We start from the raw sequence: 66,931 nt of genomic DNA, 5'->3' as shown, positions 1-66,931 counted from the left end.
ACAGGCAGAAGCATTATTAAGTACGCCACCAAGACCCTCAGCAATTAAGTGGTCCATGGGATACTGATGGCACCCAACTCTATTTCTCCTTTCCACCTAATTCCAAGGAAGCTGTCTTGGTTTTAAACCAATGTCTGGCGCCAGTGGTGGACTGGATGAGGGTGAACAAATTGAAGCTTAATCCAGACAAGACAGAGGTGCTCCTGGTCAGTCATAAGGTGAATCAGGGAATAGGGATACAGCCTGTGCTGGATGGGGTTACACTCCCCCTGAAGACACAGGTTCACAGTTTGTGTGTGCTCCTGGACTCAGCGTTAACTTTGGAGTCCCAGGTTTCTGTGGTGGACAGGAGTGCTTTTGCACAGTTAAGATTAGTGCGCCAACTGTGCCCGTTCCTTGAGTTGTCTGATCTGGCCACAGTGACACATGCCTTAGTTACATCCCATTTAGATTACTGTAACACGCTCTACGTGGGGCTGCCTCTGAAGACTGTTCGGAAACTTCAGTTGGTGCAACGTGCTGCAGCCAGAATGTTAACTGGGGCTGGTTACAGGGACCATACAACTCCCCTGTTAAAAAAGCTCCACTGGTTGCCAGTCTGTTTCCAGACACAATTCAAAGTGCTGGTATTGACCTATAAAGCCCTATATGGCTTAGGTCCAGGCTATTTATCAGACCGTATCTCCCTGTATGAGCCTGCCCGGGCCCTGAGATCCTCAGGAGAGGCCCTTCTCTCAATACCCACATCTTCTCAAGTATGACTAGTGGGGACGCGTGAGAGGGCCTTCTCGGTGGCTGCCCCGAGGCTTTGGAATTCCCTTCCTAGGGAGGTAAGAGTGACCCCCTCTTTGCAGTCCTTCCGCCGACAAGCAAAGACCTTCTTATTCCAACAAGCCTTTGGAATTGAAGGCTGTTAAGGATAGGGCGTGAAGGGTGCTGCATTGCTAATGTCTATTATATTACTTTTAAACTAGTTTGAACTCTTTTAGCTATATGTGTGTATGGTTTTAATATTGGAAATAGCTTAATTTTATTTTAATGTAGACTTCGTATGTTTTTAATTATATGTATTTTAATCTGGAAGCTGCTGTGAGTTCCAGTTTTGGAAAAATGGTGGGATATAAATAATAATAATAATAATAATAATAATAATAATAATAATAATAATAATACCTTCAGGGTTTCAAGACATGTACTCCGGGGTCACAGAGGGGCTGTCTCCCAGGAATCTTTGCTGTTGCAGGGTTTCCAAACTCTGGTTCACTGAAGTGAATCAAAGATTAAAAATCCCCAATATTTGATTCCTCATTACATCCTCATCGTGACCATCTTCTATCTGGAAACCTATGTCTTCACTGTGGGAGGCTGTGTGGATCCAGAATTGGCCTCCACAGTCACTTACAGACCCACTGTTAAAGACCTCACCCTGGAAGACAATCTTACTTGGCCAAGAGTGATTGCGAATGAATGAAAATCATTTCCCTCTAGTTAGAGGCTAAAACTATCAAGTCACAAAAGAACTCTCCCCCTTCCCATGCTGACAGCTTCCCTAAATGGCAAAGCCTGGGGGAAAACATCTCAGGTTTTTAGCGGGAGGGGTGCTGATTTTTAAACATAGAATCATAAAATTGTAGAGTTGGAATGGTCTTATTAGGCCATCAAGTCCAACCCACAGCTCAATGGAGGAATCTGAATTAAAGCATACCTCACAGGTGGCTGTCTAGCTGCCACTTGAAGGCCTCCAGTGTTGGAGAGCCCACCACCTCCCTAGGTCATTGGTTCCATTGTTGTATGGCTCTAACAGTTAGGAAGATTTTCCTGATGTTCAGTCGAAATCTGGCTTCCTGTAACTTGAGCCCATTATTCCATGTCCTGCACTCTGGGATGATCGAGAAGGGATCCTGGCCCTCCTCTGTGTGACATCTGAATCTCCAAATAGCCACTGAATTAATTTGGGGAAATTCAGTGTGATCCCGCTTTGATACAGACAAGCCCCAAATCTTTTGTGAATTGGCCCAATTTGGTTCAGGATTCACTTGAATCCAATACACACTGTAGTCAGAATTATGTGGCCATGGGATTTTTTCCAGTCTGGGAAGAAGAAAAACCCCTTAACAGATAGAAAGCTCTTGCACCACCAGAGACTGCTAAGCTGGTGATACCAAAACAAACAAAGGAGGAACCCATCAAAGGAACAAGGTGGTAACATGATCTCCAGATCCTTTTCATGACGGGCCAGCATTGGGCCATATTTACTACTCCCTTTGGAAGGATTAATTACAAACCCTTATTTACCTGCCTCCATCAAGATTAGGTGTCATGCAATCCGGATTACACCAGATTGTACTTGGGTCAAGATCTGAGAAGGACAGATGGATCAAACTTTGCCTAGTGAAAAATGTAAACATTTTTAAAGGACTGCACTTCTTTGGCATTGTGTAGACACATTAGACGACCCACTCAGTTCTTCCTTTACTTTTCTCTGTGGGCTTCAAACCTCTACCCCTGACATCTCATCTTCATTCCATAGCTGCCGCTAGCAAGAGTTGGCCATCGAGTCCAACACAGGAACGCAAATTGAAGCATACCCGACAGGTGGCTGTCCAGCTACCTCTTGAAGGCCTCCAGTGTTGGAAAGCTCACCACCTCCCTAGGTCACTGACTCCGTTATCGTACCACTCTAACAGTTAGGATGTTTTTCCTGATGTCCAGTCGAAATCTAGCTTCCTGCAACTTGAGCCCATTATTTTATGTCTTGTACTCTGGGATGATCAAGAAGAGATCCTGGCCCTCCTCTGTGTGGTAACCTTTCAAGTACCTGAAGAGTGCTATCCTATCTCCCCTCAGTCTTCTCTTCTCAAGGCTAAACATGCCCAGTTCTTCCAGTTTCTCCTCATTGGACTGTTTCCTGTCCCCTGGTCATCCTTGTTGCCCTCTTCTGAACCATTTCCAGTTTGTCTGCATCCTTCTTAAGGTGTGGTGTCCACAACTGGACACAGTACTCAGGATGAGGCCCAATCATCCTGCTTACAATACAATACTTAAAAACAATATCAAACCAGAAAAAAAGAATCACAATACAAAAAAAGCATAAAACGTTCATCCAGCAAGATGTTAATTCACTAACAGGCAAAAAACCTTGTAGTTTAAGAACGTACCTATAGCCCACAGATATGTCTATCACACTTTAAAAAGAAGGGAAATTGGGCAGCTATAGTGAATGCACCAGGGGAGCAGGAGACCTGACCTCCTCTCTGAGATATTGTACTGTCCTACAAATTTGTAAAAATGCAAATACAAAGTTACTTGCCTCCATAGCAATCTTGATGCCCCATCCACATCTATTATAGTTCCCAGTCAGAGCTTGGAAGTAATTTGTTACAAGTAACAAATTACTTGTAATTCATTACTGTTTTGAGGAATGAGTGGGTAATTCCTTTACACTTTGATTGTAATAGAACTAAGAATAATTTTACTACTTTTGTGGAGTAATTGTAATGTTTCCAGCATTACTTTTGGGTATTACTTGGGGGGTGAGCAGGGGAAGTCTTCTGGTTTGTGGATGAAAATCGTGTGTATCAAACAGGGCTTCTGTGCAGCGTCGCTCTTCCCTCAAGCTCTGTGGATGGGTAGGAGGCAACGAGGGAGGAGGTGGAGAGCGAGATACGGGTGGAGTGGAGAAAACAATTGTTTAAAACATTGACAGTAATGGAGAAGAATGAAGGGAGAAAGGAGCCTGAGTGCAAGAACATGGATAAAGGAGGAGAAGGAGGCAGCAGCAGAATGAAGATAAAGAACTGTGAGGGTGACAACATGTTTGTGTGCGCGCACACGCACGGATATTGTGTTTGCACTTGGCACACAAAGTGGTCTCCACCACCCTCTTTGGCTATTGTGTTACATTTGTGGTATTTTAAATTTTTTGCATCTCAGAGGAAAATGTTTGCTTGGTTGAATGTCCCTTAGTTGGCAGCAGGGCAGGGTCCAGGAGGTGGTTAAGTGAGAGAGATTATGCTTGCTGGCTGGGGGGGAGGGGTTGCACTTGATTTGATGTGCAAAGATCTGAGTAGTGGCCTCTGCCTTCCTCTCCACCTCCCTTACCAATGGAGAGACCACCATTGCTATCTTACAGATAAAAAGAATTATTCTACTACCCCCTGTGTTTGTGTGTGTTTATTTTTAAGGTTGTTTTAGGCTACTTAGATGTGCAGCAGCCAAGGCCAGCACCTTGTAGGCGTTTTTTTTAAAAAGTAACTGAAATGTAACTGTAGTGATTATTTTTGAGAAAAAGTAATCAGTTACTTTCAGAGCAATTGTAATTGTAAGGGTAATTACTACTTTTTGGGGTCATGTAATTGTAACTGTAATTTCTTACTTTTTAAAAGTAATCTTCCAAGCTCTGTCCCCAATGAGGTGTCCAGCGCAATGTCTGCTGCAACTTCTTGGGAATGGTTTCAGTTGATGTGGCCTGATGACGTGGACAAGGTGCTTGCGACGATGCAGCCAGCAATGTGTCCTCTCGACTCTTGCCCTTCTTGGCTTATTAAAGCTTGCCGTGGGGGGTTGACTGACTGGATCCAGAGTGTGGTCAATGAATCTTTGTGAGAGTGAGTAGTACCAACCACCCTGAAAGAGGCAGTGATCTAACCGCTCCTGAAAAAGCACACCCTGGACTCTGCCCAGTCACAAATACTCCCTTTTTAGGGAAGGTGATTGAGAGGGTTGTGGCACAGCAATTGCAAGTACTCTTGGATGAAACGGATTACCTTGAACCATTCCAATCTGGGTTCAGGCCTGGTTATAGGACTGAATCAGCCTTGGTCGCCCTGATGGATGACCTTTGTTGGGAAAAGGACAGGGGGAGTGTGATTCTGTTGTTCTTACTTGATCTCTCAGTGGCTTTTGATACCATTGACCTCCTGGCCCAACTTGGTGAGATGGTATCAGAAGCACTGTTTTACAGTAGTTCTGATCCAATCTTCAGGGCTGTTTTAAGAGAATAGCATTGGGTGGTTGTCTTGTGTTCCTGGCAGTTGTGCTGTGGGGTGCAGCAGAGTACCATCTTGTCCCCCATGCTGTTTAATATCTATATCAAGCCCTTGGAGCAGTCATCAGGAGATTTGGGGTGAGGTGTCAGCAGTATGCTGACGATAACCAACTCTATGTCTCTGTAACATCTGAATCGGGAGAGGCCGTGCAAGCCCTGGACCACTGCCTGGACTCTGTGGTGGGCTGGATGAGGGCCAATAAACTGAGTCTGAATCCTAGCAAGATGGAGGCACTGTGGGTTGGTGGTTCCCAAGTTTGGATAATTGGTCAGTTGCCTGCTTTGGATGGGGACGTACTCCCTCTGAAAGAGCGGGTCCCTAGTCTGGGGGTGCTCCTGGATCCATCTTTGTCGCTAGAGGCCCAGGTGACCTCAGTGGCTAGGTGTGCCTTTTACCAGCTTCGCCTGCTAAGACAGCTGTGCCCTACTGGGAGGAAGGGTGGGATATAAATCTAATAAATAATAATATATAATCGTCTTATTCATGACCTCCTTCGCCTGGCTGGAATGTGCCCTTGAATTCTGATCGTGCCATTTGCCTAGCTGAAGGATAGAGAGGCGTGTGTGAACATGTGGAGCAACTTCCCTAATATGCAAAGGTAAAATTTACATCAACTCCTTCACCCTCTTTTGCCTCTGGCTTTGCCCACCACTGCAGGTGGACCTCAGAAGGCTGCCTGGAAGGGAATAGGACCTGAAAACGTTTTCCCACCCCTGAATTATAGGGTGGGTCCTTCTCTCATTAAGGAAAACCCAAGGACAAACAAAGCCAATTCCACTGAGATTGAGAGTACAGATTCTGTCCTTTGAACAAATATTGATTTCTGTGGGTTGTATCCAACTACATTCTACTCAGAGTAGACCCACTGAACTTAATGCATTTGTTAGTCATGTCTGTCAAGTTTAATGGGTCTATTCTGAGGGGGAAATTGGATGATATCAAATAAACTATCTGCATGCCCGTGCGCTCACACACCAATTTTCCCTCATGGATGTTGTAGTCATTAAGAAAGGAGTATAGAGGAGAGAAGTTCCCAATGTTCAAGTCCTGAAACTCCTGAAGTAGAAGGACGTAAGATGGGGAACAACACTCTTAGAAGCATATTAATTAGGAACTGGTGTGTGTGTGTGTGTGTGTGTGTGTGTGTGTGCGTGCATGAGAGAGAGAGAGAGAGAGAGAGAGCTCAGAAGGGACTTAGGGCTATGCAATCACTGTGTCTAAATTGCAAACACCGAGGCAAAGTGGGTGTGTTTGGGTTCAAGTGAGGGCCCTCCTAGTCAAGCCAAGCCCCTCCCTGAGGTGATCCAAGCAGAATGGCAGCCCCCCTCAAGCTCTTCAGAGTTATTTGGAGTTACAAAGAATCATACCTTCAAAATGATAGGAGAATAAAAGACAAACACCATTTAAGGGAAATGCCAGGGTGGGGATAGTGGGAGGAGGGGAGCTGGCGTTTGCTCATTGATAGTTTCCCATTCAGGATAGAATCTCACCCAACACTCTCCAGTCACAGTGCTTGTGGGCAGAGCTTGGAAGTAACTAGTTACAAGTAACGGATTACTTGTAATTCATTACTTTTTTGAGTAACGAGTGGCTAATTCCTTTACACTTTGATTGTAATAGAACTAGGAGTAATTTTACTACTTTTGTGGAGTAATTGTAACGTTTCCAGAATTACTTTTGGGCATTACTTGGGGGGGGAGCAGGGGAAGTCTTCTGCTCCTCTGATTTGTGGATGAAAATCATGTGCCTCAAACTGGGCTTCTGTGCAGTGTCGCTCTTCCCTCATGCTCTGTGGATGGGTAGGAGGCGATGAGGGAGGAGGCAGAGAGTGAGACAGGGTGGAGTGGAGAAAACAATTATTTTAAAAAATGGATAGTGTTGGTGAAGAATGGAGTGGATAGGAAAAGGATCTGAAGGTCAAGAACATGGATAAAGGAGGAGAAGGGGGCAGCAGCAGAATGGAGATAAAGAACTGTGGAGGTGAAAGATGACAACGTGTGTGTGTGTGTGTGAATGAGAATACTGTGTTTGCACTTGGCACACAAAGTGGCCTCCACCACCCTCTCTGGCTACTTTGCTGCATATGCAGTATTGTAACTTTTTTGCATCTCAGGAGAAAATGTTTGCTTGAGTGAGTGTCCCTTAGTTGGTGGCAGAGCAGGGTCTGGGAGGTAGTTAAGTGATAGATGTTATGCTGGCTGGCTGAGTGAGGGGGGTTGCACTTTGTTTGATGTGCAAAGATCTGAGTAGTGGCCTCAGCCTCCCTCCCCACCACCCTTACCAGCGGAGAGACCACCATTGCTATCTTATGAATAAAAATAATTATTCTGCTACCTCTGTATGTGTGTGCTTATTTTAATGTTGTTTTAGGCTACTTAGATGCACAGCAGCCATGGCCAGCACCCTGTAGACTTTTTTTAAAGTAACTGAAATGTAATTGTAGTGATTACTTTGGAGGAAAAGTAAAGTAATCAGTTACTTTCAGAGCAATTGTAATTGTTACGGTAATTACTACTTTTTTGAGCCATGTAACTGTAACTGTAATTTATTACTTTTTAAAAGTAATCTTCCAAGCTCTGCTTGTGGGGATGCTGGTCCCATAAAACATTTCTCCCAGTGCCTCTTTGTCTCACTCTTTGGCTAGTCCTCTGAATGTTACGAAGAGTTGGTTGGTGGCGTTTTGACGCAACTTGTCTCCTGTTTGTCCTAACCCAGCCTTCCTACCTGTTTCTTTCCTTTCTGTTCTTTTCCATCCTTTCCAATCCATCCCAGTCCATATTTTATATGGATTTTATGCAAATTATATATTTGTGTAAGACTGTCGTCATGCTGTAGTTCTCTTGGCCATTGACAAGAGTCTGAGAGTGGCCGGGACATCACAGCAGTGAGGAGGGAATCAAAACAAGGAGATGGAGGCCAGAAGGCATGCAGCCAGCCCAGGCAAGCCACAGGCCAACAGTAAGGACAGGCTGGGGCAGCTTCCCAGCAACTGTCTTACTTTGATGCTGCTGCCCATCTCACACTAATGGCCCTATTTCAACCTCAGCAGCATTGGAGGTGGCGGAGGAGAGATACAGAGGTGGGTTGGGGGCCCAGGCAAGCAATCCTCCCTGCCCTTCTCCTTTGCACCTCTGACATCAGGAGCACAAATGAGAAGCCGGGGAGGATCGGAAAAGTTGACAGGATCAGCACAGGGAGGTTTCTGCAAGGCTTTCCACCCTAGCTCTTTCAACCTCCGCTGGTGGGATTTTGACAGGATGTCATGTAATTCACAGGAGGGTTGACCCACCCATCGGTAAATGTTGGACCATGGGGTGGGAGCAAAAAAAATGCCCATTCCCTGATCTAATGGATTAATGGGGGGAATGGGGTGGTTAGTGCATTCTGGGGGGTGGAGGGAATGATGGTAAGATCAGTAGAGTAGTGGCAATTTGAGAAGTGCAGGGTCCCTCCTCCATAGTCACAGCCACACCCTCTCACTCTCTACAACTTGGCTTTTTGAAGTAGGAATGAACAGGAATTCCGTTCACTCTGATTGTCTCCAGTCAGCAGGAAATGACAAGGAGCAAGTTAGAAGACTCTTCTCAGTGGCTAACACACTCCCATTTCATGCTGATTGGCTCATAAGAAACTGGAGACTTAGGGACCTGGCTCCCAAAAAAGTAAGAGTTCTAGGATCCCCTGAGACCCTGGATGTACTACTTCTAAGTAAGATCCCCGACCTCCAGATTTTCCTCTTCTTGCCCCACCAAGAAAACCAGGTCCAAGGTGTGGTGGGCCACATCCCTTGGGCTGATGACATGTTGGGACAGTCCCATGGCTGTCATGGAGGCCATGGAGTCCTGAGCTGCCCCAGGCCTGGCAGCCTCAACATGGATGTGAAAAATCCTGCAGTACTACAAGCCTGGGGATCTCCATACTATGTCCAAGGCAACTCAGGCGGGGAGGCTGTTGGGTAGCATGCCAGGCAACATACCAAATAAATCCCTAGCTGGCCCCGTTCACCAATGCCAGGCACAAACCCTCCAGATGTCTGAGGATGTTACAGATTACATAAGGAACAGCTGTTCCCAGTACCCCCCTTGATTCACCATATTGACCATGTTAGTGTTGCTTTATTAAGAACTGTTATAAAGCATGTTCGTAATTGAATATCAACATTTACACAGTATTTAGAGATGGGGAACTTGTGGCCCTCCCAGAGCTTGGGAAAGTTACTTTTTTGAACTACAACTCCCACCAGCCCAATCCAGTGGCCCTACTGGCTGGGGCTGATGGGAGTTGTAGTTCAAAAAAGTAACTTTTCCAAGCTCTGGGCCCTCCAACTCCCAACATCCTCAGCCACCATGGCCAACTGTCAGGACTGATGGGAGTAGTAGTCCAAGAACGTAAAGACTGCCACGAGTTCATTCATCCTTGAGAGAGAGAAAGGATTTGGGTTGTATCCGAGTAAGTTGAAATTAATGTACATAGGTTTGCTGTGTTCATTCATTTCAGTGGCTCTGCTCTGAGCGGGGCTAACACTGAAGGCAGCCCTTTCTTTGAGACTGTTCAAGTTATTCATATCGGAGTAATATATCCCTCCACTGAAGTGGAAGACTAGCACTGCTAATGAAAGTGGGTCATTTATCTCTACAGCCCTTTTAAGAACTGTGCTACATGCTCCATACAGTCCCGTGTGCCTGGAAATTCAAGTAGCGCATGATCAATGAAGAATGCTACTCCATGGAACCCATCCTGAACATGATGCCATGTCACTGGCACACCATTGTCCTCTAGCCGCTTCTTGTACAACAGACCATCGTCCCGCAGAACATCATGCTCACAGGTCGAAATGAATGTCTCGGGGAGCTGGCAGATAATCGCATCTTCTGCCAAAAGCGGGACGAATCTTGGGTCAAAAGCCGGTTTGACAAGTTCATAAAGCTTTTGTGAAAATGAAACAGGCACTTTTGAGACATAGCCCCTGGCCTTAAATTCTTCTGGAAGGTTATCGGCACTAATCCATTTTCTGTACTTCACCCACATATCCCTAGGAACATGGGCATTCTCTAGAATCCCTTCCACATTGATAGTCTTCCCAGTGAGATATGCGAAACCAAATTGGATAGCCCGTTTCCTGAACAACATGGGAACTGAATGGTTTTGCTGATGGGAAGGCAAATTGAAGTCCACTGCTTGCAGGAAGGGGTAGACCATGATCTGTGCTCGCATTCTTGGAAGGTCCACTCTGGTCACCAGCTCTTGACAAACAACAGCAGCAAATGTTCCTCCGCTACTGTCCCCACCAATGGCAATGCGGTTGGGGTCCACTCCATATTCCTTTGCATTCTTCAAAAAGTGTATTGCAGCAGTGCAGCAGTCGAGTACTGGGACTGGGTACAGATGCTCAGGAGCTAAACGGAATCTAAAGCAAAAGCGAGATATAGTCTGCAGTTGTCATTTCATGTTCTATAGCAGAAGGGCATTTCCTGAATGGTCTATTTATTTATTTATTTAATTTAATTTATATTGCAAGCATGGAGAACCCCTAGGACTGCATTCCTTCTGGGCAGCCTTCTGGGATCCACAGGCCAGGGGATGTGGGCCAGAGGGCCAGAAACAAAAGTGTGTGGAACAAGAAATGGAAGTGTTACCTTTGTATAAGTAAGCTGGCCATTCACCTCAATGGGTCTACCCTGAGTATAATTCACTAATAGGCAAAAAAACCTTGCGGCTTAAGAATGTACCTATAGCCCACAGATATTTCTACCAAACTTTAAAAAGCAGGGAAATTGGGCAGCTATAGTGAATGCACCAGGGGAGCAGGAGACCTGACCTCCTCTCTGAGATATTGTACTGCCCTACAAAGTTGTCAAAATGCAAACACAATTTGGGTTGGTCTTTCACAGTCCAATCCACTTGCTGTGTAGCTTGGAAGAATTTGGGCCAGTGGAATGTCAGCTCTATTGGAGTTGCAGGCATAAGCAAAAAGAGAATGCTGGCTCTCACAGATGCCCCTACCAGCATGTAAGCACACCCCACTGACTTCCATTAGAAGTATTTTCTCAGACTGACCTTTTACACGGCATAATTTGGCCCGGATGGGGACCAGCAGGAGTGCTCCGAATGGGAGTTGGATGTTGCATAAGTCTCCCCCGGCTCCTCCTCTGACACGCTCCCAAATGCCGCTTTTTGGGGCCCTCCGCTGAACTCCACCAGCAACACTCTACCGGGCTGGTCTTCCCTGGTGGACTCCCAGCTCCACCACAGCGGAGGAGCTTCTGCCGGTGGAGCCTGACAGAGCTCAGACCATGCTGGCTCACCAAAGATCCGTCATATCCAACGCCCCTCTGCCCAGTGTAAATATTTATTTATTATTTTATTTATATCCCGCCCTTCCTCCCAGCTGGATTGCGCCCTAAGATGTGAAATGTTAACTACAAGAGGATACCAAGGGGATGAGCCCTCAAAGGGGACATAAACAGAGAGCCTAGCCATAAAGCCTCATCTGATTGGGATTCAGGAAGTAACTGTCTCTAACCATCGAACTGACAGGAAATCTCACCCCAGGGCTAGCACCCTGTGGAGTTACAGCCTCCACATGCATCTCAGGGCTCAAAGGCCAGGGTGTCTCTTCAACATATGATGGAAACTCCACAATGACGGTGCCAGACGCACCTCTGCAGAGGGGAGTTCCATCACGTTGGGCCTGCCATAGAGCATGCTCTCTCACAGGCTTAGGGATGGGGGAGACGTTAGATCTAGTTGGCATTTAAAGGCAAATCAATCACATTCACACTTTCCAAAACAATACGGAAACGGAAACACAGCCATCCTTCCAAATTCGCACGTACCTGAAATTTGTGATGTAGTTCTGCAACCCAACAACATTTATGAAAATGTATGATATTAGGGGGAAATGTGCCTAAACTGGAATATATTAGTGAAAATAACATAGAAAAATGCATGATATTAGGGGAACGTTTGCAAAACTGTGTACATTAGTCTAAGCTACATACAAACCTGTGTTCATTAGGGGAAAATGGACATTACGATGCTAATGAATTTTCTTGAGGGTTTTTTTGGGGAGAGAATTAACAAATTGCTGCTGAAATGTGGAAAACTGAATCTATGATTGATTCCCTCTAGGAAGAAGGGCAGGATATAAATGAATGAATGAATGAATGAATGAAACAGAACCTGAAAGGTAGCACCATCCTTACCCAGGCTGTGAATCCCCAACCCCCACTCCTCTGAAGGTGGTGGAATTACTAAGAGGAACCCCTCTGCTAATCTGGATTCCCAAAAGTGCCCCAGATTTGTTTGCTGGGATGGGGGAGAGGAATGAAATGAGGTATTGTGGGAAAGGTCGTGGCGGATTGGCATACAGTAGAATACAGTAGATAGATAATTTATTCAAACTAAATCAAATCAAATTTTATCATGCGGTCATAGACCCAATATACAATTGATTTTACAGGTAGTAAAAACCATGGATTATAAAATAGAGCTGGCAAAGCTCGTGGAAGTTAAAACAGAGCATTGTTAACTAAGAAAGATCTTCTTACGTATGGTTTGGGCGGCGAAAATGATCTTAGCAGCAGATAGGGTTGTTGACTTGTCGATACCGGCCAGAAGATGTTTCAGTAAACAGTCTGTGGGCCTGCCAGGGAAATTTTTTATAATGGGGTTTAGATACCTAGAGCGTTCAGCGTTGTAGAAGGAACAAACAAAGAAAATATGGGACAGTGACTCGACGTCTGCATTCCTGCAGGGACATAAGTGGCGTTCGGGGTGTGTGCCCTGGTAGCGGCCTACTAAAAGTGAGGAGAGGAGGCAGTTGAATCGGGCCCTAGAGAAGGCTTGGGCATAGTCACATTTTCCAGATAAGGGGCGGGGTTAGGGAATGTGAAGCTTAAATCAGAATGGGTTGGGGAGCAAGTCTTGGCAGCATTTGACAATGAGCTTTGGAGGTAGATGTCTTTAATCCAGGTCTCGATGGTCCGTTTGGCTGCTTCAGACTCTAATGAGGATAGAAAGTCTACTGAGAAGCCACAGCGTGGCACAGAGTTTGTGGCACAGTAGGCTATAAAGGCACGGAAAAGCTGTTTCAGTCCTATTTTGGACAGAGACAGGAGGGCGGCATCATCAGTGTATAACAGCAGAGGACAATTTTGATCGGCCACCTTGGAGGGATGGAAGGCGGGAGAACAACAACATGTACTGAGATCATTTAAGAAGAGGTTGAAGAGTACAGGGGCTAGGATACAGCCCTGTCTGACCCCTTTGGAGGCGGAGATAGGGTTTGTTAAAGTCCCATCGGCACCACAATGAACTCAGAGGGATGTGGTTTGATGAAGGCGATAAATGAGGTAGAGGAGTCTCCTGTCCATGTTAGTTTGAGAAAGTTTGGCCCAAAGTTTATCTCTTGGAATGGCATCAAATGCAGATTTGAGGTCGACAAAAGCAACAAACAGGCCATTTCCCAAGAGGCTCATATATTTTTCTGCCGTGTGATTTAGTAGTCTACAATGGTCGAGGGTGGATCTACCTTTTCTGAAACCAGCCTGTTCCCAACCCAGAACATTCTCCTCCTCAAGCCAGCAGATCAGTTTGGAATTTAGATAGCTGGCGTACAGTTTGCCCACGACCGATAAAAGGCTAATGGGTCTGTAATTGGAGGGGTCGTCTCTGGCTCCTTTCTTGAAGATTGGAATAATGATGGCCTCGAGCCAGGCCACAGGGTAAATAGGTTAGCCAATAGGGGGGCCCACCAGGCTAGGACGGATAGCATCAGGGTGATCGCATCGGGACCCGGAGCCTTGCTGGGTTTCAGGGCACGAATCAGAGACTTTATCTCGCTCTATGTGACAGGCAGCCAGGGTGGAAGGACTGTGCGGTCCGCGGTAGGTGGACGGGTCGAAAGATGGTTACTTGAGGCCTCAAACAGCCCAGCAAAATGCTGTTCCCAGATGTTAGCGGGAATGTTGCAGGGGATAGGATTGGAGGATGTTAAGGCAGCAGTAACAAGGGACCAAAAGATAATTTATTGTTTTTAGCCAATGACCATTACAATGCAAGTATCAATACAAAACATCTGGTAAAACATACAAGTAAAACATTTATGGGACATTAGGAATCTATCCCATGATGCATAGATAAAACCCTGAGTTTTCAAAAACTAATTAAAATGATTGTAGAAATGTTGATATTTATTTCATTTTTCCCCATATATTAAGATTAAAATGTGCCCTTTGTTGGTAGGACTCGTGTGTTTTAGGAAAGCCATTCTTGTCTTCGTTGCAGCTAATGCAAACGGAGCTACCCTGTAGGTGTCGAATTTGTCTTTGTTTGCCAGTAGCCATCTTACCTTAAGTTCATCTGACTGGCCTTCTAATAAAGACTGAAAGGGAAAGATGAACTTCAGCCTTGGTGTGTCGTATAGAGTGCAGTGTAATATATGTTGCTCCATGCCTTCTGTTTGACCTGATCCACATATGCACAGTCGATCTTCTAGTGGTTTGTTTGAATATCTGCCAACCAGATATTCAGTGGGCATCAACTGGAATCTGAGTCGGGTAAAGGCACTTCTTATGGGAAAAAAGGTTAACTCCTGCAGATAGGAGGCCCTTTCATGATCTAGCTTAATTTTACCAAACCAGATGGCCGATTTACATTTTTTTTAGATATTCAAGGTCTTTTGGGGCATCTTTGTCGTGGACAAAGTCCCTGATCGTGCTTTCAGATATGTCCTGGGTTAACGTGGCAGGGGAGATCGAGTAGCTAAGCATCAGACGTCTGCTACGTTGTACCAGCCATCCCGATTCTGTAGCTCCAGGAAACATCTTTTGGCTAGGTGGTGTTCTGGCATCGTTGATAGCTTTTTCCAGTATATTAAGATGGATTTGTGTATGCGTGCTTTGAGAGGTGGAAGGCCTGCTTCACTCCTTAGAAGGGCGCCAGGTGTGCTATGTGCTACGGACAGGAGCAGGTGCAGAAACTTGTTTTGGATTATGTCGAGTTGGTCTCTGCATTGCACACCCCAAATTGCTGCTCTATACAAAAGTTGGGACACGATCTTGGCTGCAAAACCTTTTAACGTTGGTTCTATTAGGCGATGACCCTCAGTATGGTAAAGTTTCTTTCTAGGCCCTAATAAATGGGCAGCTGAGGATGTTAGTGCCTCTAAATGGGTACACCACAGAGCATTTTCAGAAAAGTGGATACCCAAGTATTTAAATGAGCGGCATTCTTCTAGCCTATGGCCATCCAGCATCCAGTTGTGCTGCTCATGCCTCTTAACAAAAACAACTACTTTGGTCTTTTTATAGTTAACAGATAATCCTTCGTTCTTGCAATACCTTCCAAATTTAGTGAGCAGTCTTCTCAGCCCCACACAGGTTAGTGAAATGAGGGCCATGTCATCCACATAAAGCAATACTGGAGTCTTCTGTCCTCCAACAGCAGGAGGTTAAAAGGAGGGATCGAAGACTTCCTGCGTAATATCATTTATGTAAAGGTTGAATAAGATCGGGGCCAGGATGCAGCCTTGTTTGACACCCCTCGAGGTGGGGATTGAGTCAGAGAGATAGCCTGCCCTACCAACTCTGATCCTGATATCTGTGTTGGAATAAAGCTGCTGTATGAGAAATAGAAGACGTCTGTCAATTGCGCTGGCCTCTAATTTTCCCCATAGTCGCTGTCTGTCTATGGAATCAAAAGCTGATGATAAATCAACAAATGCGACGTATAGTTTTCTTGGTGCATTGTGTACCTTTTTTTTGGATCAGATAGTTCAGGACAAAGCACTGGTCAATTGTACTGAAGCCCTTGCGAAAGCCAGGCTGCATAGGAGATAAGACGTGTTCATCTTCTTCCCAGTGCTCTAGATTATCTAAAAGGTGTAAGATCTTGGGCAAGCTAGTCAAACTCCAGGATAAGCGGACCCAAATTAAGATGGACAACCATCGAAATACAGGAGGGCTGGAGGAACCAGACAGCGCAATTAAAAATGTTTCCGAAGGGAATATTTACAGTTTATAGTCCAGGTATCTCCATCTGCACTCCCTAGTTTTAGAAGGGTTATAGCTGTGATTGAGCACAGCGTGTGGGAGCCGTGGGAGGAAGGTGATGCAGATAAAGTTAGTAAAGCCGGTGTTCTCAAAGGCCTTTTACCACTGACTTTTTCCCACCAGACAAACTGCAGCTTTCAAAGCAGTTTGGATTGAGTTTGAAAGTTGTAAGATGACCATAAGATTTCAAAACTATCGTACCAGCCGCAACGCTCGGAACCAGGCAGCCTCCCTCGTCGCCATCTTGCCTTGAATAGTCCCCAGTAGGAGCCCAGGGCCAGCAGAATACAGTAGTGTAGTGGTAAATGCAGAAGTGCAGGGTCTCTTCATAATAGTCCCAGCCACACCCTCACACTCTCTACAACTTGGCTTTTTGAAGTAGGAACAATCAGGAATTCTGTTCACTCTGCTTGGCTCCAGTCAGCAGGAAGTGATAAGGAGCCAGTTAGAAGACTCTTCTCAGTGGCTAACTCACTCCCCTTTCATTCTGATTGGTTCATAGGATGCTGGAGACATACAGTAGGGACATGGCTCCCAAAAAATGTGTATTGAGGTTTAAGACCCCTGAGACCCTAGACAACTACACCCCTGGTAGAATATCATTTCTGCCAACATCTCTTTGCATTATAGCCATGTATATTTTTAATGACAATATTTTTATGTATATTTGTTTTTAATTGGATTGTGGATTTAGGATTTGATCTCTAGTATTAAATGCACATTTCTTAGAGAGCTTTTTAGATCAAGTGGTTTATAAATCTTCTAAATAGTAATAAGCAAATTACAGTACTTACTCAACACTCACAACCACGGTGTCACTCTCTCGGGCAATGTAGCGGCACACCCTTTCATATGCGCCTGAAAAACATAAGTGTCACCAAAAGGAGACCACTGAAAAGACCATTTCAATTAAGCGGCATAGAATGAAAATGCCTTCCCCTCCCTCCCAGTTTAATACTTCATTGGCATACAGCAAATTTAGGAGGATCACTTCTGCAGGTTTTATGGTGAATGTGTATTAAGGCTGCAATCCAAGACACACTTACCTGGGATTAAGTCCCATTGAACTCAGTGGAGCTTACTTCTGAGTAGACATGGACTGGATTGCAGCCTTAGCCTTCTGAAAGATCTGACCGCTATGCCAGAGCACAAGTGTTGGCATTGCTGACATTGAGTTTCTAAAAACACTTTTCTACCAATTCTAGTACCACAGACATATTATACTTCTATGAACTTAGAGAGACTTGTGAAGGCATTTATGTCAATCTCCTGTTCTCTGGCCAGTCAGGTCTCTGCACCACTCAGCCAACCATAATCCAAAAGTATAGCTATGGCAAAAGATAGTAGGAGCCTCAGCTTTTCAACCCTGCCTCCTGTTGTCCTGAGACCAGTTGTAGCCTCAGTATAGGACTAGTGGGGCTGCCTGTCACCAAATTCTTCCAAGGTACACAGGAAGTGGATTGAACTGTGAAAGAATATCTCAGAGAGGAGGTCAGGACTCCTGCTCCCCTGGTACATTCACTATAGCTGCCCAATTTCCCTGCTTTTTAAAGTTTGATAGAAATATCTGAAGCCTTTGACTGTGTAGATCATGAAAAACTATGGAATGCTTTAAAAGAAATGGGGGTGCCACAGCACCTGATTGTCCTGATGCGCAACCTATACGCTGCACAAGAGGCTACTGTAAGGACAGAATGTGGAGAAACTGATTGGTTCCCAATAGAAAAGGATGTGAGGCAGGGGTGTATTTTATCACCCTATTTGTTCAATCTGTACGCAGAACATATCATACGGAAAGCGGGATTGGACCAAGATGAAGGAGGTGTGAAAATTGGAGGGAGAAATATCAATAATTTAAGATATGCAGACGATACCATAATATTAGCAGAAACCAGTAATGATTTGAAATGAATGCTGATGAAAGTTAAAGAGGAAAGTACAAAAGCAGGACTACAGCTGAACGTCAAAAAGACGAAAGTAAGGACAACAGCAGATTTTTGTAACTTTAAAGTTGACAATGAGGACATTGTATTTGTCAAGGATTATCAATACCTTGGCACAATCATTAACGAAAATGGAGGCAATAGTCAAGAAATCTGAAGAAGGCTAGGACTGGGGAGGGCAGCTATGAGAGAACTAGAAAAAGTCCTCAAATGCAAAGATATATCACTGAACACCAAAGTCAGGATCATTCAGACCATGATATTCCCAATCTCTATGTATGGATGTGAAAGTTGGACAGTGAAAAAAGCAGATAAGAGAAAAATCAACTCATTTGAAATGTAGTGCTGGAGGAGAGCTTTGTGCATACTATGGACTGCGAAAAAGACCAATAATTGGGTGTTAGAACAAATTAAGCCACAACTGTCACTAGAAGCTAAAATGACAAACTGAGGTTATCATACTTTGGACACCTAATGAGAAGACATGATTCCCTAGAAAAGACCATAATGCTGGGAAAAACAGAAGGGAGTAGAAAAAGAGGAAGGCCAAACAAGAGATGGATTGATTCCATAAAGGAAGCCACAGACCTGAACTTGCAAGATTTGAACAGGGTGGTTCATGACAGATGCTTTTGGAGGTCACTGATTCATAGGGTCGCCATAAGTCATAATCAACTTGAAGGCACATAACATCAACATAGGTACTTTCTTAAACTGCAAGTTTTTTTGCCTATTAGTGAATTATTCCTCATTTATCTGTGTTACATTTATATCCATTCCACGTTTCCTCCAAGGAGTTCAGGTGGCATTGATGGGTCTAATTTCCCCCAGGTTATCATCACATTATCCTGTGAGGTAGGTTAGGCTGAGAGACCAAGATCACTCAGCAAGTTTCGTGGCTGATTTTAACCCTGCTCTCCCAGGTCTTAGTCCATTTAATATGCCTCCACCTTATTCTACACTCTGGAAAAAACAAGACGTAGATGTGAATAAGTTGGGGAGGGGAATAATCTTTTCCCATAGACCTGAAAATTCATGGGGTCCCTTGTTAACCCCTGTGTGGCCCCTGTAAGATTAACCAATTTAATCTGCAGTCGTGCACGTACTTGAGTTGAGAAATCCCCATGGAATTCAATGGGACATCCAAGTAATGCCCCATTATTGTGGCATGAACCTATATTAGAAATTGTGACAGCCGTGGCCCTTTCTCAAATAAGGTAAGACATTTGGGTGCCCAGCCACTGATAATACTGCAATGTTGAAAAGTTTCTTTGAAAGGACGAGGATATGGCAACACCAGTTTTCTTGGAGCAGAGAAGCAACTGTGACAAGCAACTTCTGAACCAAAGTAAGACACTTTTCAGTTAAACTATGTGCTGTTGGCAAAATGGCAATGCTTAAATGGCCAAAAAAATTCCTGACTTGTGTTGGAGATAACTTTCTCCTACAGAAAGTGGAGGAAGCAACCAGAGGATCAGCTATCCTGGACTTGATTCGAACCAAAGAGATAACTTGGTGGATGAAGTTGCAGTTACGGGAGCTCTGGGGGAAAGTGACCACACCATACTTGAATTCTTGATTTTAACAGAAGCAAATGCTGAGAGTACCATCTGTTGATCCTGGACTTGAGGAAAGCAGATTTTAATAAATTCAGAACAATGGCAGATAAGGTTCCGTGGCAAGCAACCATAATGAGAAAAGGAGTCCAAGATGGGTGGGAATTTCTAAAAAAGGAAATTCTAAAAGCGCAATGGCAAGCAATTCCAACAAGGAAAAAAGGGGGGAAACAGCAGAAGAAGCCAATGTGGCTTCACAAGAAGCTTAGAGATGACCTGAAAACAAAAAAGGACACATACAGGAAGTGGAAAGAAGGCCAGGCCACAAAGGAAGAGTACAGGCAGGTATCACGGAATTGCAGGGATGGCGTCAGGAAGGCTAAAGCTGAGAATGAGCTGAGGCTAGCGAGGGATGCTAAAAGCAACAAAAATGGTTTCTTCCGGTATGTCCATAGTAAAAGACAGAGAAAGGCGATGGTGGCACAGCTACTCAATGAGGATGGCAAAATGACAACAGATGACAAAGAAAAGGCTGAAGTGCTCAATTCCTACTTTGGCTCAGTCTTCTCCCAAAAGAGGGTCTTTGATCCACCTGGGAAACATGAAGTAGAAGGGTCAGGATTGAAAGGCGTCCCTATTTTTGGATCTTGGGATTATTGTTGATCATAAGCTGAATATGAGCCAACAGTGTGATGTGGCTGCAAAAAAGGCAAAGGCTATTTTAGACTGCATTAGCTGTAGTATATTTTCCAAATCATGTGAAGTATTGGTTCCTCTCTATTTGGCACTGGTTAGGCCTCATCCTGAGTATTGCGTCCAGTTCTGGACACTGCACTGTAAGAAGAATGCAGATACACTTGTTTTAAATTGTTTTTAAAAGATGTGTTTTTAAATTTGTATATTTGTTTTAATGTTTTTAGTTACTGTAAACCGCCCAGAGAGCTTCAGCTATGGGGCGGTATATAAGTACAATAAACAAATAAATAATAAATAAATAAGCAAGGGGACTGGAAACAAAACCCTATGAGGAGAGACTTAAAAAAAAACTGGGCATGTTTAGAGTTGAGAAGAGGAGACTGAGGGGAGATATGACAGCACTCTTCAAGTACATGAAAGTTTGTCACACAGAGGAGGGCCAGGATCTCTTCTTGATCATCCCAGAGTGCAGGACATGGCATAAAGGGCTCATTGCAGGAAGCCAGATTTTGACTGAACACCAGGAAAAGCTTCTTAACTTTATAGCGGTATGACAATGGAACCAATGACCTAGAGAGGTAGTGGGCTCTCCGACACTGGAGGCCTTCAAGAGGCAGCTGGACAGCCCTCTGTCGGGTATGCTTTGATTTCGATTCCTGTGTTGAGCAGGGGGTTGGACTTGATGGCCTTATAGGCCCCTTCAAACTCTACAATTTTATGATTCTCTTTTTAGGATTGTTCATTGGCTATTAAACTCAATATTCCTATGGAGCTGTTCTCAATTCCAAACAAATATTGCTCCCCCATTTTTTAAATTAACAGGATCCCATGCTGCATTGTGGATTGAAGGTGAGCTGAACATGATGGAAGTAGAAACCATTGTTTGTGACGTCCTGTCTAACATATCAGGAACCCTTTTGGTGAAGCACTGTCCTAAAAGCTTCTAAGCAAACTGAGTGAAGGAATGTAGGCTCCTTTCAAAGAAAAGGGCTGTAACTCAGTGGCAAAGCATCTGTTTTGCATGCAGAAGGTCCCAGGTTCCATCCCTGCATCTCCAGGTAGGGCTGGGAGAGCCCCTAGTCTGTAACCTTATAGAGCCACTGCCAGTCAGTGCAGACAGCACTAAGCTAGATGGACCAGTATGAGGCAGCTTCCCATGTAACTTACGGATGCTTCCAAATAAGCCAGCTCCTCCATGGAGATAGAGCATTCCTCTCCTGTTTCTAGCAGGTGATGCCTTAGGCCAATATATTCTTACTGGAATCCCATCAAAAAGCAGATCCTTGATGATCAACTTTGAGTCCTCCCTAGGTGGTATTCCATTCATCGCAAGCCTCCAGATGACATACTTATGGCAGATGCCAACTTTCTCCAGAAACAGTGCCTGTTTTAGAGCAAGACATAAGGGAACAGAATAAGGAGCCCTTCACATTCACGTCTCATCAATGCAAGACATAAGAGCTTTTCACACTGGAAGCAAAAAAGAGCACTCTGCCCCCAAGCCTGTTTTAAAAAGCTTGCTGTCTTTACATGCGCCTTGAGGCACACATAAAAGGCGAGTCATGAATCAATACATCAATACTGAAAACAGACAGAAAAGGAGATCAGCAGTGAGGAAATGCTGAAACAGTTCCATGGCTGCAGTAGCTGCTTCACATCAGGAGTGGATGGTGTGGTGGGGAATCTGGGATGCACCACTCACTTGACCTCCCCATGCCGGTGGAACCAACCTGGTGCTCCTGCCATCACGTTCATACTGCGCCCACTTTGCTGCCACCACATCCCCCCCTCTCCACCTGCAGTGACTGGACCAGAGGGAGGGGAGGGGAGCGGCACAGCCCCACCATGCCATCCGCTGCTGCTTCACATCAGCTCATGATGAGGACGGCCCAGACCCGCATCGCACGATGTCACCCAAGGTTGTCTCTGCTAGTTTTGGACAGTCCCCACAATAACGCTTACATGATCACAGTCTTCACGAGTTGATTTTTCTTCACTGACATTGAGATTCTGAACGTCTGTCATCAGGGCAATCGAACCAGCTCCCTCTCTGACAGTTTGTTAGACGGGTGTTAAAAGCCTTCCTTTATCCCATCAGGTATTTTAAAAACATTTTTCTGCTCTCTTTTCTTTGTCTCTTTGCTTTTGACTAATGCTGTGTTTTGTTCAAGTTTTGCCAAATTTATTTTCGTTATGGCTGTTTGAGGAAGTTGATCCTTGTCAGGATTTAAAACAACTTAAGTTCAGTTGTTGTTTTTCTTAAGATCCATCATTCCGACTGGCTGGTATTGATTCAAGTTCATTCAGTGTCCACTAGCCACTGCTTGTACCAATTCCATTTTCCCTCTTGCAAAAAATATTGAGATTAATATCGATATTTTGAAAGGAAATACTGATAATTGTTGATATTTTGAAAGAAAATGTTAGCAAGTTGAAAGAAAATATTGATACTATTATTGTACTTAACACTTTCAAACGTTTAAAAATAATCTGTTTTTGAAAATAGCTGCAGAAAATTGCAACACAAAATTCGATCCGAAAGGATAGAGAATAAGAGAATTAATGAAAAAATGGTACCAGATTTGAATTGGCTAAACTTCTAGCATATCCCTAGCTCAGAACAGACTCATTGAAATTAATGGACCTAACTTAGTTATGTCCATCAATTCCATAGGTCTAGGACTAGTTCTGGATACCATCCCTAGTTTCAAGGCAGTTCATACAGCCTTTGTTTTGATTCACATACGTCTTCACCTGCAGCTACAGTACATCTCGCTTTCCCCAAGCGTGTGTGTGGGAAGGCCTTGAGAAGCTGTTCCTACACAGGAGACACGCCACATACTGTTATGAGGACTCAAATATTCCTGGGAAACAGCCCCTCGGTGACCTCTGCGTATATATCTTGCAATACCTGAAGGTATAGACTTCCTGACTACTATGGAGATTTGGGATTTGTCACCCAGGAAGAATAGGCACTCCTTTCAAACAAAGGAAATGTTTATGATAATCTAAGCCTTTGGAGGAGACAGGATTGCAGCCGTTATCTGGGAATCCCTCAGGGAATGGTTTCTGGAAAAACAACACATTCCCTGACAGGATTATCCTAAATTCTTTCATTGTTCTTATTTATCACATCCACATCCTCCTGGAGACATTTACATTGGGTTTACTTTGCGGTCAGTTTAGTTAGGAAAAGGTATAAAACATGGGGAGTGAGAAGGGGAGAGGAGTTCCTCTTCTGGAGGGCTCCAACCGCTGCTTTTCTTACCAACGCACGCTAGCATCTTTGGGACAATTTCAGAGCTATGGATTTGGGTGAGAACTTTCAAATCTGGCACTGGTTACAAAGGGCGGAGCTTTTGCTCATTGGGCTAGATACCAAAGTCTCTCTCTCTCAGCCTTAGTCTTGCAGCAACTCTCCAGGAAAGGTATATTTTATTTATTTATTTATTTATTACATTTTTATACCGCCCCATAGCCGAAGCTCTCTGGGCGGTTCACAACATCAAAATATCAACATACAATTTAAAACCACACATTGATCAATTTAAAACATAACTCATTAAATTTCCAAATAAACCTATACTAAACTAAAATACTGAAATACTAAAAATACTAAAATGCTAAATGCTACAATACTGAAATGCTAAAATGCTAGAATGCCTGGGAGAAGAGGTAGGTCTTAACCTGGCGCCGAAAAGACAACAATGTTGGCGCCAGGCGTACCTCATCAGGGAGATTGTTCCATAATTCGGGGGCCACCACTGAGAAGGCCCTTTTTCTTGTTACCATCCTCCGGGCTTCCCTCTGCGTAGGCACCCGGAGAAGGGCCTTCGATGTTGAGCACAGTGTACGGATAGGTTCATATCGGGAGAGGCGTTCCATCAAGTATCGTGGTCCCAAGCCGTGTAAGGCTTTATAGGTTAAAACCAGCACCTTGAATCGAGCCCGGAAACATATAGGCAGCCAATGCAAGCGGGCCAGAACCGGTGTTATATGTTCGGACCGCCTGGTCCATGTTAACAATCTGGCTGCTGCATTTTGCACAAGCTGCAGTTTCCGAACCGTCTTCAAAGGCAGCCCCACATAGAGTGCATTGCAGCAATCTAGTCTAGAGGTTACCAGAGCATGGACAACTGAAGCAAGGTCATCCCTGTCCAGATAGGGGCGTAGCTGGGCCACGAACCGAAGTTGGTAGAAAGCACTCCGTGCCATCGAGGCTACTTGAGCCTCAAGTGACAGGGATGGTTCTAAAAGTACTCCCAAGCTACGAACCTGTTCCTTCAGGGGGAGTGCAACCCCATCCAGGACAGGTTGAGCATCCACCATCTGGTCAGAAGAACCACCCACTAACAGCATCTCAGTCTTGTCTGGATTGAGCCTCAGTTTGTTAGCTCTCATCCAGTCCATTGTCGCAGCCAGACATCGGTTCAGCACATTCACAGCCTCACCTGAAAAAGATGAAAAGGAGAAGTAGAGCTGCGTGTCATCAGCATACTGGTGGCAACGCACTCCAAAACTCCTGATGACCGCACCCAGCGGCTTCATGTAGATGTTAAAGAGCATGGGGGACAGAACTGACCCCTGCGGAACTCCATACTGGAGGGTCCAGGGTATCGAGCAATGGTCCCCAAGCACTACCTTCTGGAGACGACCCGCCAAGTAGGAGGAAAACCACTGCCACGCAGTACCTCCAACTCCCAGCTCAGCGAGCCTCCCCAGGAGGATACCATGGTCGATGGTATCAAAAGCCGCCGAGAGACCAAGGAGAATCAACAGAGTTACACTCCCCCTGTCTCTCTCCCGACAAAGGTCATCGTACAGGGCAACCAAGGCTGTCTCCGTGCCAAAACCAGGCCTGAAACCCAATTGAAATGGATCCAGATAATCAGTTTCATCCAAGAGTGTCTGGAGCTGGTCCGCAACCACTCGTTCTAGGACCTTGCCCAGAAATGGAACATTTGCTACCGGCCTATAGTTATTAACAATTTCTGGGTCCAGGGAAGATTTCTTCAGAAGCGGTCTCACTACCGCCTCTTTCAGGCAGTTAGGGACCACTCCCTCTCGCAATGAGGCGTTAATCACTTCCCTGGCCCAGCCGGCAGTTCCATCCCTGCTAGCTTTTATTAGTCAGGAGGGGCAAGGATCCAACACAGAAGTGGTTGCACGCACCTGTCCAAGCACCTTGTCAACGTCCTCGAGCTGCACCAACTGAAACTCATCCAAAAAATCAGGACAAGGCTGTGTTCTGGAGACCTCATATGATTCAACTGCTGTAACATTGGAGTCCAAGTCCTGGCGGATGCAAAAGATTTTATCTTGGAATATGCAACTTCTGAGCCTTTCTCTTTCCTTTTTTTCTCCCTGTGTGGGTGAGCTTAATGTGAAGGTGTTCATAGGGTTAGTCTCTTTGCTTTAGTCTATCCAGTGTTGCTGAATGAATGAGTCATAGTTAGAAAGCTGCTCATTGTTAACTGCAATTGTAAACTGCAATATTTTCCCTTTTTTCTTCTCTTAATAAAACCACTCTTTATTTTACTTTCAGTGTGTGTGTCATTGGGTTAAGGGTAAAATAATACATGCTCTGGGGGGTGACGTGCGGGCAACTCCAGCAAAAGATCCTGCTGCTGTCTTTTGGGGAACTTGGATTTCTAGTGAGCTATGCTCATTAGGAAGCTCAAGGTCCCTTCGTAACACATACCCACAGGGGTGTGTGGGGAAAGGAGGGAGTGCTGCTATTCATCCCTATGCCAGAATACAGGTACAATTTTCATCAGGCAGAAACAACAACAACAACTGACACGTGCCTAAAGGAGTGGACTGCATTGGTCTGCAATAGAACATTGCCAAACTCTCAACTTTTTGGCAAACCAGACCATAACAGGCCCCAGCAGACATCTCTATGCGGCATTTGTAGATCTAGCCGCAGCTTTTGATTCTGTGGATAGGCATAGGCTGTGGACAAAACTATACAACATGAAAATAGACTGCCGACTTTTGTATTTAATCAAAGCCTTATATACAGATACTGTGGCTCAAGTGAGAGTAAACCGACAGGGGAATTTGACGCCCCCAATTGCAGTTGAGAGGGGTGTCAAGCAGGGGTGCCCTCTTGCCCCTTTATTGTTTAATCTTTTTTTAACTAACATTATTGCGGATTTATCGGATCCCCAATATTTTCCGCCCTCCGTCGGTCACAGGAAGATCTCTGCATTATTTTATGCAGATGATATGGTTCTCCTCTCTCTAATACCTATCGGTCTGAGAAAACAGATGAGAAGACTACATGCTCTATGCAAACTTGAGAGGCTTAATATAAACTACCATAAGACAAAAGTTCTAGTCTTTGGGAAAAGACCGGTGAGCCATAAATGGTCGATGGGAAATCATCAATTAGAGCAGTGCCGCTCTTTTAAATATTTGGGGGTGATTTTTTCGGACACCCTTTGCTGGAAACCTCACTGGCTATCGATCAAGCAACTAGCAACAAGAACTGTAGGTGCAATTTTAAAATTCTTCCGCACCAGCGGTGGATATCTGATTCTCCCGGCCCTTAAAATCTTTGAGGCCAAAGTAGTTTCCCAGATCCTGTACGGTGCACCGATATGGGGATGGGACAATAAAGCAGTTCTGGCCCTTGAGACAATTCAAACTAATTTCTTGAGGCACCTTTTGTCGCAGCCCCAAGGAACACCCGCGGCAATGCTCTGCGCGGAGACAGGTTTACCAGCATTAGGTGCTTGTATACACTTAACACTGTTAAAATTTATAAGATCTTCCATGATACAGAAAGACAGGGAATTACTAAATTTATGCTTAAATCACCCAAATTCACAAACTATTTGGGGAGTTAACATTGAAGCCATACTACACAGATATCATATAACAATACAAGAATTTAATTCAATAGATTCACATAAAAGCCTAAGAGCAAAGATGTTCCAACACTCCGAATATTTAGATCATTTGTCCCTTTTAAATTGCCGAACTGCTCCCTGGTATTGGCGATTTAAGCAAGACCACATCTGTTCCTCTTATCTTCTTCAGACGCTACCTGTACCCCTTAGACACGCATTTACGGCAATTTGTTTTTTTACTCTCTCCAACGCAGAAAGAGAGGGAAGAATATTTAACATCCCTAAGGATCAAAGAAAATGTATTTGCGGTTTTAATGGAGCAGAGGACCTTCCACACTTAATTTTAAACTGTCCAATATATCAGATTCCTAGAGCAAAATTGCTACGGAAGTGGTTAGATATCGGTGGGATGAGTATGGAAGCAGACAAAATATGCTTCCTACTCTCCGATTCAAACCCCGAGATCACTCATAATGTTTCTCTCTTTGCATTAGTGGTTCAAAAATTAAGAGTCAAATTTGCCTCAGAATTACAAACAAGTTAGCTGCCTTTATTGAATTCTTATTGGATTGTTATCATGTGAGTGTTTACTAGATTTTGGTACAATGTAACACTTTTAAATTCTACATAATTTTAACATTGTTTTAACTACTAATATATACTATATGTTTGGTATTGTATCTTGTGTTGGCCTATGGCCCTACAATAAACTTGAAACTTGAACTTGAACTTGCATTGCATGCCAGGATGCTTGTCACATGAGCAAATCTCCCACAATCTTCTAGGTTCCCAGGCTTGCAAATGGATTCTTTCTGGTATTATCTATCATGAATATTCATGCTAAACTTCCACTCTATTCCACTAGATTTCTGGGACCAGCTTTTACTCGTGTGAAAGGTCAAATATCACACGCAAGTGACCAGTTCAGAAAATGTTGGAATAATAGAATAAAGGGCAGTGTGAAAGTAGCCATGATCTGGGACCATCCCCCAAAGCATGAGTGGAGCATTTATCACAGTGCCACCAGCTCCCAACTCATGGAGACAGACTAGGAGGGTGGTACGGTAGGAGGATAGTATGGTCAATGGTATCAAAAGCCACTGAGAAATCCAACAGCAGCAGATTGTTCAGTGGGATCCTTTTTTTTAACTTAGGGTGCAATTCTAAGGGGTGTGTGTGAAAAAACAAAGATAGTTCAACTACCCTGTCCTACACCCTGCCAGCCTCCAAGTTTTGGGGGGCATGCCCTCCCCAACAATTTCCCTCACATTGGGAAGAATTCGGAATTGGAAGGAACATGTTTCGTAGGCTTTTTGCAGTGGAACAAGCCAGTCTGATGCGCCCCTGCTTGTATGGACGTGATGTATGCAAAACGTTATCAGTGAATGAACTGAGAATACTGATGGGGAGAAATTCAGTTTAGTTTTCATTTCAAGGCAAATCGATCAAAGGCCAAAGGCATACTTTCTTAAACAAAATGGAAACTGAAACATGGCCGTCTTTTGAAATGTGCACTACTCCAAGGTTTGTGAGTTCTCCAAGATCTCTAGCCAAGTAATATGCACAGAAATGCCTACACTAGCGTAAAATGGCCATAGAATGCATACATTAGGGGAAATAATGCATGATATGATATAACACTGAATGCATTATACTATGGAAAACGGCTTTGCAAAAATGAGAATATTCACTAATAGGCAAGAAACCTTGCAGTTTAAGAATGTACCTAAAGCCCACAGATATTTCTATCAAACTTTAAAAAGCAGGGATATTGGGCAGCTATCATGAATGCACCAGGGGAGCAGGAGACCTGACCTCCTCTCTGAGCTATTGTTAAGGTGTTGGACTATGACCTGGAAGACCAGGGTTTGAATCCCCACACAGCCTTGAAGCTCACTGGGTGACCTTGGGCCAGTCACTGCCTCTCAGCCTCAGAGGAAGGCAATGGTAAATCCCCTCTGAATACCATTAACAATGAAAACCCTGTTGATAGGGTCGCCATAAGCTGAAATTGACTCAAAGGCAGTCCAAATAATGATAAAATACAAATTTGTAAAAATGCAATCACAATTTGGGTTGGTCTTTCACAGTCCAATCCACTTCCTGTGTAGCTTGGAGGAATTTGATAACATGTGCCTCTGAGCATATGGTGAGTGGTGGCAACATCTGCCATCTCCAAAGACAGAGAATTACATTTTTGTAGGTTTGTTGGAGTTCTTACTTTGCTTCTTTCCTGTGTTACTTCTGTTTCTAGAGAGAATCTAACCTGGAACATAATATTTCTCTCATTATTCATCCTAGAAACCTGAAAGACTGTCTTACCCCCTATGTACCCAGTCGATCACTGAGCTCTGCAGGTGAGGGCCTCCTGCAGATACCATCTTATCAGGAGGTCCGTTCTGTACAACAAAATAGGAAATGGACCTTTAAGTATGGTGACACGTACCCTGTGGAATTCCCTCCCCTTAAATATTAGGCAGGCGCCATCCCTGTTATCTTTTTGGCGCCTGTTGAAAACTTTCCTCTTTCAACAAAATTTTTAAGTCGAGACCTAAGCGTCTCTGTTGGAATTGCTTCTTAATATGTTGTTTTTTTTTAAAAAAAACACCTTTTTTAAAAAACAATATTTTAACCCTTTTTATTAAAGATGCCTTTAAAGCTTTTTCAAAAAATATTTGTAAAGTTGTTTTGTTTTAATGTATTTTAAGGTCTGTTTTTATGATGTTTTAAAGTGTTTTTAGTGCTTTTGTTTGCCACCCTGGGCTCCTGCTGGATATCTATCTATCTATCTATCTATCTATCTATCTATCTATCTATCTATCTATCTATCTATCTATCTATCTATCTATCTATCTATCTATCTATCTATCTATCTATCTATCTATCTATCTATCTATCTATCTATCTATCTATCTATCTATCTATCTATCTATCTATCTATCTATCTATCTATCTAAAAAGAAGCATTGTACCTGGCATTGCTCAGGAATTCTAAAGAACAAAAACGTCAGAGTACTTTTGAGAGGTTCAGTCCATCACCTTGATTCAAAAATAGCATCCATTTATATCCAAACATAGACAAAAACCAGCTCCTTGATTTCAGGAACCAACATGCAAAACTGGATTATGATAAGAGGTGTGCAAATGCAAAGCAAATGAACAACTTTACAAAATGTATAATCGATGGCTTCCATGCAATGCTCTTACTGCACAGTGTAGGCCCATTGAAGTTAATGAACATGACTAGGTAAGATCCACTCATTTCAGTGGGTCAACTATGAGTAGGATTTAGCTGAATACGACCCACAGCTATCATATATCTATTTCAAGTCAAAAAAGAAGAACAAAATATATGTACAATCCAAGCAATCCACAAGAAACTAATTGGTCCCATGGCTCCAGCTTGTATGTGGGTGCAACTACTAGGGATGCTTCCTTTTTCTCTGATGCATGTTTGAACAGGCTCTCCATGCAGTCTATATGTCATGCAAATTAATCATTGAGAGAGGGGATTGATCATAAAAGAAACAGGGACACTCACCAGCACAAACGTAGGATTCCCAAAAAGAGTCATAACATGTAGTTTTGCACCCTGTCTGATTCCTGGAGGTATGTGGGTCCTGGTGACATGGTAATAAAGTGTCCAAGCCAGTGCCAAGAATGGGATGAAAATGCTCAGATACAGGAGCAGGTTCAACAGAGCTTCGCCGAGTGCCGCCCTCTGAGCTAAGAAGGGCAGCATCCTCTTCTGACACCAGTGGCTTCTGATATTCTACTTCAGTGGCGTCTCCCTAATAAACTCTAAGTCTGTTGTAAGAGCAAACATATTAACTAAGAATCAGATTAGGAGCAAGAGGTTAGGCACTGCAAGATGTTCTTGACTCATGAATGAAATTTTGCTGAGAGATGCCAGTTCTTAGAAGCTTATGCCTCATTCATGAGTTTTGGCGTCCAGATGACTGAGATATATACACTGACTTCTGCCACCACTTTTTTCTCTTTCCTTTCATTTTTAACTCTCAAGTGTATTGAACAACTCCATACATAGGTGGGAAGGTGAGGAAGAGGACTGAGTTCACCCTAAGTGGGAGGGGATTGCACATAAATGTGATCTGACTTTTGCATTTCATTTTGCATTTCAGTACCTTCCACTCCACCCATCTCCTCCATCTTTGCGGCTGATCAAGAAGGACTGAGGCAAAGTTTCAATCTCTGTTAACATCGCATCTGAACCACAAAGCTTGAAATAGTTTGGCCCGCACCAGGTAACAAAGACATGAGATTCAAGTTCTGGGTGAAGCAAGGTCGCCACTGTTAAACAGGATCTGCAACAAGCCAAACAGGCCTTCCCTGGCCTGGACTCTTCCAGATGTTTCTTTTCATTTTATTTATTTATTTTCTCACTTTTATATCTGTCTTTTTTGTTCCATCATGGGACACAAGATGGAGAACACATGATTCCTGGGAAACAGGACTCAAATTCCTATTGTCGCCAGCCTGCATGAGATGTGAGAGTTGGTCTCTCAAATATCTGGAGCGTACCAGGCTGGGAAAGACTCAGCCAACTCCATGAAACCATTGCATCTCGTGTGCTAAAAGTGTTGAAAAGACCCATTCTCTTTTGTCCTTCCAACAGCACTCGGCTTTTCACATACAGACTAGAAGCCCGACATCCCTTCCTAGAAGGTCCACGTGAGCAGACAAAAGCACACAACACTGCAGAGTCCCTTGAGAATCAAAAGGAGTGCTGGTAAGGATGAAAAGGCTGCAATCCTGCTAGGGATGGATGAACCTGTCATAGGGTTGGATAAATCTGTCCATTTTGGTTTCTCTGAATTTTCCGGGTTTAAGTTCACTTCTCCCCATTTCTGTACCAGTTTATGAGGCTACTACCTGACCCCATGAGAGTCTTGTTATGTGGGCACTCCATTCTCTTCTGGGCCTTCAGGAGAGTGTCATCTCTGGACAAGGGAACCCAGCTCCTTCTTTCAGCTGGGGCCAATTTGCGATGGCTAGCTAGGAGAGGCATGCGATGGGGTGAACTTCTCCCTATATTGTGCTGGACATTCTCAGCTGGCCTCCCAGTTAACATCCTAGTTGTTCATTTGGGTGAGAACGACCTCATACAGCGACCTGGTTTAGATCTGTTCTATAAAGTGGTGCAAGATTTTGGATGGATCAGATACAATTTCTCCATCTTCGGGTCATCTGGTCCACACTGCTGGAGCGACAAGTATGGAGGGGGGCAGTTCACCCTAATAAAATTGATTGGGCTAGGCGGGGGGTGAACAGGAGGATTAAGAAGCTTGCCCTAGAAAAAGGGTGGAGCTTCATCTCACATTTGAGGATTTGCATTAATTTTCCCCATTTATTTAGGGATGATGGGATTTACCTCTCTGAACCAGGATGTGATATATCCTTGGAGGATTTGTACAAGGGGTTGGCGGAATAGTTGGGGTTAGTGGGAAGAGCTATATAAGCATGAGCTATGCACCTGTTAAGTCTGGGCAGGTGAGGAATTTGGGGGAGAGCGATGGAGGTATACTGAGGCATTATTGGATAACGACTCCCTTCAGGACTCTTGCAGTCCTCCGGGTCTGTGGGTAACTGGGGTGTGCCCATGTGAACTGTCATGCACATTGGGGTGAAGGTGTGTACAGTGGGTTCATGATGCCCATGGGGGATCCACTCCCAAGGCTCACCTAGCAAGGAGGGAGTCTGAGCCCATATCCTTGCCTGGGGAGCCACAGCTATAAGCTGTGAGACATGCCCAGGAGTCTGGGGGGATTGCATCCCCGCCAGGATAGTTCAATTCCTCACCTGCCCACGTGTCATAATTTGCTGACTGATTCAAAATAGGTTATATTTCATAAATATAACACTTAAGCCAATGCTATGTCTCACGAGTCTTCTTTGCGCATGTGGGGGCAATGGCATTCATACAGTCACATGGAAGCGGGTTTGCCTCCGCCCCACTTAGGCAGGGAGGACTCGGGAATGCCACTCCCAATTGGGTGAAGGAGTCAGGTGATGTGATGTCACGCCTCCATGGGAGGGAATGAATCACTTGTATTTAAGACCGTTCCACCCCCTAATCCTTCCTCCTTGCGTTTGATCACGCCAGCCCTCCCTCCCTAATGAGGTATGGACATTGCTGGTCGCCTGTTACGGCCAAGTAGGATTTTTGGGGGCTGGGCCCTACTTTTTGGAGCCCTTCACGTTTTGCCTACTTTATACTGTTCAGTTAATTTGATTGGCTTTTAGGGAGTGGCATTGCCTGATGTCATGTGATGCAAGTCAACCTGACTCCAGCCGAAGCAGCACAGCTTGCATTTGGCATGGCGTTCCTTTGGCAAGCTTGCAAAGGAATTGTCAGGAGCCAGGGCCGGTCCCAAAGAGTGGCCAGGTAGGGCCCTGGCTGAGGACCCCTGGAGCCACAGAGGCCCCTGAGGGGCCTCTCAATAGGTTGGGGAGGGAGCAGGGCTCTTTTCTGGGATCCACGGGATCCAGTTGCCGTGGATCGCACAGAGGTAGCTTCTTCCACCCCCCGTCTTTCCTGCCTTTTGAGGCTGCATGGGCTGCGCATGCAGGACTGCCATTAACCAAGATGACAGCTGAGGTTTCCCTCAGGGACGGAAACCTCCAGCTCTATCTTGACTGATGGCAGCGATGCATGCAAATAGCAGCCTTTGCAACTGCAAAAGACAGGAGGGACAGACCCAGTCAACCGGCAGGCGGAAAAAACTGCCTTCTTGCAAGAGACAGGTAAGTGCGTGTGTGAGGGAGTGCACACATATGTGTATGAGCGCACATGTGTGTGAGAGCATGTCTGTGTGTGTGTGTGATTGAGCATGTGTGTGTGAGTGTGTGCATGTGTGAGTGCACGTGTTCCACCAGGACACGGGGCAAGCTGGTGCCCAAGGCCCCAGGCATGTCTGGAGTCCTGTCAGGAGCACACTTTAATGATCCCAAATGCTTTTTCCTGTCTTACACCTGATCTCATATGATGTCCAATGAGGGCCATGTGGGGGAAAAAAACTGTCTCATGGGACAAATTAGGAATCCTGGAACGTCTAATTAGGCCTGCAGGCTGGAGGTCCCCCACCCATGCTATAAGCTGGGGGTAGCCAACATGGTTTCTTCCAGATGGTGCTGGATTGCCACACCCTTCATCCCTGAGGATTGGAGATGATGGCTGGGGCTGATGAGAGTTGTAATTCAACAATATCTGGAGGGCACCATGTTGACTACCCCTCCTGTAAGTTGTGGGGTAGGAGCATGTTGCGCCCCCTTTAGCAATGGGAATAACACAGCCAGACACAGGTTTATGGGTGAAGTAAGGCCATAACTTTATTGATAAGAGCAAGTAAAGCGGGGTTGGCATGGCAGTAGGGCAAGGATCCATTTCATTCCAGCAGCCCATGCTGGAGGAATGGTAATCAACCAACAAGCAGTTGGGAACTACCCTTGAGAGTTGGCCTGCTTTAGACCCAAGTGGGGGGTGAACCCAAGGCACCGGTGGTCCCAGTGACCAACCAGTGGGAGGGGTTGTGAGCTGGATGAGGCGGTGCCCCTCCCGAGCTAGGGGCATGGCCATCGTGTACCCCCACTGGGCTCCTTTTGGGAGTCTCCCTTACGATTGATCCTGCCCAATGCCATTTCCGCCTAAAGTTGTGACAGAAGTGAGTGAACGCCTAACAACTGCACAGCTAACCACTGAGGGATAGGCGAAAAAATACCTGTTCAACCATGGGGCCAGATTCGTTGAGAGGAAAAATTCCTATCTGGCCCTGTCAACCAGCAACCTATTTAAACACAGCTCAGTGACACACAAAGAGTGAGGGTGGGTGGGTAAGCTGGCACATGAAGAAAGAGGACGGCTCACAGGAGACTGGGGCCTTGAAAGGCCCGGGTCTGGCTCCACCACTTGGCTGCTCTTGCGAGACTGCCCAGGATTGTGGGTGATCTCGCGAGAGCCATGTCATAGATGGGAGGATTCTAACTCCTTCCTCCCATTGCTGCCTGGGGTGTGCTCCACCCCACAATTAGCGCCCCGTGCAGAGACTCGAGGCTTGTCTTACAACAGTTGCTATCAGAGTTCCAAGTCACATAGCTGGGAAGAATGAAACGGTTCTTGCTATGAAAGAAGCATTTTCCTCTCAGATAAACTAATCACCATCAAGGGAGAACATGTTGTCTTCTTCCGTGGCACCCGTTTCCCTCTCCCCTTCCAAACGGGTGCCGACTCCACTGCAAGTTTTAGGCAGTGTGGATTGCACAGGATATTCTTAAATGCATCGCACCAGCCCACAAAGCCACTCTGTGAGGTGGGATACGTTTCCTCTTCTGGGCATTATTTTGCTGCCTGGGTTGATAGATTTCTTAATTGCAAATAGGGAAAGGTTTTGTTGCCAGAAAAGTATGATATTACAAGGTGCAATGAAATATGACAGGATCCATAATTATTTTTGTTTGAAATTTAGTTTTATTAAACTTATATATCGCTTCACACTACCAAAAAAAGAGGTTTCAAAGCAATATTAAACCATACTAAAAATAAAATAATCAAAACACGTAAGTGCATTAAATGCATAATCAGAATAGAAACATCCAGCCACACCTGGGCAAACAGGAATTTATTTTTATTTATTTATTATTAGACTTTTATGTCTTGGCCTTGTGCTGAAACAATGACAAAGTTGGCACCAGAGAGGTGTCCCTGGAGAGAGCATTCCATGGATGGGGAGTTTCCTCTAAGACCCATTATCTTGTTGCCACCCTCCAGAGCTCCCTTGGTGCAGATGATGCAGATGGCGATGATGACCTCAGAGTCCAGGCAGGTTCATGTGGGAAGGGCAGTCATTTAAGTGGAGAGGCCTCACCACTACACATCCTTGAGCTATAAAGGAGAAGTAGAGTTGTGTGTCATCAGCATACTGTTGACAATACTCTCCAAATGTTCAGATGACCCCACTCAGTGGCTTCATGTAGATGTTAAACAGTATGGGGGATAACACCCAGAGCTTCGAAAAGTTACTTTTTTAAACTACATCTCCCATCAGCCCCAGCCAGCATGGCCACTGGATTGGGCTGATAGGAGTTGTAGTTCAAGAAAGTAACTTTTCCAAGCTCTGATAACACCAAACCTGAAGAACCCCACACTGGAGGCTCCATGGAGATGAACAACATCCTTCAAGCGCCACTTTGTGGAGATGACCATCCAAGTAGAAAGAGAACCACTGCATAATAGTGCCTCTTACTCCTAACTGAGACAATCTCACCAGAAGGATAGAGTGGAAGATGGTATCCAAAGTTGCCAAGACATTAAGCAGAATCAAGACACACATTCTCCCCCTGTCTCTTTCCCTACATGAGCCATCCTACATTTGCCACTGGCCTACAGTTATTCAGATCTTCTAAGTTCAATGAGAGTTTCCTAAGGAGTAATCTCATGATTGACTCTTTCAGACAGCCTGGGGCCACTCACTCTCCGAGTCCATGCCAGCTCTCTCACAGATGCTATCAGCTATGAGGGGGCAAGGGAAAGAACCACAGTGGTCACCTGTCCAAGCACCTTGACCACATCCTTAAGCCTTAGCCTCTGAAACTCATCCATGAACACCTGACCAGGCACCACTGTGGGCATCTGGAAATTAACCTGCTGTGATAGTGGAGCCTAAATCCCTATGGATCCATGCAACTTAAAAAAATATATTATTACATTAGTAGCCCACCTTTCCTCCAAGGAGCTCAAGATGGCATATGTGCTCCTCTCCTCCATTTTATCTGCACAACTACCCTGTGACGTAGATTAGGCTGAGAGGTACTGATTGGTCCAAGGTCACCCAGTGGGTTACAGGGCTAATTGGGGATTTGAACTCTGCTCGTCCAGGTCCTAATCCAACACTCTGGTCACTACATAACATTGGCAAATATGTCACAGGGAACTACTGAGGTTACTACCATCTCCTTCAGGCCAATATGTAAAAAGTCTCAGACCACCCTCTAATGCTGCACTGGATGAGACACTGATGACATAATGGAGTAAGAGACATCAGTCTATTTTGCCGCCTTCAGTGCCACAAAGTAGACTGGACAACGGACACACACTAGTGTCGAGCCACAAAGGAAGGGGGGGGAAATCACATAATGCTGAAAGAAATTTTTTTTTCTTTGGAAAGCCCAAAGCATTTTGGCCTCTAAAATGTTTGGCCAGCTATATTAGAGGCCAAAATGCTTTGGGCTTTCCTAAGAAAAAAAATTTCTTTCAGCATTATGTGATTTTGAGGTGAAAATACAGCATTAAAATACAAGTACTTCATAGATCACAAAATAATCATTGGAAAATATTTTGTAAATACTTATATAAAATTGTCTGTAGAGATCTCTAACAGCAAAAATGCTCAAATTTATAATTTAATCTAATTTAGTTTAAAGAGGAAAACTGAATACATACACATTATATATATATTGCAAAGCCTGCAACTTCAGGTGTTCCTAATTTGTCATCCCAGGAATGCATGAGACCATAAACAAAGAGTAAAGAAGGGATAGTCTGAAATTCCAGTTCCCCATTAAGCCCATCAGGGGTCAGTTTTTAATTCTAGCATCCATGCCATCTCTTTTCTTAGGAGAATATTGTTGTTTTCTTTATTTAAATATTTCCAAGACCCCAAACTTGAAATCTGAAGGAGAACAATTGCATTCTGTGAAATGCTCAACCAAAGCTCCCTCCAATCTCTTATTGCTGATATTGCTGAGATGTTCACCTATGTGTTTCTTAATATTTTTAGATGTTTTTCCCACATTGACTTTTGGCCCCCTGGCAGTTGTGCTGTGAGGTGCCGCAGGATACCATAGGAGGCCCCTGGGAGCGGTTATCAGGAGATTTCGGGTGAGGTGTCAGCAGTACACTGATGATACCCAGCTGTATTCGTCTGAAACATCTGAACTGGGAGAGGCCGTGCAAGCCCTTGACTGCTGCCTGGACTCGGTGGTGGGCTGGATGAGGGCCAATAAACTGACTCTGAATCCTAGCAAGACAGAGACACTGTGAGTCGTCATTGTCGTCGTCATCTTCTTCTTCTTCTTCTTCTTCTTCTTCTTCTTCTTCTTCTTCTTCTTCTTCTTCTTCATTAAATTTATATTCCAGAGTGGATTTAAATTTATATTCCAGTAGGAACCCAGGGTGGCAAACAAAAGCACTAGAAACACTTTTAAACATCATAAAAACAGACTTTGTGTGTGTGTGTGTGTGTGTGTTACCTGCCATCACGTCGATTACGACTTATGGCGACCCTATGAATCAGCAACCTCCAACAGCTTCTGTTATAAATCACCCTGTTCAGATCTTGTAAATTCAGGTCTGTGGCTTTCTTTGTAGAATCATGATGTGTCCAAAGTACGATAACCTCAGTTTCATCATTTTAGCTCCTAGTGATAGTTCTGGTTTAATTTGTTCTAACACCCAATTATTTGTCTTCTTCACAGTCCATGGTATGTGCAATGTTCTCCTCCAATGCCACACTTCAAATGAGTTGATTTTTTCTCTTATCCGCTTTTTTCATTGTCCAACTTTCACATCCATACATAGAGATCGTGAATACCATGGTCTGAATGATCTTTGACTTTAGTGTTCAGTGATACATCTTTGCATTTGAGGACCTTTTCCAGTTCTCTCATAGCTGCCCTCTCCAGCCCTGGCCTACTAATTTATCGACTATTTTCTCCGTTTTGGTTAATGACTGTGCCAAGGTATTGATAATCCTTGACAAGTTCAATGTCCTCATTATCAACTCTGAAGTTACATAAATCTTGTCATTACTTTTGTCTTCTTGACGTTCACCTCCTGTCCTGCTTTTGTGCTTTCCTCTTTAACTTTCATAAGCATTTTTTTTCAAACCATTAGTTGTTTCTGCTAATAGTATGGTATCATCTGCATATCTTAAATTATTGATATTTCTCCCTCCAATTTTCACACCTCCTTCATCTTGGTCCAATCCCTCTTTTCATCTTATATGTTCTGCATATAGATTAAACAAATGGGGTGATAAAATACACCCTGTCTCACACCCTTTCCAATTGGGCACAAGTAGGTTTCTCCATATTCTTTCCTTTGAGTAGCCTCTTGTCCAGAGTATAGGTTGAGCATCAGAAAGATCAGATGCTGTACTACCTCCATTTCTTTTATAGCACTCCATAGTTTTTCATGATCTGCACAATCAAAGGCTTTGGTGTAATCTATAAAACACAGGGTAATTTTCTTCTGAAATTCTCAATATATTAAAACTAAACGTCTTTTAAAACATCATTTTTAAAAAGCTTTAAAAATATATTAAAAAGCAATTCCAACACAGACGCAGACTTGGATAAGGTCCCTACTTAAAAGGCTTGTTGAAAGAGGAAGATCTTCAGTAGGCGCCAAAAAGATAACGCAAATGTTGCCTGCCTAACATTTAAGGGGAAGGAATTCCAAAGGGTAGGTGCCACAACACTAAAGTTCTGCTTCCTATGTTGTGCAGAATTGAGCTCCTGATAAGATGGTATCTGTAGAAGGCCCTCACCTGCTGAGCCGAATGTTTAACTGGGCATATAAGGGATAAGACAATGTTTCAGGTATCCTTGTCCCAAGCTGTATACTGATTTGTACACCAAAACCAGTACCTTCAATTTAGCCCTGTAACTAATGGGCAGCCAGTGCAATTCTTTCAGCAGAGGGGTGACATGTTGGTGATACCCTGCCCCAGTGAGCAGGTAGACCACCACATTTTGCATCAGCTGCAGCTTCCAGACCAAGCTCAAGGGCAGCCCCACATAGAGCACATTACAGTAATCCAGCCTGGAGGTTACCAGTGCATGGACAACAGTGGTCAGGCTATCCCAATCCAGAAATGGCCACAGCTGTCTTACCAGCCGAGGCTGCTGAAAGGCACTCCTAGCCACTGAGGTCGCCTGGGCCTCTAGTGACAAAGATGGATCCAGGAGCACCCCCAGACTATGGACCTGCTCTTTCAGAGGGAGTATGACACCATCCAAAGCACGCAACTGACCAATTATCCAAACTCAGAAATCACCAAACCACAGCACCTCTGTCTTGCTAGGATTCAGATTCAATTTACTGGCCCTCATCCAGCCCACCACCGAATACAGGGTTGGTGGTTAATTTCGGATAATTGGATGTTTAGTGTTGTGGCACCTACATTTGGAATTCCTTCCCCTTAAATGTTAGACAGGCATCATCTCTGTTATCTTTTTGGTGCCTACTGAAGACTTTCCTCCTTCAAAAAGCCTTTTAAGTAGAGACCTTATCCCAGTCTGCATGTGTGTTGGAGCTGCTTTTTAAGATGTTCTTAAAACTTGTTTAAAAAGATGTTTTTACAGATGTTTTGGTTTCATATAATTTAAATTCTGGTTTTAATATGTTTTAGAGTGATTTTAGTTTTTTTCTTTGCTGCCTTCAACTCCTACGGGGAGGAAGGATGGAATATAAATATAAATATAATAAAAGCTTCTAACAGTTGCACTGAATTGAATACAGTGTCACAGGTGGAAAGGTGTTTCAGAATGTATCTTTTGCAGTCGACAGGATTTTTGAACTCTGTCATCTTGCACATGAATCTACAGTAAACACAATGACCACATGGGTGATATCCCTTAAGTTCATTTGTAATATGAGTCTTTGTGCTTGGTTGCCAAACTCTCAGGGCATTCAGATACCTCGATATGCCGAGACTGTTGGGATCCATGCCACAATTTCTTTCAGAATTTGTAAGGGGCCAACATGTTGGTCTGCTTTCTGTAGAAGATGCAAGAGAACGTGGACTAGCTTTACTTCCTACAGTACTCAGTGCCTCTCTCACCTCGTTTCTTCTTGTCTGGGAAAAAGGTGTGTAAGAAGTGTTGTAGCTCTACCAGATAATCTGAGCAGCAAAGCTGGTCTACCTTCCAACACAGCTGCGCAGGGCAGGGAGCAAGGAGGCTATTCTGATTCTTTCCTTCCATCACATGTTGGAGACAGTGCCACCTTTGGTTCCAGGTTTGCCCACCATTGGTTTCAAACCCTGAACAATTTGTTTCCATGGGTCATCAGCCCTTTATATATTGAAAAGCTTCCCCACCCCAGTTCAAGAGGCATCTGGTTGGCTACAGTTGGAAACAGAATACTCGATGAGATGGATTTTGCCCTTGACTGGGCAAGTGATTTTTTTTTTTATGGTTCTTGATTTCTGCACACAACATGAATCGATTCACCGGTGTGTGGGATGAAAGTGGGGGAGATAAACATACATTGTCTGCTTTATAATTGATATAATCCTCTCCACTGCCAAAAGCAGCCTCTCTCCCCCACTGTCTGCTGCCCTCCAGATGTTTACAGGCTACAGTTATTGGATCTCCTTGGAGCATGGAAGCTGTACTTCTGAAGGGCACCAGGTTGGGGAATGCTTTTCTAAAGGGAGATATATATATATATATATATAATTAAGTTCAGGCTCTAAATTTGCTTAACTCCACCGGTGCCCAGGCACTGAAGGAGGAAGGCAGCTGGGTACATTAGGAGTCAGTTCAAGATCCAGCTCTTTAACTGGATAGTCCTTGCTTCATCCAAAGCTTTCGTTTCATCTCATCACCAGGTGTGTCTGTCCTATCTCATGCATCTGTAATGCAGACATCATTTATTTTTAAAAAACCTCAATACAATAAATGTAAGCACTGCGTGCAGCTAGCAAAAGTGGAGACAACAGGTGATGTGGGAGTTGTTGCTACACAAAGAATCACTGTAAGTAGGTAAACGGGAGCAAGGTGTGCAGGAGGAGGCGTTGCTACATAATACGGTCAATGCATTTCTTTCCATTCCTTCCATCCATATCTGGCTAACTATATATGGATTTTTACATTGCACTTGAGGGAGGAGGAAAGAGTCCATTCTTTTTGAAGAATGCAAAGGAATATGGAGTGGACCCCAACCGCATTGCCATTGGTGGGGACAGTAGTGGAGGAACATTTGCTGCTGTTGTTTGTCTAGGAAGGACTTGCAAAAGGAGAACCTAAACTAAGCAAATACCTCTCTGGAGTCAACTAGTGGCAAGGGTTGTCTATAAATCCAGGCTTTTTACCAATTCCCCTTGGAAAGGTGAAATGGAGCTGATTCAGGGCCTCTTGCTTGTGGCAACAGGAGTTACAGCAGCTGGTTTTCTGTCGCTGCTCTCATGCGCAGTTTAGTTTGATCTCTCCAGGAGCAGGATTCCCTCTGGACTGGACCATCCATTAGAGCTTCGAGCCCTCCACTGCTTCTGCATTATGATCTTCGGTTTAGTAAGTTTTGACAATGATTTTGGTAAGTTTACTACCATCTAAAAGCGAAGGCAGCCAAATATTTGAACTTAGTTTTTGGTGACTTCCTTGGACTCATCATGTCACTTGGCTCCACTGTCAATGATGGTGAGATGGATGAGGATATTATATATATTCCTCCCCACCCCCAAAGATCATTGGAAACATTTTTCATTGCAAACGGCAAGCACACAGGAATAAGGCAGGAAGCTTCCTTATACCAATTGTGGTCCACCTAGGTCAGTTTTGTCTACACTGACTGGTAGCCAGTCTCTAGGGTTTCAGGCAGAGGTTCCTCCCAGTCTGACCTGGAGATCCTGGATTGAATCTGGGACCTTCTGCCTGCACTGATGCTCTACCACTGAACTATGGCCCTTCCCTGAAAAGCACATATGAACTCTTGAGATTGGTAGATGGGCAAAATATGCACTACTAGGCAAGGAATCCACAACTTGATCACTCAGCATACCTTTTGAAATGAAATACAGCTGTGGGAAATACCCAATTTGGTAAAAAAAAAAGTGGAAGGGTTCTTAAACCCTCTCCCCTGTGTGATTTCCCTGCTTTTTGCTCCATTGGGGGAATATAGGGCCACACAGCAGATTGGGAGGCAATTTTGATTGGAAAAATAGCATGGAGGAGGAAATGTTAAAAATGCCCTCTCCCCCCAACACGTCTGTTCTTTAAAAAAAAATTAAAAAATTCACCGTTTATTATTTAATTATTTATTAACTTTATAACCTGCCCTTCCCAGGAGTCTAGGGCAGCTTGTTTGTTTGTTTGTTAACAATCACAAACAAAAAAGGAAGGAATGAAGGAAAAGGAAAACAGAGAACATTAGTTCACCTTTACAATAGTTTTTGATGTATGCTCTTTACGCTAGCCTTTGACACTTGAGAATAAAAAGAAAGTTAGGACGCAAGCTGTTCATGGGACTGAAATTTGTTTTAAACTGTTTTTAATGTTGTAGGTTAAATTGTCCTGCCCTGGGACATCAAGGTGAAAGGCGGGTAATAAATCAACTCACTAGCTAAATGCAATGACAATCAATACATCCATCTCCATATAAACATATAAGTTAAAAATGCCATCCAAATATCCTGATGGATATCCAAACAAAAGTAACATTTATAAGAAACGTAAGGTTCTTGGACAATTGTTAAATAGATGATGGGTGTTTGTCCTTACAGTCTTGAGGTATAAGCCTCTTGGCAACCCTAAGAAAAACCCACTTTTGTTGCCCTGCCATTAGGCCCCACACTGCAGGGATGTAATTTAAAAGTAGATGGACATCTGCAAATATCCTCCCATTCAAATTTAATGCAGACAATGGACTTAATTCTGCTCAGATTAGACCCATTAAAATGAATGAACTGAATGTAGTCATGCCCATTAATTTCAGTGGGTCTGTTCTGAGTAGGACTAACACTGGATACAACCCAGTAACTTTAGACTGAAAATAAAAGATCACCGGACAATCACTACGAGGCTGATCAAATTGCCAACCTGATATGGCTTCATTTCATTGCAAAACAGGAGCTTGATCCAGTGGTGCGGCGGCCGGATACAAGGGTGAGTTCCATGTTAGGGATCATTAGGAAAGGGAATCCGAAATAAAGCTTCCAATATCATGTCGCCTTTGTACCAAAATAGACGGTGTGGCCACATTTGGAATACTGTGCATAGTTTTGGCCCCCACGTCTCAACAGGGGTCCTGCAGAGTTGGGAAAAGTGCAGAAAAAGTCAGAGAGGGTTGCATCCCCTGCTAGTCCTACTCAGAGTTGACCCACTGAAGTACATTAATTTTAATGGGCCTACAATCGTCCCAGAGTGCAGGCCACAGAATAATGGGGTCAAGTTATAGGAAGCCAGATTTCAGCTGAACATCAGGAAAAACGGTTAGAGTGGCATGACAATGGAACCAGTGACCTAGGGAGGTAGTGGGCTCTCCAACCCTGGAGGCGTTCAAGTGGCAGCTGGACAGTCACCTCTTGAGGATGCCTTAAGTTGGATTCCTACACTGCGCAGGGGGTTGGAATCAATGGCCTTATAGGCCCCTTCCAAATCTACGCTTCTATGATTGAGTGGGACTAACATTTGGACACAGCACAAAATGATCAAGGGGTTGGAGTAGATCCCCTACACCAAGGAAAGGCTACAATTAAGGTTCTTTTTCTGGTTAAAAAAGAGGTGAATAAGAGGGGATATGATAGAAGTTTATAAATTCTAAATTCTACTCAGAGTAGACCCAATGGACACGATTAATGTAGGTCCTTTAAGTGGGTCTATTCTGAGCAAAACATAGTTGGATATAACCTATTGAACGAAGTGGAGCCAAGTTAGTCATGTCCATTAATTTCAATGAATCTATTCTAAGCAGGACGAAGGCTGGATATAACCCAATTCCTTTTTTCCATTAAGACCAAATCAGTATTAAAAAGCACAATAATAGCAGAAGCAAGCAGTAAATAATTGGGCTGCTAAGGAATTAACCAGCTACCTGAGAAGACAACTAGAGAATGAAAAATAATACTTTAGTATAAGGGGACTGTAAAAATAAATAAATGAACTTTATAAAGTTTATAAAGAAAAACGCTAGACATTTTTCCCCTTCTCTCGTCGTACTAGAACCCAATGAGGTCCCCCAAAGAAGTTGAACAGTAGACATTCAGAGCAGAGCAAAGTAAGCACTTCATCACAGTGCACATAGGGCTAATGACTAGTAGCTTAGCCACTAGGCTGAAAGGGCATCTTACTTTGGTACTTTCTGTTTCTCATTTTCCCAGTCTTAAATTCAGTTCTCCACATTTCTTTAGTGACTTCTTGTTTTAATCATAATGAAAATTCTTCAGCATTTTCATGCAAATTTCTCCTAATAAACACTCCTTTGTATGCCATTTCCACTGATATGTTCATTACTATACACACTTTCTCCTAACAGATGCATTTTTCGACGCCCTGGCTGCAGAACTGCATTGCAAAATTCGGATATGAGCGAATTTCAAAGGATGGCTGCGTTTTGGGTCTCTTACTGCCAGTTGGATCGATTCGGCTTTAAATGTTAACTGAATCAAATTTCTCCTCCGTCCCTCGTAGCCTTTGATAGCATAATCCTCCACTAAATTTTCTAATCCCAAATTGGTAAACATCATGACATTCTGTAGTGGTGAATTCCATACTTTACACAGGGTGAAGAAATCCTTGTCTGTCCTGAATCGATTACTATTCAGCTTCATCAGATGAGGCTCCAGGTTCTAGTGGTTCATGAGGTCCAGGTTCATGAGGCAGATAAAAAAAACTTTGTCCACATCATGCACACTTTTACACACATTCATGACCTCTGGATTTTAAGTAGTTGACTTCCCCTATTGCATGGAGCAGGGGGTTAGACCTGAGGGCCTTGTAGCCTCATTCCAGCTCTACTATTCTATTATTCTGTACTGTCCATGTTACACAATAAAATTATGTTGTTGTTGTTGTTATGTGCCTTCAAGTTGATTACGACTTGTGGTGACCGTATGAATCAGTGACCTCCAAGAGCATCTGTCATGAACCACCCTGTTCAGATCTTGTAAGTTCAGCTCTGTGGCTTCCTTTATGGAGTCAATCCATCTCTTGTTTGGCCTTCCTCTTTTTCTATTCCCTTCTGTTTTTCCCAGCATTGTCTTTTCTAGTGAATCATATATTCTCATTAGGTGTCTAAAGTATGATAACCTCAGTTTCATCATTTTAGCTTCTAGTGATAGTTCTGGTTTAATTTGTTCTAACACCCAATTAGTCTTTTTCGCAGTCCATAGTATGCACAAAGCTCTCCTCCAGCACTACATTTCAAATGAGTTGATTTTTCTCTTATCAGCTTTTTTCACTGTCCAACTTTCACATCCATACATAGAGATCGGGAATACCATGGTCTGAATGATCCTGACTTTAGTGTTCAGTGATACATATTTGCATTTGAGGACCTTTTCTAGTTCTCTCATAGCTGCCCTCCCCAGTCCTAGCCTTCTTCTGATTTCTTTTCTCTCCATTTTGGTTAATGACAGTGGCGAGGTATTGATAATCTTTGACAAGTTCAATGTCCTCATTGTCAACTTTAAAGTTACATAAATCTTCTCTTGTTATTACTTTAGTCTTTATGACTTTCAGCTGTAGTCCTGCTTTTGCGCTTTCCTCTTTAACTTTCATCAGCATTCGTTTCAAATCATTACTGGTTTCTGCCAGTAGTATGGTATCATCTGCATGTCTTAAATTATTGATATTTCTCCCTCCAGTTTTCACACCTCCATCGTCGTGGTCTAATCCTGCTTTCTGTATGATATGTTCTGCGTACAGATTAAACAAATAGGGTGATAAAATTCATCCCTGTCTCACACCCTTTCCAATTGGGAACCAATCGGATTCTCCATATTCTGTCCTTACAGTAGCCCCTTGTCCAGAGTATAGGTTGAGTGTCAGGACATTTCTTCTTCTGAGTCCACAAATCCCTCCCTCTTGTGCATGGGTGGTGCTGTCCTGGCTGCATAAATTACAGCATTTGGTGCTTGAGATTGGAAATAGCAAGCACAATCACCTACCTTAAGAGCAAGGTACCAGCCCCAAAGCCACGGTCATCAAGATATACAGAACCCTGGTCCCCCAAGTCATAGCCTGACAGACACCCTAACCATTACACCATAGTAGAAAAGACCATCTAGGTGATGAGCACCATCTTCTAACTAAATGAAGAAGGCTACCCTCCCATCCTGTGACATTTACATGGAGTTTGTGGGTCGAATCCAATGCTACCCACAAAGTTAATAGACATGACTATCTCAGGCCTGTTAATTTCAATGGGTCTGCTCTGAGTAGGACTTAGTTCGAGGCAACCCTCTGTTTGTATGGCAGCAGACATGTTATGTGTATGTTTCTGAGATGGGGTGAGAGAGAGAAGTGCTCAGGGTTTGAGAGATGTGTGTTTGTGTGAGATGCTTGGTTGTTTGTGAGTGGTTTTGTGTCCTTGGAGATTGGTGTCTGGGGTTGTGTATGAGTGGAAAAAGATCCCTTCATAATTCAGGGACCGGGTGGAAACATCAGTCAGCTCAGTTTCCTGTTTCCTGCCATGTTGCCTCTTGAAAGGATGGCAAGTCTCCTGCCTGAGACCAAGTGCATCTCCATCTGACCCTTGGAACTCTCCCAAACCACTTCCCTCATTACCCTACCAGTTCACGTAGTTCTATATTATATTGGCTGTTTGGATTTTTTCCTTGGGTGTGTGTGTGTCTGCAAAAAATCCTTGTAGAGAAAGAAGCACACAAATCTTTATTGTTGTTGTTATGTGCCTTCAAGGTGATTACGACTTATGGCGACCCTATGAGTTGGCGACCTCCAATAGCATCTGTTATAAACCACCCTGTTCACATCTTGTAAGTATAAATCAGGACAGACAAAAGAAAGTACTTCTTCATGTTCTTCATGCTAGGCTTTGCCACACTAGTCACTTCAAAAGCAGCCAGAAGCGATGCTGCCCCCTGCTGGCCCCATCTCCCTTCCCCACTGCTGCCTTCAGACTTTTTAGGACTGCCCACAACAAAGACTTGGGCCAATCACGGTCTCTGTCTAAGCCTGCTCAAAGCATTTCCATTGGCCACACTTGGAAGACAAAGGAGTCGATCTACCAATCGGCTGCGAAACCTCTCTGAAGCTGATTTTTTTTTAAAAAAAATGCACTGGAGCTGATCCAACGAAGTTTAAAGAGTAAAAAGTTTGACTAGCGTTGTGTACCCCTGTTCTGAGAAAAGAGAGGAACTGGCCCAACTGTTGGTGTTGGAGTTGGTGGTGGTGCAGCTCAAGGAAGTGGACAAGGTGCTTGGAATGGTGCGGGCGACCATGTCTGCTCTGGACCCTTGCCCATCTTGGCTAGTGAAGACTAGCAGGGCTGTAACCGCCGGCTGGGCCAGGGAGGTAATAAATGCCTCCTTGAGAGAGGGAGTAGTCCCTGGTAGTCTCAAGGAGGCAATAATAAGACCTCTTTTAAAGAAACCTTCTTTGGACCCAGATGTTTTGAACAACTACAGACCGGTGGCAAATGTCCCTTTTTTGGGCAAGGTTCTGGAGCGGGTGGTTGCCGGCCAGCTCCAGGCGCTCTTGGATGAAACCGATTATCTGGATCCGTTTCAATCCGGTTTTAGGTCCGGTTTTGGCACTGAAACAGCCTTGGTCGCCCTGTATGATGACCTTTGTCGGGAGAGGGACAGGGGGAGTGTGACTCTGTTGATTCTCCTTGATCTCTCAGCGGTGTTTGATACCATCGACCATGGTATCCTTCTGGGGAGGCTCACGGAGTTGGGAGTTGGGGGCACTGCTTGGCAGTGGCTCTGCTCCTACTTAGCGGATCATCGCCAGAAGGTAGTGCTTGGGGAACATTGCTCGACACCCTGGACTCTCCATTGTGGAGTCCCTCAGGGGTCGGTCTTGTCCCCCATGCTTTTTAACATCTACATGCAGCCTCTGGGTGCGGTCATCAGGAGTTTTGGAGTGCGTTGCCATCAGTACGCTGATGACACGCAGCTCTACTTCTCCTTTTCACCTTCCACAGGTGAGACTGTTGATGTGCTGAACCGTTGCCTGACCGCGATAATGGACTGGATGAGAGCTAATAAACTGAAACTCAATCCAGACAAGACTGAGACACTGTTGGTGAGCTCTTTCCCTGCTCAGATGGTGGATGCTTATCCTGTTCTAGATGGGGTTACACTCCCCTTGAAAGAACAGGTTCGTAGTTTAGGGGTCCTTTTTGACCCTTCCTTGTCGCTCGAGGCTCAAGTGGCCTCGGTGGCACGGAATGCATTTTACCACCTGCGCTTAGTAGCCCAACTACGCCCCTATCTGGACAGTAATGATCTCGCCTCAGTTGTTCACGCTCTGGTAACTTCTAGAGTGGATTACTGTAACGCGCTCTACGTAGGGCTGCCCTTGAAGACTGTTCGGAAACTTCAGCTAGTGCAAAATGCGGCAGCCAGGCTGTTGACAAGGACCAATCGGTCTGCGCATATAACACCTGTCCTGGCTCGCTTGCACTGGCTACCTATTTGTTTCCGAGCTAGATTCAAGGTGCTGGTGTTGACCTATAAAGCCTTACACGGTGTGGGACCGCAATACCTTGTGGAACGCCTCTCCCGCTATGAACCTACCCGTTCACTTCGTTCAGTATCTAAGGCCCTCCTCCGGGTACCAACTCACCAGGATGCCCGGAGGACTGTTACTAGATCTAGGGCCTTTTCTGTGGTGGCCCCCGAATTATGGAACAGCTTACCGGAGGAAATACGCCTGGCGCCTACGGTTCTTTCTTTTAGGTGCCAGGTTAAGACCTGGCTATACTCCCAGGCATTTTAATGTTTAATGCTTTATGTTTAATGTTTTTAGTTTAATGTGTTCCTTTGTTACTGATTTTATTCTATATTGTATTTTAATCTCGTTTTGTACACCGCCCAGAGAGCTATTAGCTATGGGCGGTCTAGAAATGAAAATGAAATGAAAAAATGAAACTGTGTGTGTCTACGTCATAACTATGGAATTCACTCCCACAAGATGCAGTGATGGCCACCAACTTGGATGGCTTTAAGAGAGCATTAGACATATTCATGGAGGAAAAGGCTATCAGTGGCTACTAGCCATGATGGCTGTGCTCTGCCACCCTAGTCAGAGGCAGCATGCTTCTGAAAACCAGTTGCCGGAAGCCTCAGGAGGGGAGAGTGTTGTTGCACTCAGGTCCTGCTTGCGGGCTTCCCCCAGGCACCTGGTTGGCCACTGTGAGAACAGGATGCTGGACTAGATGGGAACAGAGTGGACAGCCTAGCTTTTTCTTACCAACCCTGGTCTTCGCTTTAGAGAGACCATCTCATCCTTCAAAAGGATGGTACTTGGTGCTGACAGAAAGTTAATAGAAGAGCGTTGGGAGGATCGTGTGGATTTTTCTGGAAAGTTGGTGGAAAGATCCAAGACACTGAAAAGGAGGAAGACAATAGACTAGGCTGTTTTGTTGGCTACTGGCTTTAGAGGATTTCATCTTGTCTCACAAGACATGGTTTTTGCCTGGCTGCAATGCGTCCTTCAACACTGATCCAGATCCTTGCTTGCCGAGATGGAGGACAGAGGGGAATGTGTACAGGTTGGGGGGGGATTTGGTTCAGTTCACATTGGAATCGATCCGATTCACACTTTCTGAAACAATATGTTAACCGAAGTGCAGCCGTCCTTCAAAAATGTGCACTTCTCTGAATCTTGCAATGCTGCTCCCCAACCAACCAATGTTTACAAAAAATGCATATATTAGGGGAAAGTGTGCATAAAAATGAATATATGAGTGAAAATAACATGCAAAATCAGGATGTAGGAAAGAAATTTAAGCCTTGGGGACTTGTATAGGGGAAAGCTTAGTAGATAATGTACAATGTTCTCAATGTCACCAGATTCACAGATACAAACTCTTCGATGAGTTGGAATGTTAGAAAATCCCCCATCCAAAAAAGCAGAGGGCATAGTCTGAAGTCGTAAAGCTGTGAAAGATTTTCTCAAAGGCGCCACTGTCAGAAATATTGCTCCATGCCAAATGTTGTTTTATAGAGTAGATACCAAACAGGAAATGAAATTTGGGTTACTGAGTAGAGGTCCCATCATTTAAGATGGATTCTTGAACAGCTGTTTAACTCTAACGGAAGAGAATGTAGGTAAAACTTCCATGTTGATCCCATAAGCAGACAGAGTAGATTTAACAGAATTTACCCAGCAGCTTTGGGCTGGAGTTTGCAGTTGCTCTGGAAAGCATTTCTTTGGCAGGCGCAAATCATTCATACAAGCCAACTTCAGCCAACACAAGGCAAGTGAAGCATGAGCACAGGATTCTATAGAATAGAGCCCTGTTTCTGCCCTCAAATGAAATACAGGTGTACTTTGAGGGGCAGCTAACAGGGATCTCATGAAGGAATTCTGCACTACCTCGAGAGAAGAGACATTTGTATACCCCCAAAGCTCTGTGCCATATAGCAGTTGTGGGACTATCTTCTTCCGAAACACCTCAACTGCTGGTACAACCAAGCTCCCCGCTTGGAACTTAGAAAAACGCACCAATGATTGTATGGAATGGGAGGATTTCAATTTGACTGAATCCAAATGTGACTTCCATGAAAGCTGGGCATTAAACCCAACACTAGAATTTCTTAAGAAATTAAAATGGCATAAAATGTTTTCAGCTGGCACAAAAAGGACCATAACATGGGTGCCAGGGGAGTCTCTTGGAGAGGGCATTCCACAATTACAGTACTACTTCTCCAAACCGTTCTTTCCTCTTGGTAGGGTGAATAATGATAGCATCAGTACCAGCAATATGGGGCAACCCATAAGCTACCTCCCCACACTGTCTACCAGCCATCTTGGGCAGTGAAACGTACAGCAGAGCAGGAATTCTTGCCTGGTCACAGATCAGCAGAACTTCAAGATAAAAGACAATCGATTCCAGGAGCTTTAAAAAGTTACATCTACAACCAATAAGAATTTACTATGAAGAAAATGGCATTTCAGCTATTTCGTGCTTGGTTTTGGGTTGCATAATTAGGGTAAAATAGTTGCTTTAACTTTAACGGCTGTTCTGCACAGGAGTGTCAAAAGTTTACAAGAAAGTTAAAGGTATGGGAGAAGCAGTAATCCAGTTGGTAAGCAGGTCAATAACTGAGAGAAAGCTACTACTATTTTTCCTTTGCACTTGTGAAGTTCATATACAGACCATTCAGATTATTTATATTTTAATTTTAAAAAAATGGCCAGGGATGACGAGAGTTCATTGCACAACAGACGTTACACACTTAGGATGTTACACCTAGGATTAGAGAAACAGAAGCTCCTAGGACCTGTAAGAGCGGACAAAATTTGGAGCCTTCATAGTTACTCTTGGAGGAAAACTGTGACTAGGAAGTAAAGTAACTGTGTTGATTGATGAGAAATAGAATCATAGAACAGAAGAGTTGGAAAGGCCATCAACTCCCTGCTCGATGCAGAATCCTACTTAAAGCATACTTGACAGGTGGCTGTCCAGCTGCCTCTTGATGGCTCCAGTATTGGAGAGCCCACCACCTCCCTAGGTCATTGGTTCCATTGTTGTACCGCTCTAACAGTTAGGAAGTTTTTCCTGATGTTCAGTCGAAATCTGGCTTCCTGCAACTTGAGCCCATTATTCCATGTCCTGCACTCTGGGATGATCGAGAAGGGATCCTGGCCCTCCTCTGTGTGACATCTGAATCTCCAAATAGCCCCTGAATCAATTTGGGGAAATTCAGTGTGATCCCGCTTTGATACAGACAAGCCCCAAATCTTTTGTGAATTGGCCCAATTTGGCTCAGGATTCACTTGAATCCAATACACACTGTAGTCAGAATTATGTGGCCATGGGATTTTTTCCAGTCTGGGAAGAAGAAAAAAACCCTTAACAGATAGAAAGCTCTTGCACCACCAGAGACTGCTAAGCTGGTGATACCAAAACAAAGGAGGAACCCATCAAAGGAACAAGGTGGTAACATGATCTCCAGATCCTTTTCATGACGGGCCAGCATTGGGCCATACTTACTACTCCCTTTGGAAGGATTAATTACAAACCCTTATTTACCTGCCTCCATCAAGATTAGGTGTCATGCAATCCGGATTACACCAGATTGTACTTGGGTCAAGATCTGAGAAGGACAGATGGATCAAACTTTGCCTAGTGAAAAATGTAAACATTTTTAAAGGACTGCACTTCTTTGGCATTGTGTAGACACATTAGACGGCCCACTCAGTTCTTCCTTTACTTTTCTCTGTGGGCTTCAAACCTCTACCCCTGACATCTCATCTTCATTCCATAGCTGCCGCTAGCAAGAGTTGGCCATCGAGTCCAACACAGGAATGCAAATTGAAGCATACCCGACAGGTGGCTGTCCAGCTACCTCTTGAAGGCCTCCAGTGTTGGAAAGCCCACCACCTCCCTAGGTCACTGACTCCGTTATCGTACCACTCTAACAGTTCGGACGTTTTTCCTGATGTCCAGTCGAAATCTGGCTTCCTGCAACTTGAGCCCATTATTTTATGTCCTGTACTCTGGGATGATCAAGAAGAGATCCTGGCCCTCCTCTATGTGGCAACCTTTCAAGTACCTGAAGAGTGCTATCCTATCTCCCCTCAGTCTTCTCTTCTCAAGGCTAAACATGCCCAGTTCTTCCAGTTTCTCCTCATTGGACTGTTTCCTGTCCCCTGGTCATCCTTGTTGCCCTCTTCTGAACCATTTCCAGTTTGTCTGCATCCTTCTTAAGGTGTGGTGTCCACAACTGGACACAGTACTCAGGATGAGGCCCAATCATCCTGCTTACAATACAATACTTAAAAACAATATCAAACCAGAAAAAAAGAATCACAATACAAAAAAAGCATAAAACGTTCATCCAGCAAGATGTTAATTCACTAACAGGCAAAAAACCTTGTAGTTTAAGAACGTACCTATAGCCCACAGATATGTCTATCACACTTTAAAAAGAAGGGAAATTGGGCAGCTATAGTGAATGCACCAGGGGAGCAGGAGACCTGACCTCCTCTCTGAGATATTGTACTGTCCTACAAATTTGTAAAAATGCAAACACAAAGTTACTTGCCTCCATAGCAATCTTGATGTCCCATCCACATCTATTATAGTTCCCAGTCAGAGCTTGGAAGTAATTTGTTACAAGTAACAAATTACTTGTAATTCATTACTGTTTTGAGGAATGAGTGGGTAATTCCTTTACACTTTGATTGTAATAGAACTAAGAATAATTTTACTACTTTTGTGGAGTAATTGTAATGTTTCCAGCATTACTTTTGGGTATTACTTGGGGGGTGAGCAGGGGAAGTCTTCTGGTTTGTGGATGAAAATCGTGTGTATCAAACTGGGCTTCTGTGCAGCGTCGCTCTTCCCTCAAGCTCTGTGGATGGGTAGGAGGCAACGAGGGAGGAGGTGGAGAGCGAGATACGGGTGGAGTGGAGAAAACAATTGTTTAAAACATTGACAGTAATGGAGAAGAATGAAGGGAGAAAGGAGCCTGAGTGCAAGAACATGGATAAAGGAGGAGAAGGAGGCAGCAACAGAATGAAGATAAAGAACTGTGAGGGTGACAACATGTTTGTGTGCGCGCACACGCACGGATATTGTGTTTGCACTTGGCACACAAAGTGGTCTCCACCACCCTCTTTGGCTATTGTGTTACATTTGTGGTATTTTAAATTTTTTGCATCTCAGAGGAAAATGTTTGCTTGGTTGAATGTCCCTTAGTTGGCAGCAGGGCAGGGTCCAGGAGGTGGTGAAGTGAGAGAGATTATGCTTGCTGGCTGGGGGGGAGGGGTTGCACTTGATTTGATGTGCAAAGATCTGAGTAGTGGCCTCTGCCTTCCTCCCCACCTCCCTTACCAATGGAGAGACCACCATTGCTATCTTACAGATAAAAAGAATTATTCTACTACCCCCTGTGTTTGTGTGTGTTTATTTTTAAGGTTGTTTTAGGCTACTTAGATGTGCAGCAGCCAAGGCCAGCACCTTGTAGGGGTTTTTTTTTTTAAAGTAACTGAAATGTAACTGTAGTGATTATTTTTGAGAAAAAGTAATCAGTTACTTTCAGAGCAATTGTAATTGTAAGGGTAATTACTACTTTTTGGGGTCGTGTAACTGTAATTTCTTACTTTTTAAAAGTAATCTTCCAAGCTCTGTCCCCAATGAGGTGTCCAGCGCAATGTCTGCTGCAACTTCTTGGGATCGGTTTCAGTTGATGTGGCCTGATGACGTGGACAAGGTGCTTGCGACGATGCAGCCAGCAATGTGTCCTCTCGACTCTTGCCCTTCTTGGCTTATTAAAGCTTGCCGAGAGGGGTTGACCGACTGGATCCAGAGTGTGGTCAATGAATCTTTGTGAGAGTGAGTAGTACCAACCACCCTGAAAGAGGCAGTGATCTAACCGCTCCTGAAAAAGCACACCCTGGACTCTGCCCAGTCACAAATACTCCCTTTTTAGGGAAGGTGATTGAGAGGGTTGTGCCACAGCAATTGCAAGTACTCTTGGATGAAACGGATGACCTTGATCCATTCCAATCTGGGTTCAGGCCTGGTTATAGGACTGAATCAGCCTTGGTCGCCCTGATGGATGACCTTTGTTGGGAAAAGGACAGGGGGAGTGTGATTCTGTTGTTCTTACTTGATCTCTCAGTGGCTTTTGATACCATTGACCTCCTGGCCCAACTTGGTGAGATGGTATCAGAAGCACAGTTTTACAGTAGTTCTGATCCAATCTTCAGGGCTGTTTTAAGAGAATAGCATTGGGTGGTTGTCTTGTGTTCCTGGCAGTTGTGCTGTGGGGTGCAGCAGAGTACCATCTTGTCCCCCATGCTGTTTAATATCTATATCAAGTCCTTGGAGCAGTCATCAGGAGATTTGGGGTGAGGTGTCAGCAGTATGCTGACGATAACCAACTCTATGTCTCTGTAACATCTGAATCGGGAGAGGCCGTGCAAGCCCTGGACCACTGCCTGGACTCTGTGGTGGGCTGGATGAGGGCCAATAAACTGAGTCTGAATCCTAGCAAGATGGAGGCACTGTGGGTTGGTGGTTCCCAAGTTTGGATAATTGGTCAGTTGCCTGCTTTGGATGGGGACGTACTCCCTCTGAAAGAGCGGGTCCCTAGTCTGGGGGTGCTCCTGGATCCATCTTTGTCACTAGAGGCCCAGGTGACCTCAGTGGCTAGGTGTGCCTTTTACCAGCTTCGCCTGCTAAGACAGCTGTGCCCTACTGGGAGGAAGGGTGGGATATAAATCTAATAAATAATAATATATAATCGTCTTATTCATGACCTCCTTCGCCTGGCTGGAATGTGCCCTTGAATTCTGATCGTGCCATTTGCCTAGCTGGAGGATAGAGAGGCGTGTGTGAACATGTGGAGCAACTTCCCTAATATGCAAAGGTAAAATTTACATCAACTCCTTCACCCTCTTTTGCCTCTGGCTTTGCCCACCACTGCAGGTGGACCTCAGAAGGCTGCCTGGAAGGGAATAGGACCTGAAAACGTTTTCCCACCCCTGAATTATAGGGTGGGTCCTTTTCACCACCCTCTCTGGCTACTTTGCTGCATATGCAGTATTGTAACTTTTTTGCATCTCAGGGGAAAATGTTTGCTTGAGTGAGTGTCCCTTAGTTGGTGGCAGAGTAGGGTCTGGGAGGTAGTTAAGTGATAGATGTTATGCTGGCTGGCTGAGTGAGGGGGGTTGCACTTTGTTTGATGTGCAAAGATCTGAGTAGTGGCCTCAGCCTCCCTCCCCAACACCCTTACCAGCGGAGAGACCACCATTGTTATCTTATGAATAAAAATAATTATTCTGCTACCTCTGTATGTGTGTGTTTATTTTTAATGTTGTTTTAGGCTACTTAGATGCACAGCAGCCAAGGCCAGCACCCTGTAGACTTTTTTTAAAGTAACTGAAATGTAATTGTAGTGATTACTTTGGAGGAAAAGTAAAGTAATCAGTTACTTTCAGAGCAATTGTAATTGTTACGGTAATTACTACTTTTTTGAGCCATGTAACTGTAACTGTAATTTATTACTTTTTAAAAATAATTTTCCAAGCTCTGCTTGTGGGGATGCTGGTCCCATAAAACATTTCTCCCAGTGCCTCTTTGTCTCACTCTTTGGCTAGTCCTCTGAATGTTACGAAGAGTTGGTTGGTGGCGTTTTGACGCAGCTTGTCTCCTGTTTGTCCTAACCCAGCCTTCCTACCTGTTTCTTTCCTTTCTGTTCTTTTCCATCCTTTCCAGTTCATCCCAGTCCATATTTTATATGGATTTTATGCAAATTATATATTTGTGTAAGACTGTCGTCATGCTGTAGTTCTCTTGGCCATTGACAAGAGTCTGAGAGTGGCCGGGACATCACAGCAGTGAGGAGGGAATCAAAACAAGGAGATGGAGGCCAGAAGGCATGCAGCCAGCCCAGGCAAGCCACAGGCCAACAGTCAGGACAGGCTGCGGCAGCTTCCCAGCAACTGTCTTACTTTGATGCTGCTGCCCATCTCACACTAATGGCCCTATTTCAACCTCAGCAGCATTGGAGGTGGCGGAGGAGAGATACAGAGGTGGGTTGGGGGCCCAGGCAAGCAATCCTCCCTGCCCTTCTCCTTTGCACCTCTGACATCAGGAGCACAAACGAGAAGCCGGGGAGGATCAGAAAAGTTGACAGGATCAGCACAGGGAGGTTTCTGCAAGGCTTTCCACCCTAGCTCTTTCAACCTCTGCTTGTGGGATTTTGACAGAATGTCATGTAATTCACAGGAGGGTTGACCCACCCACCGGTGAATGTTGGACCATGGGGTGGGAGCAAAAAAATGCCCATCCCCTGATCTAATGGATTAATGGAGGGAATGGGGTGGTTAGTGCATTCTGGGGGGTGGAGGGAATGATGGTAAGATCAGTAGAGTAGTGGCAATTTGAGAAGTGCAGGGTCCCTCCTCCATAGTCACAGCCACACCCTCTCACTCTCTACAACTTGGCTTTTTGAAGTAGGAATGAACAGGAATTCCGTTCACTCTGATTGTCTCCAGTCAGCAGGAAATGACAAGGAGCAAGTTAGAAGACTCTTCTCAGTGGCTAACACACTCCCATTTCATGCTGATTGGCTCATAAGAAACTGGAGACTTAGGGACCTGGCTCCCAAAAAAGTAAGAGGTCTAGGATCCCCTCAGACCCTGGATGTACTACTTCTAAGTAAGATCCCCGACCTCCAGATTTTCCTCTTCTTGCCCCACCAAGAAAACCAGGTCCAAGGTGTGGTGGGCCACATCCCTTGGGCTGATGACATGTTGGGACAGTCCCATGGCTGTCATGGAGGCCATGGAGTCCTGAGCTGCCCCAGGCCTGGCAGCCTCAACATGGATGTGAAAAATCCTGCAGTACTACAAGCCTGGGGATCTCCATACTATGTCCAAGGCAACTCAGGCGGGGAGGCTGTTGGGTAGCATGCCAGGCAACATACCAAATAAATCCCTAGCTGGCCCCGTTCACCAATGCCAGGCACAAACCCTCCAGATGTCTGAGGATGTTACAGATTACATAAGGAACAGCTGTTCCCAGTCCCCCCCTTGATTCACCATCTTGACCATGTTAGTGTTGCTTTATTAAGAACTGTTATAAAGCGTGTTCGTAATTGAATATCAACATTTACACAGTATTTAGAGATGGGGAACTTGTGGCCCTCCCAGAGCTTGGGGAAGTTCCTTTTTTGAACTACAACTCCCACCAGCCCAATCCAGTGGCCCTACTGGCTGGGGCTGATGGGAGTTGTAGTTCAAAAAAGTAACTTTCCCAAGCTCTGGGCCCTCCAACTCCCAACATCCTCAGCCACCATGGCCAACTGTCAGGACTGATGGGAGTAGTAGTCCAAGAACGTAAAGACTGCCACGAGTTCATTCATCCTTGAGAGAGAGAAAGGATTTGGGTTGTATCCGAGTAAGTTGAAATTAATGTACATAGGTTTGCTGTGTTCATTCATTTCAGTGGCTCTGCTCTGAGCGGGGCTAACACTGAAGGCAGCCCTTTCTTTGAGACTGTTCAAGTTATTCATATCGGAGTAATATATCCCTCCACTGAAGTGGAAGACTAGCACTGCTAATGAAAGTGGGTCATTTATCTCTACAGCCCTTTTAAGAACTGTGCTACATGCTCCATACAGTCCCGTGTGCCTGGAAATTCAAGTAGCGCATGATCAATGAAGAATGCTACTCCATGGAACCCATCCTGAACATGATGCCATGTCACTGGCACACCATTGTCCTCTAGCCGCTTCTTGTACAACAGACCATCGTCCCGGAGAACATCATGCTCACAGGTCAAAATGAATGTCTTGGGGAGGTGGCAGATAATCGCATCTTCTGCCAAAAGCGGGACGAATCTTGGGTCAAAAGCTGGTTTGACAAGTTCATAAAGCTTTTGTGAAAATGAAACAGGCACTTTTGAGACATAGCCCCTGGCCTTAAATTCTTCTGGAAGGTTATCGGCACTAATCCATTTTCTGTACTTCACCCACATATCCCTAGGAACATGGGCACTCTCTATAATCCCTTCCACATTGATAGTCTTCCCAGTGAGATATGCGAAACCAAGTTTGATAGCCCGTTTCCTGAACAACATGGGAACTGAATGGTTTTGCTGATGGGAAGGCAAATTGAAGTCCACTGCTTGCAGGAAGGGGTAGACCATGATCTGTGCTCGCATTCTTGGAAGGTCCACTCTGGTCACCAGCTCTTGACAAACAACAGCAGCCAATGTTCCTCCGCTACTGTCCCCACCAATGGCAATGTGGTTGGGGTCCACTCCATATTCCTTTGCATTCTTCAAAAAGTGTATTGCAGCAGTGCAGCAGTCGAGTAATGGGACTGGGTGCCGATGCTCAGGAGCTAAACGGAATCTAAAGCAAAAGCAAGATATAGTCTGCAGTTGTCATTTCATGTTCTATAGCAAAAGGGCATTTCCTGAATGGTCTATTTATTTATTTATTTATTTATTTATTTTATTTAATTTATATTGCAAGCATGGAGAACCCCTAGGACTGCATTCCTTCTGGGCAGCCTTCTGGGATTCACAGGCCAGGGGATGTGGGCCAGAGGGCCAGAAACAAAAGTGTGTGGAACAAGAAATGGAAGTGTTACCTTTGTATAAGTAAGCTGGCCATTCATCTCAATCGGTCTACCCTGAGTAGAATTTGGTTGGCTAGGAGGATTCTCCCCATTTCTGCAGCAATTTGGGGATTCTTTTAAAATCATGAAAATTCTTCAGCCCAGGAAATACATTTTTGTATGCAGTTTTGACTAGCGTACACATTTTTCCAAGGAATGTCTCCTAATTTGCATTTTGCACATTATTTTCACCACATATTCATTGTTATACATAATTTACCTTAATATGTACATTTTTGTCACCGTTGTTTGGTTGGCGAACTGCATTACAAAAATTCAGATAAGTGCAAACTTCAAAGGATCGGGGGTGTTTCTCGGATTGTTTTGGAAAGGGCAACTTTGATAGATTCAGCTTTAAATGGAAACAAAATCATCTCTACTTTGAACTATTATGAAGGGACCCTGCATTTCTGAATTTGCCACTACACTGCTGGGTGTAGGGGACCTTTGCAGATTACCTCTCAAATGCTATATTGGGGGATCTATGAGGAATCTTGTATAGTGAAGCCCATTCTCTGTGCAGTGGAGGGGTTAATTATTGCACAGTTATTGTGGGGAGAACATTGCCAGACACAAACACTTTTCACGGTCTAACTGCGATTCACAAACTAACTCCCTCTAACCATTGAATCTGCAGTAACTCTGCCCCTCGGGCCAGCACCCTGTGGCATTACAGAAATGGCGCCCTGAGCAGGTTAATCCCTCAATTGGCCCTTGCACAAAATGAGTGAATGGTAATGAAGTAACTGATGACAGAAGCAAAACTCCAGTGGAGACTGAGGTGGGAGCAGCACTATACCGCTGGGAATGGTTAGGATCTGTGGAATATAATGGTATTTTGTGGAATTTAGCACGTGCAGTAAACGGTAAGCAGTAGCTGCCCTTCAGCTTGGTAGGAATTGCACTGGGAGTCTGTTACAGGAAGAACAACAAACTAAGTTTATTGTAGGAAATACATTTAGATAGTCAAGAGGTGCATCTGACTAAGTAGATAGGAGATGCTGCAAAAGAGATGTCTGCTGCATTGGTGCTCCTCCTTGGGGAGCCGTGCTGGCAAAAAGAACAACTGAAGATGGAGATCAGAGAAGGAGCAGGAAGAGAGATTTGTTTCCTCTGAGGATATCAGTTTACACCTGGGAGGAAATATCAGCTTAGGAAAAGTAGGAGGCACCGTGGTTCGGCTTAAAGGGTACCAGTAGGTGTTTTGGAATTACATAAGAATAGCGGAGGGAAACGTGTGAAATATTGTGTACTTTTGAGAACGTTGATTGCTCATTTCTGAATTATTTTCAAATAACCCCCCCCCCAAGATGATATGCATATCATTGGGGGGGATTTAGATCTTGCCTGGCAGAACGGCTTTGGCATGGACCACCTGTGCAGCCTGCATCTTTTGTAACAGCAGGAGAGAAATCCCAGACTAATTGTGTATGCGATCAAATTTCAGAGAGGATGGAATTTGTCAATTCCTTCATGGATGGAATTACCCCTCTGTGAGTTAAGGGCTGGCTTGGATGTGAGGGTGGGCAAATGGACTTGTGTCAGGAACAGAATTTGAGCGTTTCCTGACACCCAAACTTCTGTGATGTATAGAATAAAATGCCAGACCTCAATGCTTATCAGAGGAATGTATTGAACTTTATTAAATGCATATTAATAACTGAATAGCTCCATAAATGGGATGAAGGGGGGGAATGCATAATAGGGGCAAATTATAAGGTCATGGTGAATATGATTAACAGAGCAATCTAACTCATGGGAAGCCGGCGGAGGAGGAGCCAGCAAGAAGTTCTGCAGCATCCGTTTCCTGTTTGGGAGCCTCTGGGCCAGTGGAATGTCAGCTCTGCTGGAGCTGCAGGCATAAGCAAAAAGAGAATGCTGGCTCTCACAAATGCCCCTACCAGCAAGTAAGCACTCCCCACTGACTTCCATTAGAAGTATTTTCTCAGACTGACCTTTTACATGGCATAATTTGGCCCGGATGGGGACCAGCAGGAGTGCTCCGAATGGGAGTTGGATGTTGCATAAGTCCCCCCCGGCTCTTCCTCTTACACGCTCCCAAATGCCACTTTTTGGGGCCCTCCGCTGAACTCCACCAGCAACACTCTACCGGGCTGGTCTTCCCTGGTGGACTCCTGGCCAAGCCAGGAGGGTCCCAGCTCCACCACAGCAGAGGAGCTTCTGACAGTGGAGCCTGACAGAGCTCAGACCATGCTGGCTCACCAAAGATCCGTCATATCCAACGCCCCTCTGCCCAGTGTAAATATTTATTTATTATTTTATTTATATCCCGCCCTTCCTCCCAGCTGGATTGCGCCCTAAGATGTGAAATGTTAACTACAAGAGGATGCCAAGGGGATGAGCCCTCAAAGGGGACATAAACAGAGAGCCTAGCCATAAAGCCTCATCTGATTGGGATTCAGGAAGTAACTGTCTCTAACCATCGAACTGACAGGAAATCTCACCCCAGGGCTAGCACCCTGTGGAGTTACAGCCTCCACATGCACCTCAGGGCTCAAAGGCCAGGGTGTCTCTTCAACATATGATGGAAACTCCACAATGACGGTGCCAGACGCACCTCTGCAGAGGGGAGTTCCATCACGTTGGGCCTGCCATAGAGCATGCTCTCTCACAGGCTTAGGGATGGGGGAGACGTTAGATCTAGTTGGCATTTAAAGGCAAATCAATCACATTCACACTTTCCAAAACAATACGGAAACGGAAACACAGCCATCCTTCCAAATTCGCACGTACCTGAAATTTGTGATGTAGTTCTGCAACCCAACAACATTTATGAAAATGCATGATATTAGGGGGAAATGTGCCTAAACTGGAATATATTAGTGAAAGTAACATAGAAAAATGCATGATATTAGGGGAACGTTTGCAAAAAATGTGTACATTAGTCTAAGCTACATACAAACCTGTGTTCATTAGGGGAAAATGGACATTATGATGCTGATGAATTTTCTTGAGGGTTTTTTGGGGGGGAGAATTAACAAATTGCTGCTGAAATGTGGAAAACTGAATCTATGATTGATTCCTTCTAGGAAGAAGGGCAGGATATAAATGAATGAATGAATGAATGAATGAATGAATGAATGAATGAATGAAACAGAACCTGAAAGATAGCACCATCCTTACCCAGGCTGTGAATCCCCAACCCCCACTCCTCTGAAGGTGGTGGAATTACTAAGAGGGACCCCTCTGCTAACCTGGATGCCCAAGAGTGCCCCAGATTTCTTTGCTGGGGTGGGGGAGAGGAATGAAATGAAGTATTGTGGAAAAGGTCATGGCAGGTTGGCATTCTGAGCACTCCGCCCTATATAATTTTATTGCAGGTTCAAGCTATTCCTTTTCTGATGCAACTTGTTTCAGCAAGCCAACCAACGTAATTCTGATATCAACATTGTATTGGTTTTATCTTTATTCATAGTGATGATGTTCTATGTGTTCCTGATATGCTTAGACTAGAATACAGTAGGGTAGTGGCAAGTTCAGAAGTGCAGGGTGTCTTCATAATAGTCCCAGCCCCATCCTCTCAATCTCTACAACTTGGCTTTATGAGGTAGGAATGAATAAAAATACTGTTCACTCTGATTGGCTGCAGTCAGCAGGAAATGACAAGGAGCAAGTTAGAAGACTCTTCTCAGTGGCTAACACACTCCCATTTCTTGTTGCTTGGCTCATAGTACATTGGAGACATACAGTAGGGACCTGGCTCCAGAAAAAGGAAGAGGTCTAAGACCCCCTGAAACCCTGGACGACTATTCCCCTGGTAGAATATCATTTCTGCCAATATCTCTTTGCATTCTTTCCATGTAGTTTTTAATGATGATATTTTTATGTATATTTGTTTTTAATTGGACTGTGGATTTTAGGATTTGATCTCTAATATTAAATGTGCATTTGTTAGAGAGCTGTTTAGATCAAGTGGTTCAGAAATCTTCTAAATAGTAATAAGCAAATTGCAGTACTTACTCAACACTCACAACTACGGTGTCACTCTCTCGGGCAATGTAACGGCACACCCTTTCATATGTTCCTGAAAAACATAAGTGTCACCAAAGTGTCACCAAAAGGAGACCATTGAAAAGCCCATTTCAATTAAGCATCATAGAATGAAAATGACTTCCCTTCCCTCCCAATTTAATACTTCATTTACAGACACAAAATTTAGGAGGGTCACTTCAGCAAGGTTTTTGGTGAATGTGTATAAGGCTGCAATCCTTATCTGGTCATATCTGGGAGTAAGTCACATTGAACTCAGTGGAGCTTACTTACTTCTGAGTAGACATGGACTAGGTTGCAGCCTTAGGCTTCTGAAAGATTTGTGGGTTTACAAGTGGTACAAAAGTGTTTTTTGAAACTCAATGTCAGCAATGCCAACACTTGTGCTTTTGCATAGCAGTTAGATTTGGATCTGGTGTCTTGGATCTGGTGTCCCCACTCAGTCACAAGGCTGGCCCACTAGGTCTAATGGTGCATAACCCTCAAAAGGAGAATGTCAAGCAATTGTTATATCCCTCCCAACTCAAAGCCACAGGCTTTTTCCTGTCCCACGGACCTTTTATACTTCTATGAATTTAGAGAGGCTTATGGAGGCATTTCTGTCAATCTCCTGTTCTCTGTCCAATCAGTTCTCTACACAACTCAGCCCACCATAATCCAAAAGTATAGCTATGGCAAAACATAGTAGGACCGCCAGCTTTTCAGCCCTGGTTGTGAAGGTTCCCCCCTGCCTCCTGTTATTCTGAAACCAGTTGCAGCCTCAGTACAGGACGAGTAGGGCTGCCTGGAAGTGCATTCTGAGCATGCTCACAGCTGTTCCTTGAAGGCCACACTTGCATAGCCTTAACTAGGCCCCAGGATTGTTTCTGTCTTCCATGATCAGGGGTTTGCTTATTTTTATTTTTCTATTTCCTGAGGTTTATTTCACTGAACTACCTATTTGCATGAATGACAGACTGATTCTCTTCTTTGTTACACACACACACAAACACACAGAACCATTTCTGTTTATTGAATGGGGTGCTTAAAATTCTTATTTAAAAGGTGTGTTTTCTAGTCCTGTAGTACTTCACCTTGCTTAAAAGCCAATGGTTTAAATAGAATCATACTAATTGTGAGAGGGAAGTGGTTTTATTCAAACACATGCTGGGATATGTTTTTGTTTTCTGTTTCTTCATCCTGTGAGTTTTCCAGTTTTTCTATTCATGTGATGATGGCAATTGCGGTTGCAGCTTGATTTAACCTGGGGTTACTTATCGTGTAAATGTACTGATTGCAGCTCCGGATTTGTGTGTGGCGCCTGAGTGCAGCGGAATAATACTGTGCTGATTGTAAGATGAACTCTTTACACAAAGGACGGTGGCCTTTGAGTTCTGTTGAACTCTGGAAAAAGAGAGGGGAGTGTGGATTTCTGAGAGCACTTGAGAAGGAATCCCATTACTGTTGAATCCTGTTTTCAGCTTCTGTTAAGCTGCAGGAATAGCTTTACCCCCAAAAAAAGCTGATTGCTCCCTTTCCCTGTGTGTAATATCAGCGCCTGATTTTTATGGTAAAACCGAACCGGGCATTGCTCTAGGGCAGCCTTTCCCAAGCTTTGGGTCCCCAGATGCTGTTGGACTACAACCCCCATCCACCCCAGCCAGCATGGCCAATGACAGGGAGGATGGGAATTGTAGTGCGGCAACATCTGGGGACCCACAAGTTGGGAAACGCAGCTCTGGGCTCTAACTGGATTCACTTAACATGACAGTGATTACTATGCAGGATGTGGCTTTTTGGTAAAATAATACCAGTGATTCCACGTATCATGTGGCTGACTAGCAATGTAGAGTTTATATTTCAAGCTGAAGGCTTATTCAATACAAAGAGAGATTCCACATGGGGGAGGCAAGTTCCAACTAACCATGGCCAGGGAGAGTCAACTATGATGATACAAAATTAAGAGGGATAGCTAATACCTTGGAAGACAGAAACAAAATTCAAAGGGATCTTGATAGGCTGGAGCATTGGGCTGAAAACAACAGAATGAAATTTAACAGGGAGAAGTGCAAAGTTCTACACCTAGGAAAACGAAACCAAATGCACAGTTATAAGATGGGAGATACTTGGCTCTGCAATACGACATGTGAGAAGGATCTTGGCATTGTTGTTGATCACAAGCTGAATATGAGCCAACAATGTGATGTGGCTGCAAAAAAGGCAAATGCTATTTTAGGCTACATTAACAGAAGTATAGTTTCCAAATCGCATGACGTATTGGTTCCTCTCTATTTGGCACTGGTTAGGACTCACCTTGAATTCTGTGTCCAGTTCTGGACACCACACTTTAAGAAGGATGCAGATAAACTGGAAACAGGTTCAGAGGAGGGCAACAAGGTTGTTCATGGGGCTGGAAACAAAGCCCTATGAGCAGAGACTGAAAAAAAACTGGGCATGTTTAGCCTTGAGAAAAGAAGACTGAGGGGAGATAGGATAGCACTCTTCAAGTACCTGAAAGGCTGTCACAAAGAGGAGGGCCAGGATCTCTTCTTGATTGTCCCAGAGTGCAAGACACGGAATAATGGGCTCAAGTTAGGAAGCCAGATTTTGACTGAACATCAGGAAAAACTTCCGATTTGGTACGACAGTGGAACCAATGACCTAGGGAGGTGGTGGGCTCTCCAACACTGGAGGCCTTCAAGAGGCAGCTGGACAGCC

At 44.3% G+C, this 66,931-nt stretch overlaps 2 protein-coding genes across 3 annotated transcripts in view; both read right to left on the bottom strand.

Annotated features, from left to right (window-relative positions):
- Window positions 1–9,143: 9,143 nt before the first annotated feature.
- LOC133372709 (arylacetamide deacetylase-like 3) lies at window positions 9,144–30,918 on the bottom strand. Its single transcript, XM_061601673.1, has 4 exons — window positions 30,696–30,918; window positions 21,465–21,681; window positions 16,897–16,960; window positions 9,144–10,455 (listed from the first exon to the last, which is right to left on the bottom strand). The coding sequence occupies exons 1-4, from the start codon at window positions 30,894–30,896 to the stop codon at window positions 9,681–9,683; spliced, it is 1,257 nt and encodes a 418-aa protein (XP_061457657.1). The 5' UTR covers window positions 30,897–30,918; the 3' UTR covers window positions 9,144–9,680.
- A 26,899-nt stretch (window positions 30,919–57,817) lies between these two features.
- The window catches only part of LOC133372385 (arylacetamide deacetylase-like 3), a 17,307-nt gene continuing 8,193 nt past the window's right edge, over window positions 57,818–66,931 (bottom strand). For both annotated transcript variants that reach the window (XM_061600915.1, XM_061600917.1), the window contains 2 exons: window positions 64,205–64,268; window positions 57,818–59,955 (listed from right to left, as the gene is read on the bottom strand). In XM_061600915.1, coding sequence (XP_061456899.1) covers window positions 59,181–59,955; window positions 64,205–64,268 — 839 coding nt within the window. In that variant the 3' untranslated portion in view covers window positions 57,818–59,180. The remainder of the gene's footprint in view (window positions 59,956–64,204; window positions 64,269–66,931) is intronic.

This window comes from Rhineura floridana, chromosome 18 (genome assembly GCF_030035675.1).
Source record: "Rhineura floridana isolate rRhiFlo1 chromosome 18, rRhiFlo1.hap2, whole genome shotgun sequence".
Classification (NCBI taxonomy): Eukaryota; Metazoa; Chordata; class Lepidosauria; order Squamata; family Rhineuridae; genus Rhineura; species Rhineura floridana.
The sequence above is the reverse complement of the archived record's forward strand: the minus strand, read 5'-3'. Positions and strand labels throughout refer to the sequence as shown.

Excerpts from the sequence above, each read along its gene's own strand:
- LOC133372709 (XM_061601673.1), bottom strand. The coding sequence starts at position 30,896 with ATGCTGCCCTTCTTAGCTCAGAGGGCGGCACTCGGCGAAGCTCTGTTG. Across the intron at positions 21,682-30,695 it reads GGAATCCTACGTTTGTGCTG|GCACTGTTTCTGGAGAAAGT; the intron begins GTGAGTGTCCCT and ends GCTCTAAAACAG. Across the intron at positions 10,456-16,896 it reads ACCGTGGTTGTGAGTGTTGA|ATTCCGTTTAGCTCCTGAGC; the intron begins GTAAGTACTGTA and ends CTTTTGCTTTAG.